Source organism: Arachis hypogaea, chromosome 20 (assembly GCF_003086295.3).
Source record: "Arachis hypogaea cultivar Tifrunner chromosome 20, arahy.Tifrunner.gnm2.J5K5, whole genome shotgun sequence".
NCBI classification, from domain to species: Eukaryota; Viridiplantae; Streptophyta; class Magnoliopsida; order Fabales; family Fabaceae; genus Arachis; species Arachis hypogaea.
This window is the reverse complement of record NC_092055.1, coordinates 2,875,311-2,934,457: the sequence shown is the minus strand read 5'-3', so window position 1 is coordinate 2,934,457 and position 59,147 is coordinate 2,875,311. Positions and strand designations below refer to the sequence as shown.

General features: G+C 32.5%; 8 protein-coding genes across 9 annotated transcripts; 7 read left to right on the top strand and 1 right to left on the bottom strand.

Moving 5' to 3' along the window:
• Positions 1-402: 402 nt before the first annotated feature.
• Positions 403-2,000, top strand: LOC112785067 (uncharacterized). Its single transcript, XM_072230128.1, has 3 exons — positions 403-476; positions 545-1,049; positions 1,143-2,000. Exons 1-3 carry the CDS (start codon positions 403-405, stop codon positions 1,275-1,277), a joined length of 714 nt encoding a protein of 237 aa, XP_072086229.1. The 3' UTR covers positions 1,278-2,000.
• Positions 2,001-7,686: 5,686 nt separating this feature from the next.
• LOC112783549 (uncharacterized) lies at positions 7,687-8,073 on the top strand. The gene has a single exon (XM_025826538.1). The coding sequence runs from the start codon at positions 7,687-7,689 to the stop codon at positions 8,071-8,073; it is 387 nt and encodes a 128-aa protein (XP_025682323.1).
• An 8,038-nt stretch (positions 8,074-16,111) lies between these two features.
• Positions 16,112-16,582, bottom strand: LOC112783547 (mitochondrial import inner membrane translocase subunit TIM17-3-like). Its single transcript, XM_025826536.1, has one exon. It carries the CDS (start codon positions 16,580-16,582, stop codon positions 16,112-16,114), a length of 471 nt encoding a protein of 156 aa, XP_025682321.1.
• An 8,402-nt stretch (positions 16,583-24,984) lies between these two features.
• On the top strand, positions 24,985-29,298 carry LOC112783032 (MACPF domain-containing protein CAD1). The gene is made up of 6 exons (XM_025825767.3): positions 24,985-25,530; positions 26,676-26,914; positions 27,223-27,418; positions 27,613-27,796; positions 27,943-28,097; positions 28,402-29,298. The coding sequence occupies exons 1-6, from the start codon at positions 25,240-25,242 to the stop codon at positions 29,041-29,043; spliced, it is 1,707 nt and encodes a 568-aa protein (XP_025681552.1). The 5' UTR covers positions 24,985-25,239; the 3' UTR covers positions 29,044-29,298.
• A 1,064-nt stretch (positions 29,299-30,362) lies between these two features.
• LOC112783829 (protein NRT1/ PTR FAMILY 4.5) lies at positions 30,363-35,079 on the top strand. 2 transcript variants are annotated; one of them, XM_072230108.1, is made up of 7 exons: positions 30,363-30,487; positions 30,600-30,747; positions 31,139-31,356; positions 32,636-33,079; positions 33,227-33,354; positions 33,657-34,434; positions 34,953-35,079. In XM_072230108.1, exons 1-7 carry the CDS (start codon positions 30,485-30,487, stop codon positions 35,019-35,021), a joined length of 1,788 nt encoding a protein of 595 aa, XP_072086209.1. In that variant the 5' UTR covers positions 30,363-30,484; the 3' UTR covers positions 35,022-35,079. The 2 variants fall into 2 exon arrangements, with proteins under 2 accessions (XP_072086209.1, XP_025682686.1); XM_025826901.3 differs by lacking the exon at positions 34,953-35,079 and having other exon boundaries at positions 33,657-34,721.
• Positions 35,080-35,098: 19 nt separating this feature from the next.
• LOC140172828 (oil body-associated protein 2A-like) lies at positions 35,099-36,306 on the top strand. The gene is made up of 4 exons (XM_025826902.2): positions 35,099-35,384; positions 35,478-35,560; positions 35,631-35,745; positions 35,829-36,306. The coding sequence occupies exons 1-4, from the start codon at positions 35,123-35,125 to the stop codon at positions 36,083-36,085; spliced, it is 717 nt and encodes a 238-aa protein (XP_025682687.1). The 5' UTR covers positions 35,099-35,122; the 3' UTR covers positions 36,086-36,306.
• Positions 36,307-38,606: 2,300 nt separating this feature from the next.
• LOC112786849 (receptor-like protein EIX1) lies at positions 38,607-41,579 on the top strand. The gene has a single exon (XM_025830221.2). It carries the CDS (start codon positions 38,607-38,609, stop codon positions 41,577-41,579), a length of 2,973 nt encoding a protein of 990 aa, XP_025686006.2.
• A 2,975-nt stretch (positions 41,580-44,554) lies between these two features.
• LOC112783213 (serine/threonine-protein kinase 12) lies at positions 44,555-49,359 on the top strand. Its single transcript, XM_025826031.3, has 12 exons — positions 44,555-45,208; positions 45,844-45,918; positions 46,015-46,110; positions 46,531-46,616; positions 46,698-46,818; positions 46,947-47,026; positions 47,392-47,454; positions 47,580-47,686; positions 47,866-47,951; positions 48,218-48,339; positions 48,581-48,692; positions 48,897-49,359. Exons 1-12 carry the CDS (start codon positions 44,882-44,884, stop codon positions 49,002-49,004), a joined length of 1,383 nt encoding a protein of 460 aa, XP_025681816.1. The 5' UTR covers positions 44,555-44,881; the 3' UTR covers positions 49,005-49,359.
• Positions 49,360-59,147: the final 9,788 nt, after the last annotated feature.

Here is a 59,147-nt window from a genome sequence, read left to right as displayed (position 1 = left end):
TCGTTTCGTAAAAACTAAACCTTTTACAATTATATTAAATTGAGAATCTATATTAAATATAAATTGCAAGAGATGAAGAATTAATTTTTTCCTATCTCTTAATTTTTTATTTGAACATTAAAAATATTTAATTATACTTTACTAATCATGCCTTTAAAATTCACCAGTCACCAAATCACTGCCAAATACAGTCCACAGAGTGAACCTAACTCAAACCCTAATCCTAAATTCACATTTTCCCTCCTGAATCTCCGAGTTTTTATGGCGAAGCAGAAGCATGTGGCTCCTCTTGAAGAAGAAGAAGAGGATGAAGTTGCTTCATCCAACGAAGACGAAGACACAGATGAAGGCGAAGATGAACGTGACAAGCACGTGCTGCTTCCCAGGAAGCCTCAACCGATAATGTTTTCCAAACCCTCGTCTTCTTCATCTGAAGTCGAATCGGATTCGGAGCCCGAGCCCGAGCCTGAGCCTGAGTCTCTATTGGAAAATGCTAAAGCCTCTTCAAAGTTGAAGTCTCAACCTTCGTCTGCTGTCAGTGAAGCCAAATCCGGGTCAAAGGCGCAGCCAAGAACAGTATCGACCACTCGAACCAACCAAAGCGTGGGAAGAAGGCACAGGACGATCACGCCGCCGGCTCCGATGAAGAGGATCCGAATAAATCACGTGACGAGTCCAAATCCATCTTTCAGAAGGCTTTCAGTGAGAAAGATGAGATTGGTATCGAGAAGGCTGGGAAGAGTACTCCAAAGAAGGCACTAGTGCCTCGTTCAAATGGGAAAGGTGAAGCAAAGTCTTTGGATTCAAATGAAGGTAAAAGGATGAGTGAATTGTGTGGGACTGGTTTAGCTTTGACTTCAATGTTAAGGTTCGATGGGATTTTTGGTGAGCCTTACGGTGAAGGTTATATTAGAAAGGGAATAGAGTTGCTTGGAGTCTCAAAGAGAGAAGAGATCGAGGCTAGGTGGAGGAAGTTCGAAGATGCTGAAAAAAAATTGTATGCGGAGATAGCTGAATTCTATGCAGAACAAGCTAAGTTAATATATCAAGTAAATAGCTCGTTGTCCTCCTAGGTATAAATCTTGGTTGTTTTTTTGTTTTTTTTGGATTCTGGCATTTTGATTTTATTTTGGTACGTTTAGGTTCGGAAATTTAATTTGAATATGGAAGCAAAGGAAGTGTTGGACTCGCTTATGGGGAGGAGAGGTGCTCCACCTCGTTGTGAGATCAGAGGAAGCAGAACTCGGACCCTGCGAGTTGTGTCCCTCAAAATGTAAAAAAAAAATTACCCCGAATTTCACGTTTTAGATTTCAAATTCCATCAGATGCAAATCGGACCATGCGATTTGTGAAGCAAAATTTCATGACCAAAGAATTCGCATGGTCCGAGTTGTGTACTCTGAATTTTTTCAATTTTTAATACAAATTGGACCCTCCGATTTGTGTATTCTGAATTTTTTCCACTTTTTAAACACAAATAGGACCTTTCTATTTGTGTATTCCCACAATTTTAAAAAACACCAAAAATTACCATGTTAAAGTATATCACTCGTTTTACTTTCATATCAAAATTTTTTAACCTTTTAAGTTCATGGCATTTTAGTATTTTATGATATATATTTATCTCTATTCATTCAAAAATTGGGCGTTTGGGAGTTGGAGGAAAAGGAAGCAAAATGGAGGGCTTTTAGTAAATATTTAGGCTGCAAACCTTTCTTCCACACTTTTCACCAAAACCCAACTCACAAAAAAAAAACAATTTGACAATCTTTCAATTTTGATTTCCCTGTAGCTTAGTTTCAGTTGGTCTAAGTTTTAATGTTAATTGTTAGTTTGGCTTGTTCAATGTTAAGATTACAAGCAAATTTAACAAAAATTACATATATAGCTGTAGCTTTTAAGTTTCAAGTATTTGGCCTACTTCTATGGCAGAATCATTAACTTCAAGAAGAAATATAACTAATAGTGAAAGAGAATACTATGCTAATTGCTAAGTCAAACAATTGTCTGTTAATTATGTTTCTCGAGGTTAAAAACGAATAATTTTTAGTAATCCTATTATGGCTGAAAATAATTAAATGAATGGAAAATTATCAAATTTTAGATAACTCTACAAATTACTCAACACTAGCATGGGGTAGAATGTATAGAACAATGGAAGTGAAGTAACAAACTAGTTGTCATGCTACTCTATATGAATAATATTGTTGGGAGCTTACATAACAAGTATTTTGTATCATAGATGGCTAAAGTTGTGTTAACTTAGGCTGCGATTGGTGAAATAGACACAATGAAACATAACTTGTTTGGTAGTTAAATATATGTCATAATATACAAATAACAATACTATGAAAATGATAATCTTACCCTTATACAAACCACCACTACTACCAACACCATCTCATGTCTTCGTGTGATGGTTGGGGGTTCTATATGTTAAGCACATTGTTAATTTCCAATTTTTCAAATTGTGATTTTTGTTTTTGGTGATACGTACTATTTGAATATTTTTTTAGTAGGCTATTCGAATATTGTCAATGATGACAATTAAGGTGTTGGGCTTTCCTGTCGGTGGACATTTTGCCGCTTTGACATCCCAATTTTTTACTTGGGCCCTTTTTTATGGATGGTAGTACTAGTTGTATATATTACTCTCATTCTTCATTTAATAAAAAAATAAAACTCTCGTTCTTCATTACTAGAAAGAAAAAATACTTAACCAAATTGGGTTGGTCTAGTGATTAATTCACTAATCCGCTTAAATAAGTTTTGGGAGTTCGAATCTCGTCTTGTGTATATAGTAATCTATTGGCCAGCGATAAACCTTTAAATGGAGCTCAGTATTGCAACGGATTAGTTCTTGTCCTACCGAACTGGATGATATAGTGGGAAACGAAATAAAAATTAATTGATATTTTATAGAGTTTTGATATGACGAAGCCCTATTTATTAAGGAGGTTTTAATTCTAAATTTAATTACTGAAGATGTTAAAAAAAATATAATAGTATTAAAACCCTCTAATTTTGTTATGTTTAAATAATACAATTGATTATAAATATAATAATGGTTTAATTAGGCTATTGATGTTATAATTTTATTAAATTTTTAATTAAGATTTTATATTTTTTAATTAAATTTTTATACTACTTTTAGTTTTGTAAGTCCATCCTAGTGTAAATTTAATTAGATTCAAAAATACATTGTTTTTAATTTTGTAATTAGGTCTTTTCATATAAAAAATGTTAAAATTAACAGAATAATTTTTCCAAAATACATGCGGCGAAAATCTAATTAGATTTTTAATTATGAATATCTTTAATTTGTAAATATCTTTAATTTGTGAATAAATATTCAATTAACTCTAACATTTTTTATACTAGGAAGGACTTAGTTATAAAATTAAAAATAATATAAGAATCCAATTAAAAGGAAAAAAAAAGTATATAGATCTAATTACAAATTTGGTAAAATTATAAAAATCAATAGAATAATTAAACCTATAATAATATTAATAATTTAACGTATGATTAAATCTTAGGTTGATTTAGACGTGATTTGATAAAATTTTTATTTTTTCAACAGTAACTTATAAAAGTTAGTTTTTATAAGATATCTTTTTAAAATTGTAGTCTCCATGAAAATAAAAATGGATTTCAATAAGTATAAACAATAACAATTGTATTTGATAAAATAATTTTTAAAATTTAAAAATACTCATAATAAACATAAATGTTAGCGATAAATTCATAAATTAATTAGAGTTTTAATTAAATTAATTAAATTTTTTAATTAAATTAATTAGATAATTTTGATAAGCACAAACAAACTTACACTATTTTCAATTGGGTGTGAATTTATCTTCTCTTGGAATAGGGGGCCGATGTCGTACGTTGCGCCGTGAGACTAGATCTTTTTTCCGGAAGTCTCGTTCTACTATGCCCCTGATTGTACTTTAGGATCACCTTCTGTTTGAAGGCTAGTTTCCGCAGGTGGACTATGCTTCTGACCTCGTCCGCAAGGTCTTGTTCTGCGTTTTCATTGTGTCCCCCAACGATTCTTCAGGAGTTTGATTCTCCAATTTCTATGGAATAATGGCTTCCAAGTCGCATGTTAACCGGAAGGGGTCTCGATTGAAGTTTGGGGTGATGTTCGGTATGATCAGAGTTCGTTGGCTTATAGGCCTTTGGATTCATCTAGCTGTTTCTTGAACCCTTTTACGATAATTTTATTGACCACTTCTACTTAACCGTTAGTTTATGAATATTTCATCAAGTTGAACTTTTAAAAGATACCGAGTCCCTCTAAAAATTTTTGGAAGCGCTTATCTATAAATTGAGTTCTATTATCGGATATTATGATATTGAATATTTTGAATCGGGTTATAATTTGCCTCCAAAAGAATTTTTGGGAAAATTTAATTTGAATATGGAAGCAAAGGAATTGTAGATTTGCGTATGGGGAGGAAGGGTGCTTCACCTCGTTGTGGGATCAGAGGAAGCAGAACTCGGATCCTGCGAGTTGTATCCCTCAAAATGTAAAAAAAATTACTTAGAAGAAGAAAAACGGAGGGTCCGAATTACACACTTCAGATTTCAAATTCCATCAGCTGCAAATCCGACCATGCGATTTGTGAAGCAAAATTTCATAACCAAAGAACTCGCATGATCCGAGTTGTGTACTCTGAATTTTTTTTAATTTTTTAAACATAAATCGGAGGGTCCGATTTATGTTCCGATTTGTGTACTCCCACAATTTTAAAAAGTACAACAAATTACCATGTTAAAGTATATCATTCATTTTGCTTCCATATCAAAAATTTTTAGCCAATTTTTTAGCATCGAATTATAATATCAGGTATTTTAAATCGAGTTATAATTTATTTGATTAAATTGTTTAACGTAACATTTTCGATATAAATTATTCGGTTACAAATTTTCATTATTTGTATATGTGCGAAATTGAGGTGGTGTTATTTTTCTCAACGATAATCTTGTCAATATTATTACAAGATACTTTTTCACAACTCAACAAATTTACCGTTCTTTTAAGTTGCTTGCAATTTTTCAACAAACTTATGTGTTCCAATATAAGTTCTTTTAAGTTGTAACAACTCTTTGAAATTAGAGGGAATTATTCATTATTAATACTCAATACAATCAATGTAGGAACTTCCAAATTAATCCAAAACTGAAATTGAAGCAGCTCATATTTTAATCCAGCTAAGTTCATATGCTAAATGTTTATTTGAACGTCATTATTTTAATAAAAGAGAATTTTTTAATAAAAAATATTTTTTTTATTATTTAGCATATTTAGTAAATTTTTAGTAGTAAAGTAAAAACACTAAAAAAATAAAAAAAAATTTTTTTTGAGAAGCTGTAATTTACATATTTTTTAAAAGATTTTTTCTTCTTAAAAAAATATATTTTTTATGTAATAAATAAATAAATAAGTACTTTTATATCATTATACTCGAACATAATTGATAAATAAAAAGATCCTTTTATACAAGATATCCAAACATAAAATTATTTTTATGAAAATCTTTTAAAAAAATAATTCAAAAAAATATCTTTTCTTCAAAATTTATCAAAATTTTACAACATTCGAGGCAAAATTTCAATAGCACCCTTTAAAATTCTCGTAATTGCTCAAGTCTATCCTCTCCAAGTTAGGGCAAAACTAGTGACAACCAAATGAGAATTTATAACCAAATAATGTAATATCTAATTAAAATAAAAAATATAAAAATTTAATTATAAATTTAATAAAATTATAAAATTAATAAAATAATTAAATTATATATATATATATATTTATATATAAATATAATATAAATATATAATAATTAATTTAATGATTGATTTTTTATTCTAATTATTATCGTATTTAATTATATATGTAGGGTAATTATATTCCAGTGGACCATAAAACTTGCCAATTTGGTAATAATCCTTTTTTGTCTTTTTCTTAATATCATATTTCTTTCTATTCCTATAACTTCTTTGTTTGAGAATTTATTCTATACAAATAAAAAAAAAAGAGTATAGATAAAGAATTCTTAATAAGAAAATTTTAAATAATTATAATTAATAATAATTAATTTTATATTTATTAAAAAATAAAATTTAAATAATTATTGCTAATTAATGATAATTAATTAATAAAAAATTTAATTTAAAAATATTTTATTAATTTTAAAACAAAATTTTTTTTCCAACGCATTGTTGCTGTCTCGAAATTTATTAAAATCTAGATTGAGACTTGTGCAACACACAGAATTTAAATGCATGTTTAAATTAAAAAAATAATAATGCCAGTTTTATTTTTAATAATGTCATTTTTTTAAAGATATATTTTTTATTGCATAAAAGAACTTTATATCTGGAGTACATTATGTTTTCCTGGAGTACATTATGTTAAGACAAAGAATTTTTCAATCGAGATGTTAAATAAAAATTAGGAAAAATTATTCTAAAAGACTGTTAGGAAAATTTAATTATTAAAAATGATCTTTAATACCAAAATTGCATCATCATTCGGTGCAGTTCATCCAAGAGAATATCTAGGAGTTTGAAATAGCCCAGAGTATAAATTATTTTTAATAATGTCATTTTTTACATAATTTTTTTATATTATATTTTATATGAATTTGTAGGAAAAAATGATAACATCATCTCTCTATAAATTAATATAAAATTTAATACCACCATAGAAAATAAAAAACCAAATAATTTCAGCAATCACCTTTAATTGTTATTTTTTGTCTTTTATTAAAGCTTTGTTATTTTTAAGCAGTCACTTTCATTTAGTATTTTTTATTTTTTTAGGTTACATTTAAATGCTGTAAAGCAAAAATAATACTATTAGATGCAATGTAGATATGTATATAATATTTTAATAACTGAAAATAACATATAATTTTTTAATTTTATTTTTTATGAATCATGATACTATGTATTTTTAATATTATTATAATTAAATAATATTAAAAAATATAAAATGGTAAAATGGTAAAAATGTAATATATAGGTGAAAAAGATAATATATAATTAATGAATGAATACATTTAGATACAAGCAAAAAAAATTTTGCAACAACATACGTTTTAGTGTTTTTAAAATATTCATCTTTTAATATATAATGAGTCAATTTTTTAGCAAAATAAGAAAAAGAACTTTGATTAATCTTTTAATACATAATGAGTCGATTGTTTAGCAAAATAAGAAAAAGAACTTTGATTATAAAAATAATGGTACAAAATATTAGCAAGAATGGATAGGAGAAAGAAAGAGCAAGGCATGTGATTATATGGAAAAAGACTAAAAAAAAAAGTGTGAATTTATATAATAAATATGAGTAGAAGTGAGTATAAAAGTATCTTTCCATATTTTGTAGCGGGAGTACGTACTCCTCATCCAGCGCCCCATGAGTTTGTTCACGCTGTGCTAGGGTTTCACTGCGCCGCCTCTATGGTTACACCTTTCTTTGTCTTTTCTCCATCAAAATCTTTTCTATCTTCTTCTACTTTCTTCTCTTAATTTCTTTTCCACTTAGTTCCCTAATTTTCGTTTTCTTTTCCAATTCATTCCTCTTTTAATTTATTTCGTTTTCTAATTCACCCATTCCATATATCTTATTTCTCTCTGAAATCATTAAATACCAATTCTGTTTTTCTCTACACCATGAGCAACAAATCAGAGACACAAAACCCTCATATAATTGATAGTGATCAGGAGGATGACTTGATCGTTTTAGCTTATGAAGATGTTTCTGAAGGAATTCAAGCTTGTACACGGAGCCTGTCTGGAAGAATGTTCTCAGATCGGATCTTTTCCGTAGGTACCATGGAAGGAGCTCTCTATGCAACATGGAATAAACCAGAAGGATTCAGAGTAGTCGAAAAATCCAGGAACCAGTTTCAATTTTTCTTTGAGAATGACTCTGATGTGACTCGAATTGAGAGAGGTTCACCTTGGTTATTCAAGAATTTTGTCATTCATGTTCGCAAATGGAAGCAGTCAATAAACATGGAGGATAATCACATCTCTTCTTTTCCTGTATGGGCATAATTTTGGGGATTGCCTGAACAATACAAAACACTTGAGGTTGGACGAAAATTGGGTGGGAGACTTGGTCAAATTGAAGATGTTGCTCTATTTGAAGTCAGAGGCAAAGATACACGCATAGTGAAGGCTTAAGTGGAACTGAACGGTGATAAAAGAGTGAGGGATACACTGAAACTGCTTGATCCTAATCAGAAAATGCTGGAAATTGGAGTACGCTATGAACGTGTAGGTGTGTTTTGTACTTATTGTGCAAAATTGGGGCATGAATCTAAGAACTGCCAATGTTTTATTGATGATTCTGCCCAAAACAATATCAAGGAAGATAAAGTTGGTGAATGGCTTAAGGCAGATCAAGTCGGTAGGCTTTTAACTGAAAAGAGAGCTTCCTTCAATCCTAACCAACCTCGGGATGGTTCTATTCCAGCTCAACCGAAGAAAAAATCTCCACCTGCTTGGCTTTTTGATAGTTTCTCAAAAATGAGTGTGCAAGATGATCAGAAAAAACAGAATAATGAAAAAATTGTTGCCAATTCGGGTTCTAGAGAAGAAAATGAGGGTGAATCAGAAAACACAGGTACAACTACTGATACTAATTCTTCTTCTAATACTTTATTGGAGATATCCTATCCCATGAATAATGTCCAACACAATAACAACGTCATATCCAAGCTTAAAAAGGAGAAGAAAAAGCCAAACCTGAAACAACTTGCCAGAAAGTCTGTGATAGGTTTCAAACGGAGGAGTGGAGGTAATGGTACTGAAGAAATTTCAAAGAAAATTTGTCTCAATAATATTACCTCTGATGCTATGACGGTGGAGGGTGCCAGCCTTCAAGTGGCACCCAAAGAAATATGAAATTGCTCTCGTGGAATTGTCGGGGTTTGGGGAGACCTCTGACAATCCACAATCTTAAAGGGATTTGCAAATCCTACTCCCCCGAGGTTGGTTTTATCTGTGAAACAAAAAATCAATATCGACAAGTTGAAGGAAAATTAAGATCTTGTGGTTTCAAGGAATGGTTTATTGTGGATCCGGATGGATTATCAGGGGGTTTGGCAATGGCATGGAGGGATGGTTGCACTGTTCAGATTTTGCAGCATGGTAGATTCTTCATTGCAGTATCAGTTCTGACAGCTGGTTCTAATGATCCCTATGGTGTTCTAGGTGTCTATCTCAGTTCAAATGATCAACATAGAATGGCTCAGTTTGCTGAATTAACTTCAGTCACGCAACAGTTTGATGGTAAGGTTGTGTTAATGGGTGATTTTAATGCCATTTCTAGTCAATTGGAGAAAGCAGGTGGGGGTGCTAAATCTCCTTCTTCTATCGAAACTTTTAACAGTTTTATTGATGATAATTCTCTGATTGATATTGGTATGGTCGGAAGACCATTCACTTGGTCGAATAGACAGAGGGGTGATGAGTTGATACAGGAAAGACTGGACCGATTTCTGGTAGGAGTTGATTGGCAGCAACTCTATCCCAATGCAACGGTTCTTAGACTGTCAGAATTAGGCTCGAATCACTCCCCTCTTCTCTTAGACTCTAATCCAAGAACTGAGAGATCTAAACGCCGATTCAAATTCCAAGAAAGATGGTGTTTCAATGATGAAATAAGGCAGATTGTTAGAGAGGTTTGGCACGAACAGATTGATGGTTCAGCCATGTATATCCTAGCTCAAAAACTAAAGCGTTGTCGACATAAGATTGTCAGATGGCAGCAAGAATACAGATCTAATTCGAAGGTGGAGATTGATTTACTACAGTCTGAATTAGAGGAACTTCGTTTAGCAGGAATTCATGGAGGCGACATCATTTCAGAAATAGAGGACAAACTTGAAAAAGCATTGCAAAATGAGGAATCTTATTAGAAAGATAAGTCTAGAGTCAAATGGCTCAAATCTGGCGATCAGAATACAGCTTTCTTCCATCAGAAATTTAGAAATCGAACCCGAAGGAATAGAATTTGGCAACTAACTGGCAGTGACGGTGAAGTGGCTACTTCAAATGCTGGTATTGCTTCTGTGGCTGAATCTTATTTCAAGGACATCTTTTCCTCCACTTGTCATGAGAACCCTGAACCTCTGTTTACTGATTTTGAACCTAAGGTTACAGCTCACATGAACCGTAGGCTTCAAAGACCAGTGACTATGGAGGAAGTGAAACGTGCAACATTTAGCATTCATCCCCAAAGTGCTCTAGGAGATGATGGTATGACAGCAAAATTTTTTCAAAGCTTCTGGAACATACTTAGTGGTGATGTGTTTCGAGCAGTTAAGAGCATCTTTTCAGGGGCAGAATTTTGAAGGGTTTTAATCACACTCAGATCTGTCTTATTCCCAAGATTTCTGATGCTAAAGATATGACTCAGGTAAGACCAATAAGCCTATCTTCAGTCTTTTACAAGATTATCTCCAAAGTATTTGTACATAGACTTCAGGGTATGATGAATAGACTAATTAGCCCTACGCAGAGTGCTTTTATTAAAGGCAGATTAATCTCTGATAATATCCTAATTGCTCACGAGTGTATGCATTACTTGAAGAACAAAAAAAGGGGACTCGAAAATGAAATGGCGCTAAAACTAGATATGAGTAAGGCATATGATAGGGTGGAATGGCACTTTCTTTGGTTTATATTGGAGAAGTTTGGTTTTGACTCCCGGTGGATCATGTGGATTCGAGAATTAGTGACAACTGTTTCTTATTCTGTTATTGTGGAAGGACAACCTTATGGTTTCTTCAAACCAAATAGAGGTATTCGACAAGGAGATCCTCTATCTCCCTATCTTTTTCTTTTCTGTGCAGAAGGTCTCTCCTTCTTACTACACAAGGCAGAACAAAACAGACTAATTCAGGGTCTTCAGATACATAGGCGATGTCCCAAGGTCAACCACCTCCTCTTTGCTGATGATTCCATCTTATTCTGTAAGGCTAATCCTGAAGCATGTTCAAATATCCTGCATTTATTGAATTCTTATGAAAGCATCAGTGGCCAGGGGGTAAATCTTAATAAATCTGCTGTATTCTTTAGCCACAACACTCCCTCCACTACTCGTACACTACTGGCTAACTCTATGAATATTAATCATATTGGGGCTCAGGATAAATACCTTGGTTTGCCTTCTACAGTCTCTAAATCGAAAAAGGCTTCTTTTAGTATGATCAAAGAAAAGGTTCGGAAAAGAATCCAAGGGTGGAAGCGCAACCTTCTATCGTCAGGTGGTAGACACGTATTGCTTAAGACAGTGGGAGAAGTTATTCCTATTTATACATTGTCTTGCTTCAAGTTGCCTGATGGTTTAATCTCGGAAATTCACTCTCTACTTTCTCAGTTCTGGTGGGGACAAAAAGGTTCTGAAAGGCGGATGGCTTGGATTAGCTGGGACACTATGACTCGCCCACGAAAAGAAGGAGGCCTTGGATTTAAAGATCTCAGAATCCAAAATCTGGCACTTTTAGGCAAACAGTTTTGGCGACTTGTAACACAGCCTACTTTCTTATTATCCAAAATCCTAAGAGGTAAATACTTTAGCAATGGTAATGCTATAACGACAGAAATTGGAGTCTTACCTTCTTGGGGATGGAGGAGCATACTGGAAGGCCAAAAGATTGTTGAAAAAGGTCTTAATTGGGCTGTGGGTACTGGAGAGAATATCCGAACCTTTGAGGATCCTTGGCTGCCTCCTCCGTATCCTTTAAAGATTTCTGACATGCCAAATAGACAAGCTATCTCTGAGTTGGTTCCAAGAGTTAAAGATCTAATTACTGAAGATAGGAATTGGAATCAGAATCTTATTCAAGAATTATTTCCCCAAGGCGTTGCAAACAGGATTTTGTCAGTTAAAATTCAGCAGAGTAGGGACAAATTGCAATGGGATTTGAACAAATCCAAACAATATGATACAGCTTCAGGTTACAAAATTGGCTATTTATTTTACCATCCGCCTCTGGAGCTTTGCCCTAATTATATGCAACAGAAAAAGCCGTGGATTGATCTATGGAAGTTGAACTTGCCTCACAAAATTAAGCTATTTATCTGGAAAGCTCTCCATGGCCGGCTCCCGGTGCTTGCTCAGATTCATCACCGCATCCCATTTATATCACCAATATGCCCCTGCTGTCATGAAGCAACCGAAACAGTCACTCATTGTTTGATCGATTGCTCTAGAATTAAAGATGTATGGTCTCATAGTTATCTTCGTGACTGTCTTCCCCCTCAGAGTCCTAGCGACTTTTGGACATGGTGGATTGCATCAACAGAGATGCTTAACCCGTTGAAGAATGCTGACCGTAATCCCAATTACTTGCCATCATTTGCTGGAACTGCTGGAAAGCTCGCAACCAGTTGATTTTTGAAGGTTCTACTTCAATGTCGTCTGCCATTCTAGCAAGCTCTGTCAAGTTGCTCCATGAAATCCAAAGAACTCCCAGTTTAGGTCGTCATCTCCATGAGGCAAGCTCTTAGTTGCATTCAATTTGATTTATCATTCTTTCTTCTTTAAGATTTTTTTCGTTTTTCGACCACGCACCGTTGGATGAATACCTTCAGTGTAGTGCTTTTAGGAAATCCCCACTTTTCATTATGCTGTCCTGCTTTTGGACATCTTTGTATTTCATTTTTCAATAATTAATGAAATATAACCTACTATCTTTGGAAAAAAAAAGAAGTGAGTATAAAAGTAAGTAAGGTTGCACACAGATCGGATCGGATCAGATATAGCCTATAATTTTATTCGATTCGCACTGCACTCATCGGATTGGATTGGATACGATATCCACAATTTTTTTTAAGTTGGATTAGATCCAATGGATCGAATATCGGGTATATCCGCATAATTCAAAAAAATTGTTTTAAGTCTCTTTTTTACTCTAGAAAATTTATTTTTTTTACCTATTTAAGCCTATTTACTCCTAAAATATTATCAATAAAATTCTATTGAATAACAAAAGAAAAATAATAACACAAGATCTAAGTTTAATTATTCTAAATTAAAGTACAACATAAAAAATTAAAAACAAGATATCATAAAATTTATAAAACAACACACTAAAATTTATATCACATTAGGGTTTACTTTCTTAAACTATGTTATTTATATGAGACCGTGGATATGCGGATCTGCAGATCAAATCTGCAGATATCACTGCCAAATCTGCAATCTGATTCTACCATAGTGCGGATAGGATCGAATCTGATCCGATTGCTCTGCGAATCGGATAATATCCATAAAATTCAGATCAGATGCGGATAATTACCACAGATATGAGAATATTATCCGATTTACGTGCAGTACTAAAAATAAGAGAATGAATTTCGGAGAAATGATTTGAGAATGGTAAATAAGAGAGAATATATTGTGTGGAGTTAACGATAATAGTTAGTAAAAATTAATGATTGTAATTAGTGAGAAAAATAAATGCAATTGGAACGATTGTTCTGTAAAAATAAACAGTTTTACAATACTGCTTATGTGGCAAACTATAGAATGATAAATGTCAAATTGTCAACATTTTATTATGAGACAATATTGGTATCAGGTTTTATATAATATAAATAAATGAAGAGATTTAATCAAAGAAGAAATTGAAAAAACAAGCTAAAGCAAAAGGGTCATTTCTTTTACCATCACACTATTATTTATTTTAAATTGGAGTCTTGGATATGCTTATAAAACGACTCTGCATCAGTGCATCTGATTAGAAATTTAAAAGAAATTTTTCGCTGCTACTACTACGCTACTACCCCCTAAAACTTCTCTAAACTCAGATAGTGCGTAACTGCATATCACAACCACCGAAAATAGCTTATATTTAACTTCTATCAAAGGAATAGTGAGACATCGAGAATTGAGAAACTAATTACAACATTAAGCTTTTAAAGAGATTATTTTTAGGTTCTTCTAACAACAAATTCACAAAAATCAAATTAATTTTATGAAAAACCAAATTAACTAAATAGTAAATACAAACATATTCAATTTTTAGATGTGAAATTCGGTTTCAGTCTGAGTATGAAACTTTGAATGATTTAAGATTATAGTCCTCCATCTTCATGAGCCATCTCATAAATTTTTCTATCAGAATAGTCTTCACTGTAAATATAGGAGGGTTTATCAAGTTTAATGTCTCCCAAAGTTGATGAGTTGTTGTCACATTTTAGAAATTAGAAACCAAGAGCTCCATGTTTAACATCAATTTGTCAAACTATCGCAAAGCCAATACATATTGTCATTGCAGCTTCCTCTGACAAACTGCTAGGCTTTGGAATATGTCAAGTGAGTGAAGATATTAGGGTTTACCAAGGGCATCATAAGGCTATTTGTTGTGCCTACATGATGGCGCGGAAGTCACACCTTCATGAAATGTTACTTGTCCTTTAAATTTTTAGTCTTTTGATTTAAATGTTACTTGTTTTTTTATGGGAAATTACTTATATTTTAGTTTCTCTTTTCTAAAGGTTGAATGATAGACAATTTTTAAAGGATATCTAGTTGTATAGACATAGAAAAATTGGTAAATTCTCAACCAGAATAGTCTTCACAAACTGGAATGAAAACATTAGCTTTAAATGATAAAAGGTGGTTTTATAACAAAAGATTAGATGGTCCAAATAACATTTAAATTATTCAATGATTTTAGTAACAAAATTTATTTTGGAAAAATTATTACAAAGGACCATTAAAAAAATTTAATTATTAAAAAGGACCTTTAATATTAAAATTATTTAGAATGACTAATTTTATAATATTTAAAAAAAAGATCAAATCTTTTTTTGTCAAGAGATAAATATATCCTTAGATTATTTATTTATTTTAAACATATTATTTTTTAATTATCTATCATATTCAAATCTTTATTCTTCATCTATAACTCATAGAGAATAAGGATTTGAGTATGATAGATAATTAGAGAAAAAATATGTTTACAAAATAAATAAATAAATAAATAATCTAAGGATATATTTGTCTCTTCACAAAAAAAAATTAGTCCTTTTTTTAAATATTATAAAATTAGTCCTTCTAAATAATTTTAATATTAAAGATTCTTTTTAATAATTAAATTTTTTAACAGTCTTTTATAATAAATTTTCTATTTATTTTTTAAATTTTTAATAATTATCAAATAATCATTTTTTAAATTTTATTTATTAATTAGCTCTTCATATATTATTCTATTTTAAAATTTAATCTCTATTTTATAAGTTATTTTATTATTTTCACAACTATATCATTAACAATTGGAAATTATATAGAAATAGAATCTCCACTAATGGTGACCTTAATTCTAGTCTATAAACAGGATCATGAGGTCAATGTAAAAACATCTTCAACTAATTTGATTTCTAAAATTCAAATTTTATATTGTTAGATTAAAATTCAACATTTATTGTTCTTTTGAATTGAAGAATAAAGAAAACAATGTGAATCAATGAATTTTTATATTTGATCTGTTTGTTGTTTTAATCTGTTTGATGGTGTAAACGATTGAAAAATTGTGTTTGTTGTTAATCTAATTAATTTAATTCAACAACAATCAAAAAGTATATAACTATTTTGGGTCAAATAATTCTAATTGAAAACTCGTAACAATCGATTGTATAGATAAATAAATCGATTCTTTTATGCACAAACATATTTAAGATTATAGTCCTTCATCTTCATAACTCATCTCATAAATTATTTCTCCAACTATTCCTTTCGTCGTCCAACTCCAGACTTTATTATTTTATTAATAACAACCATCCACTAATCACACACCAAAAGACTAATAAAAAAGAAAAAAAAATAGAACATACCCCCTTTATATAAAAAAAAAACTGGCCAATAGGCGCAGCAAGAGTATAAGTGTATAACTATATATAGAATTAGATATACATTGAGACTATGGTACCTATCTAAGAACAATCAATGTGCATGCTAAATTTATTAAGATAAGAGTGAAATTTATACCTAATAAAAGAAATAAATTATTAGCCTTACTTTCTCTTGTGAAAACTAAAATTCATGCTGAATCAGTCAAAGCGTCAATTTCGACCGGTTTCATTGCATCTTTGGGTACTGCCTTTCTCCATTTGCCTTCCTCAATTTCTTAAGCGCGCGATCGGCCGAAAACTTTCGCTCCATGATTGAGCCGACCTCTGATACTGTGCCCATGAGAGCACCAAACATGGTGAAGCATGCGGAGGCTTTGAGATTGCGGTGGCACAAGGAGAGCAGCCCGCTGCTGATGGCCGGGGCAAATATGCCATTCCAGGAGTCGTTCTTCTGACGAACAGAACACAAGGCGTCGTAGGAGACACTGCAGAGGGCAGACCAGGCGGCAACCTTGCCCCCCACACGGGGTGCATTGAGGCGAACGGCGTGACAAGCAGTAGTGATATGGGTTGGAGAGATACAAAGGGACTTAAAGAAGTGGAAGGGAGATCCGGCGATTGCGCCCATCACGAACCCAATGCCGGCTGAATTGAGGGCATCATCAAGGCTTTCTTTCATTGTTAGGCATTCTTCCATTGTTCGCGGATTTCTTATTAACAAGTTACCGGTATCCATTGCAAATAGGATTCCCAAAGGTGTAACTGTGTTTCTCCACCACAAGGGTTCTTAAAGGAAAATTATTCTAGGCAGTAGGGCGGTTTAAAACTTCAAATCAAAATAGATCTAAATTAAATCCCTAATCTAATTTAATTTAAATTAAAAATCAATTATAATAGTATTAATTTGAATTTTAATTTCAAATTTTATTCTCAAGATCGAATTCAATTTAAATTGCACAGTTGGACATAATATTATTTTTATTATTATATTTAAAATTTTATTTACAATATGTTGATTTTATTATATATTTTATTTTATTCATATATTATCATCGTCATCATTATTACTATCTATTCATATTCTGACCAATAAATAAAAATCAGGATCAAGAAGATCAAAAAAACCCACCAATAAAAATGGACTTCACAATAAATCCAACTTCTTCAATGACATAGATGCAATGTAAATGTGTATATAATATTTTAATAATTAAAAATAACATTTAATTTTTTTATTTTATTTTTTATGAATTATGACACATGTATTTTTAACATTATTATTATAATTAAATAATATTAAAAAATATAAAATGTTAAAAAGTAATTCTCCACGTACAAGTGATTTTCAATACAAGTCATTTATATTCACGCCGTTTTACGTTTTTTTTTGTGTGCCTCTTTTTCTTCTTCTTCTTTCTCCGTGCTTCATCTTCCTCTTCTTCTTCTTTTTTCTCCGTGTCTCTTTTTCTTCGTTTTTGTAATTTTTTTCTCTCGTTGTCATCGTCATCAACACCACCTCTTCCTCCATCTTTTTTTTATTGAAATTTCTTCTCTTCTTTTCGTTTTCTCTTTCTCCTTCATCAAAATCACCAGAAAAAACGAAGAAACATTATTCAAGGTACTGTTTTACTGTTCTTCTAGATTTTTTTTCTAAATTGTCTCTGTCATGTACCTAATCCTTAACCAGCAAAACATTAAAAGATTTCAAGAAGAAATATACTGTATCCCCCTATATTGGGTGTATTTCTTAAATCCTTTGGGTGTATTTCTGTAATCGTTTGGTTTATTTCTGTAACTGTTTGGGTGTATTTCTGTAATCCTTTGGATGTATTTCTGTAATCGTTTGGGTGTATTTTTGTAATCGTTCGAGTGTATTTCTGAAATTCCATCATCTTCAAAACAATTTCAAAGCTTGATTTCAGAAACCATAAAAAAAAAACAGAAGGAGATCGAAGGCAAAGAGAGAACGCTTTTCCATACAAATCATACAAGTCATTTATATTCAGGTCGTTTTCAAGTTTTTTTTGTGCCTCTCTTCTTCTTTCTCTGTGTCTCTTCTTCTTCTTTTTCGTAAAAAAAGAAACGAAGATGAAACACGCGAAGATAGTTCAGTAACGCGCGTGTTAGCCCAATTTGTAAGACTTATAAACAAAAATAACTTGTATGTGTAGCACTCCTCAACGTTAAAATGGTAAAAATGTAATATATAGGCGTGAAAGATAATATATAATCAATAAATACATCTAGATAAAAGCAATAAAAATTGCAACAACATACGTTTTAGTGTTTTTAAAATTGGCTTCGCTAGGTAGAATCTGAACAAAGTGAATAATAAATTAGAAACTTAGCCCAATAAAATAAAAAAAAAAAAACACTCCATCCAAATTATCCAATCAAAAAATCTCATTCAATAATTCAAATATTTTAATTTTCATTATACTCTAATTTACCAAAGCACCAATTTTTTCTCCAAATTTTCTGTCGTCGCTGTCGCTGCTTGGCTTGCCACATACTGTTACTGGCGTCACTCACTCCTAGTGAAAATAACCATCCACTTAAAGATAAAAATAATCATTCGCATACCTAGTTAATTGAACATCTACCATATTTTAATTATATATAACTAAACCTAACCCGATCAAATAACCATCCACATAAGAATTAAAATAATCATCTGCATACCTACTAAAATGATCATCTCATAAATATTTATAATAAAATATAATAAATTTAAAATATTTTATAATTTTATTAATAAATAAAAATTTATTTATATATTTAATTATATTTTAATAGATCCAGACAAATTTAACAAACTAATAAAACTAATTAATAAATTTAAATCTGACTTATTAATATATTAAAATTTTTATAAAAATCTGAATTGTATCTATTTTATAACAAACTAAAAGTTAACCCAAACATAGATCAAACTACAAACTCCTGACCGCCTCACTCTTTTTCACCTCTAATCATAAGGCTACTATTATTGTGTCTAGGGGTGTCAAAAATTTCCAGGAGGCAGGGATCCCCGCGGGGACCGCCCCGAATGGGGTCCCGTTGGTGGGAAATTTTCTCCGTGGGGATGAGGATGGGAGAAAAATTCTCCTGAGACAGGCGCGGGAACCCGAGCGGGGATTCCCGTCCCATCCCCGATAATTCTTCAAATGTTTGAAATTTCTTAAATAACCTTATTTTATTTCTAACATAGGTGGGTTTTTTAGTAATTTTACCAATTAAAAAAATCCTAACCCTATTATTCAGTCTTCCCTACTCACTGTGTTGTATAATTTTAATTTTCTCTCCTTTTATGTATCTAAAGCAATTAGACATATAGGGTTTATAATTTTGAAATAGTTAGGGTTTGATTTTGAAATAGTTGCTTGATTTTCTCTCCTTCTATGTATCTAAAGCAATTATGATTTCTCTTGCTGAGTATGCTGACCATCAAAGAATACTTGATGTTAAAGACTATATCTTATTGCTTTTTTTTAGAATGGAAGTTGTATTTTAAGATTTTATTTTGTGGATTATAATTTGCTATGTTGTATTTCTGGACTTATAATGTTGGATAAGATATGTTTGTGTGTTTGTAATAGTATTTTGTAGTTTGTTTTTTATTTTTTTGATATTTTTTACTATAATTTTCATATAAATGTTAAATATAAGAGGATGAAGAATGGAGCCCGCGGGAAACATGAGGAATGCAGGAAATGTGGATGGGGACAATTATCCTCCCATGGTGGAGATCGGAACAGAGATGGAATTAATTCTAGAGGCAGGAACGGAAAGCAGGGAGGCATCCCCCACCCCATTGACATCCCTAATTGTGCCCTACATAAATCATGTTGTACCCAAACAAACTCTAAATTGCAATTTAAGAATATGTAGTGTCTACGGAAAAATTCTCAACCAGACCATAGTAGTCTTCACAAACTGAATTGAAAACATTAGCTTTTAAGTGATAAGAGGTGGTTTCATAACAAAGGATTAGATGATCCAAATAACATTTAAATTATTAAATAATTTTAATAACAAATTTATTTTTTAAATTTTTAATAATTACCAAATAGTATTTTTTAAATTTTATTTATTAATAAACTCTTTATATATTATTTTATTATTTATTATCTATTTTATTTTTACAACTATATCATTAACAATTAGAAATTGTAAAGAAATAGAATCTCCACTAATGGTGACCTTAATTCTAATCTATGAATATGATTATATGAGGTCGATGTAAGAACAATTCCAACTAATTTGATTTCTAAAATTCAAATTTTGTTAAATTAAAATTCAACATTTATTGTTCTTTTGAATTGAAGAATAAGGAAAGACAATGTGAATCAATGAAATTTCATGTTTGATCTGTTTGTTATTTTAATCTGGTGTAAACCATTGAAAAATTGTGTTTGTTGTTAATCTAATTAATTTAATTTAACAACAATCAAATAGTATATAACTATTTTGGGTCAAATAATTCTAATAAAAAACTCGTACAATCAATTGTATAGATAAATAAATATCAATGAGTTATAATTTAAATGGCATAGTCTTCTCATACTTATCTAAGAGGTTGCAGGTTCGAATCTCCCTATGGTCTGGAACAGTTGCCCCCTAGAGCGAGAGAGGGTTCTTGCTCAATCTCATTGCTCGGAAGGATTCGTCTTGTCGTGAGTCTGCCATGGAGCGCTGTTCGAGTTATCTGGCCGAGATCGGGGAACCGGGCCGAGTTTTTGGCCGTTTTGGGGGCCGCTCTTTTAGGTTTGGATGTTTCTCGTGTCTATCGGAAATGGGATGATGAAGTCTCATGTTTTGCAGCCAAGATCGGGGGTTTGCACATGTCTAGGTCGCTTGGTAGTCGCGTTTCTTCTAAGAGATTTTTGTTCGTTGCGGTTCCCAAGGCGTCATAACGAGGCTTAGTAAGAAGATAGAAATTTTCTTGTTTTTGCCTTTTTTACCCTCCACCCTTTCGTATTTTTTTCTTTGAAACGTTGGGGGTTTTATTTTTCATTTGCAACTGTTTTTTCTCCTTTTTCTTCTTTCACTTTCTTAAAAACGGTATTTGCGAATTTCTTTGGTATTGTGCTCTGCTTGAACGTTCGGTGGGCTTTTGGTGTTGTACCTCTTTGCTCATTGTTGTTTCATTTCTTTCATTCGCTTTTTGAGAACCAGGTTGGTGTGTTCTGTCACTCTGATCGCTTTATTTTTCTTCTGCATTTTTGTTTTATTTACTGTTTCTATGTTTTTGCATGCTTCTGTGTTTATCAATGGAGAAATGTTGATTGGTGGTATTGTGTTTGGTGTAGTTTTAAGGATTTTGGTAAGATGCTTCAATTGTGGTTTTAGTATGGTTTAGGAATTTTCTGTATGTTTGTGTTTCTGGGTAGTGGGCTGACAGTGAAAAATCCTATTTGGATATAGGTATGGTGCAATGGAGGGGAGTTTAGGGGAACATGGGTCCTATCTTCGCAATGGGAGGTGTGTCAAATCATTACCATTGGGTAACGTCCAACGTTTCGGGCACGCCTTCTCAATTACACGAGGGGGATCTTCAGAGTTCAGAGGCTCCATGATGAAGGGGCCATGTTAGGTAGTGAGGCGGGGGGTAGTACGGGTTGGTGCTTGCCGACGAAAATAAGAGAGTTTGTTATCTCAACTTACATTTTTCTCATGTCCCGGACTGGATTTGGGTGCACGAATCTCTGTTTACTAAGTTAGGAGTTCGGCTACCTTTTTTCTGAATTCCAGATGGTTCTTTTGAACCGGATTTCGGCAGTGCCGTTTCAACTGCATCTGAACAGATGGGCAGCTATTCGGACCTTTGAGCTGGTTTGTGACATTTTGGAGTTGCCGGCTCAGGTCGAACTCTTCTTGTTTCCGCATAAGGAAGGAAAACATCAGAAAATGATACATTTCTTTCCGAGCCCAGGCGAATCATCGACTCTTCGACTTGTTCGAAGATTCATTTCATGGTTTCAAGGAGGAGTATTTCAAAGTTCGTTCTGTCAAGGGTTGTCATCCCTTTTGGCTTTCGCCTGAGGGGGAGCACCGGATTTTCCTGCATTAGAACTTTGGGGCCATGGATTCTTATATGACGAGAGTGACCTATAAGGGGATCTCTTCCGAGAATAGGAAAATTGCTGACGTCTTGTTGGCACTTTTCGGAGACCGACCTTTGAATCATCGCGACATGATGGGGGATCCCAAGGCAGGCAGGTCTTCTGTTGGTAGATCTTATAACTTGTTATTTCTCTCGTCTTCTTCGCTTTTATAGTTGGCATAGCTGATGGATTGATGACTCTGTAGCATTTGAAGGCTACTTTTGTTGACACTCCAGAAGTTGGTGGTCTCAGTCAACTCCTCTGGCGACTTCTTTCCCTAGTTCGCAAATGGTCTCACAGGAGATCATCCAACAAGGGGGGTCGCCAAGGATGATGACCTCCGGGAGATCCCAATTTCCGAGACTGATAAGAAGCGCAAGCGAGTTGAAGGCACTGGTCAGGGGGGAGTTAGCACAGGGGTGGTCACTCCCTGTGTGATGGACCGCTCTTTTGATGCTCCCGGCTTTATTGACCGGCACCTGCTGCCTGAGACTAATGAGTTTTTCAAGGACTGTGGTTTTTCTGGCCAAACTAAGTCGGTGTACGGTGCCCTCCTTCGCTCTGCTGCCATCATCTGAAAAGGCTAGCCTGCGCTTTCGCAAACTTTCCGTTTGGAAGGGAAGCTGAAGTAGGCTCAGGCAGATTTGGGCATTTTGAAGGGACAGTTGGAGGTGGCTGAGGTTGCTAGGGTAAAGGCGGCCAAGGATGCCAAGATGTTGGTGTCGAGATCCTGAGATTGTCAGAGCTAGAGATTGAGCTGTCAATCCAGGAGGCTAAGGCCCAAAAACTTGCTGCTGATGCTAAGAATGCTGCTACCGCTGCCCGTGCTGAGGCGAAGGATGCAAAGGCTGAGGTGGAGAATTTAAAAAAGCAAAATGCCGTCCTTCTGGCTGATGCTTGGGAAGCCGTTGCAGCTACTGAGGAGGCTTTGAAGGCCCAAGTCTAGGATCTGTCCCCGGATGTGGATGTGTTTGTAATGGGAGCATTCCAGACGTCAAATCGTAGATTTGGAGTAGTTTGTTTCTAGTTCTTATTTCATTTTATAAGTTTGTAAGCCGTCTGTTAATCATTTCATACTGTTACTTTTATGGAACAATTTATCTTATGAAGTTTGTAAGCCGTTCTTTCGGCTCGTTGAACTACTTTTTGGTGATCTGATTTAGTGTGCCGTTTTGTATGAATAGCGGTCCCCTTGGTGGGCCGTTTTAAGTACTGTTTATTTGTGGATATCTGTTTGTTGGCTTTGGGGGTGATCGGGCCTTGGGTTAGTCGTCTAGTTTATTTTGTTCGTACCGTTTGCTTGGTTAGAATGCGAATGAAATATTTTTTTGTTCGTACTGTTTTGTTTGGGTAGAAATTATTTACAATAAAAAAATGACTTTTATTGAAGGGTAAACTTAGTTAAAATCTTCCATTGTTATCCGGATAGAAAAGAGTGCTCGAAAAAATAGAAATATTTACAAAAATAAAAGAAAAAGGAACATTAAAGAGCTAAGAGAGACTTTGCAAAACAACTAAACAAAAACTTTTGACAAAATTACCAAATCAATAGGACTTTTTTATGGGTAGAAACGCCGTATAAGTCGTGCTTGTTAAGTCGTTCCAGTTTGTAGGTTCTTTTTTTCGATTAACAACTTAAAAAAAGTCTAATATAATTTTATATACTAATTAATTGTTAGATTTAATTCTTATATTTATGTCTATTATAATATTTTTAAATTTTAAAAATTATTTTATTAAATATAATTATTGTTACTTATAATTATTGAAATTATTTTTAATTTAATTTATTAAATATAGATGGTATAATTTTTAGAAACCTATCTCTTAATTATTTATTGATCTGCACTCAACTCTTTGCTTGTGTAAGTCAATACTCGTTATTAAACACATGGAAATATTTTTGGTTACTATAAGATAAAAATATAACCCCTTGTTACTTCTGTTTTGTTGATTAAATGAGATTAGTATGACTAGTCAAATTCATTTTTCTTTTATTGCGTGTAGTACATCCCAACTTCATGTATAAGATATAAAGAGATAAGAGAAGGGATTAAAATCAACAAGGAATATTAAAATCATACTCGAATGGTCAGCTACATTCTCCATTTTTATGTACGAGTTGGAAACTTGGAATCAATCATTTTTCTAATGCTTTATTTCATTTTTATTGTTGAAAAATCAAGCGGTCAAATAATAAGGGTGAGCACGGGGTACCGAGTATCCGATTACTCGTTCGAATTCGAATCGAACTAATTAAATTGGTTCTTGAATCAACGGGTAATTGGGTCTAATCTGAACTAAATCGATGATCTTTGTTAGTGATTGGTTCAGGTATCAATTTTGATGGTGCGGAACCCCAACCAACTCGCGAATCCGATCATATATTAATTAAATAAAAAAATAAAAAAATATATATGACTTTTTTTATCAGACAAAAATTATCACTATTAATATGTTTGGATTTTAATGAGTTTACTTTTTAATGTATTTGGTATTTAACATGTTTAAATTATTTTTATTGATGTTACATATTTATTATACTTATTGAATTTAATTTGTTTTTTTTATGAATTTTAAAGTTATCGGGTATCCAATTACCCGAACCGAACTAATCCATTCTTAATCGGTTTGATTTAGTTCAGATACATGTGCAAAAAAACATAAATTTAAACCAAACTAAACTAATTACATTTTGATGGATTCGATTCTAATTTTACTATAAATCCAAACCAAACCAACCCAACTTGTGTTCGCCCTATCAAATAATGCTACTTCCTATGAAAACATAATCGCATCCAAAGATGTTTCCAAATTTTAGAAAGTGATGTTATCGCCTTATTCTAAGCCTAGTAATAAAAAAAAATTCACCATTTTAAGAGTGAAAATATCTAATAACATAAAGTCATAAACCAAAAAAATAGTCAACTCAGAATCTAAAAGTGAAAAAAAAAATGCAAAGGGAAAGGATGGAAAAAAAAAACGCGTTTTCAGACAGTAGATGATTAACAGTCAAACTCAAACAGTTGCCTTTTAGAAGAAAGAACAACCTTCGAAGCTCACCAACAACAACTACAAGGTCCAACCTTCAAAGAAAAAAACAAAGCCATGTTGTTCTTCTTCTTCTTCTTGTGAGGACATAACATCAAATGCTGTTGTTATTGCTCATATTCTTCTACTACTTCATCATCATCACCGCTTCACCAATTCCAACACCTCCTTCTTGCTCTTCTTATGTTCTTTGACCATGATGATGGAACACCCATCGGTTTCAATGAGGAGCTCTGATTCACTAGCAGCCACACTTGCAAATTCAATCCAAGCTTTGGGTCGTGGCTTTGATGTAACATCTGATATTAGGCTTCTATACTGCAAAGGGGCACCAGGGTCGAGGCTTGTTCATCTTGATGAGGGGAATACAAGGGATCTTGCTGTTTCCCATGGTGTTCTTGTTCCCAATGTTTCTCTGGACATTGATTGCTCCTATGGGAATGGCAAGGGTGATATAAACAAGACCCCTGTGTGTAGCTTCCATGAGGTGAATTATTTTTATATGGTTTCTAGATTTTGATTTTGATTTGTTTTGCTTCTGGGGAATTTCTTCTTAGAAATGAAGAAAAAGGGCAACCTGGGCATATAAGAATTTCCCCTTTTTTGGCTCATTTTTTCCTGTTCTCTATTGTTACTGTTTTTTTGTTGGTTGGTGGGTTGGTCAATGTGTTGGACTGTGTTTTCTTGATTCGTTACCCAACTCAATCTAATATGGAGGCTTCTGTTCCTTGCTGCATTTGCTGGATATATCACTTGGAATAGGGTGGGGGTTATGACATATGAAGATGTGGTTTGTAGCAATTAAAGTGGCTCTATGTCATTGATTTCCTGAAATAAGAATCGGATAGTTAAATTGAAATCTTTATGTGGCCTCCCAAGTTGCATTTTTATTCTTGCCAAATGATGGACCTGAAGCAATACACTTATTTGAATTAGACCCTATCATCTTAAGTTGGTTGGCACTTGACAACTGTAAATTGTTTTTCTCAAGCTCTGACAAAACTTCATTTTGTCTTACAAGCATTGCAAATTTATAGCAAAATTTATACCAAATATGGTTCTGTTGTTTGTACTAATCTCGAACCAGTATATCGGCCTGAGAGGATGTAGAAATTTGTTTGGATATTATTCTGGGAGTAGAATGTTGAATTCTTTTAAGGATTGAAAAATTGGATTTATTTATAAGTATCCATGAATCTGGCAAATGGAGCAGCAAGTTCCCAAGTTCTTTAAAAGTATTGAAGTGTAGTAGTTCATAATATGTAACAGGCATTTGCAGGCCCTGGTAAGATGTGGAATCCAAGTGTAATGCCATGCCAAACAAAAAGGGGAAGAGGGACCTGAAAAAGACATGGCATGAGACTATGATACATTAATGTGCACGAGTGATGATAATAATGAGGAACTTTGTTTTGACAAGTGATGGTTGAGCCTGTTCTGTTACATTGTCCTGATAATATAATCTTTCCATATAAATAGAAAATAATTGAAAGGAAAAGAATGCCTAGTAATCGTAATGTATTATTTTTCTTATAACAATTGTTCTTGTTTTCTTAGAAATGAAAGATGCAGGCTTGTTGTATAACCAATTTAGAAGTTGTGGTGGCCTTATTTGATGACTGAATTTTTCAGATGGCGAAATATTTCAATGAGAAAGCAGGCGTTAAAGGACAAATTCCACTTGGAAGTTTTAATTCCATGTTCAATTTTACTGGCTCCTGGACGGTTGATGCTGCAGCCACCAAATCCCTTGCTATGATTGGATATTTCATTCCACTGGTTGAAGTTAAATTAACCAAACTAAGTTTGGATTTGAATGATCAAGTCAAACGCGCTGTTCCTTACTCTTGGGATCCAGCTTCCTTGGCAAGGTAAACCAAACTCTTATCTTTTCCTGTAGATAAAATCTAGTTACTTTTGCTCTAGGCAATGGTTTTGGCTTGTTAGGTCTGACAATGACAAAATGTTGCATGCCGCTGATGCCGTCCCATTATATTGTACAAAAGGCAGTGGAATTTTTCTTGGTTGCAGTATTATGACAGTAGATATTACAAGGCATTTTTGTCATGACTTAAATTTATTGTCCAAAATACTTGGTTCCTTTTCCCTCAAAAATCCAAAAAGGAAGAGTTATATATTCAAGTTCTAATCAGAAACCTCTGCCCTTTATTCTTCTCAGTTTTATTGAGAATTATGGTACCCACATTGTTACATCTGCAACAGTTGGCGGAAGAGACGTAGTGTATATCAGGCAGCACCATTCATCTAGTTTGTCTGCCTCAGACATTGAGAACTACTTAAATGACATTGGAAATGATAGGTTTCTTGATGTCAAAAACACATCTGGTTCTGGTCCTTTAAAGTACAAGGAGAAGGTTAGTTTTAAGAAATGCCATGTTCCCATTATTACTCACATCTTTCTTATGCAAATACATTCCTGCCTAGCTTTGTTGCACTAATTTTGTTATTTCTTCCTATTTCATTCTCCCTTTGAAAATCATTGAGTCACTGATGTAATGTAGAAAATATAGGAATCTGAGTGAAGTGATCTTTCATTTTGTTGCTACAGGATGTTACTGTGATTTTTAGGAGGAGAGGAGGTGATGATCTTGAGCAAAGTCACACTAAATGGGTGGAGACTGTTAAATTGGCACCCGATATCATTAACATGACATTTACTCCAATTGTTTCCCTTCTTGAAGGAGTGCCCGGTGTAAAGCATTTGAGCCGTGCTATTGATCTATATCTTGAGTGTAAGTCTTAATCAAATTTTTTGATACAATGATACTCTGTTGTTAAATGCATTGGTTATGGACAGTTTGCTGGACAAGTGTGATTAGCAGTACTTAGAAGTAGAACCATATGTTATTGTAATTCACCACTCTTCTATATCCACCAGACAAACCACCCATTGAAGATCTACAGTATTTCTTGGATTTCCAAATTACTCGCGCTTGGGCACCGGAACAGAACAATCTACAAAGAAAGGAGCCCGTCTGTCCGACCCTCCATTTCAGCTTGATGGGACCGAAGCTTTATGTCAGTCCAGATCAGGTATTGTTTACTAAATCCTACTTGATTGAACATCGCAATCAAATTATGACGAAAAGGATCATGCACATTTTAAGAACATAGGATAGGTGCTAAAACTATCATTTTATTCTGTATTGCTAACTACCTTATTCATGTTCTTTTGGATAGATGTATCAGCATTAATCTTTAATATGTTGCAACCAAGTTATAAAACTGTTGAACTAAGCTTATGATTCCACAATCACATGGTTGGTGGCATTGTAAATTATACATCACAAACCTTTGGTATATTTCTTCCTAGCCAATAACAAGATTTGATGTGCAGGTAACTGTTGGACGAAAACCTGTCACTGGGCTAAGACTTAGCTTAGAAGGCACCAAACTGAATCGTCTCGCGATTCATTTGCAGCATTTAGTCTCACTCCCGAAAAACCTTCAACCTCACTGGGACACACACATGGCCATAGGTGCTCCCAAGTGGCATGGTCCCGAGGAGCAGGACAGCCGGTGGTTTGAGCCAATTAAATGGAAGAACTTCTCCCACGTAAGCACCGCTCCAATCGAGTACACTGAGACTAGCATTGGCGACCTCTCTGGTGTCCACATTGTCACAGGAGCACAGCTTGGTGTTTGGGACTTTGGTGCCAAAAATGTTTTGCACCTCAAGCTCCTCTTCTCCAAGGTTCCAGGATGCACGATACGGCGATCTGTATGGGATCATAACCCCTCTACTCCTGCAGCACAAAGATCCGATGGCGCATCATCATCAGTAACAAAGAAAGCCTCTGAAGATAAGAAGGAAGATAGTTCAATTCACATTGGAAAATTAGCCAAAATTGTGGACATGACAGAAATGTCAAAAGGTCCCCAAGATATTCCTGGTCATTGGTTAGTTACTGGTGCTAAGCTTGGAGTTGACAAAGGAAAAATTGTACTGAGGATAAAGTACTCTTTGCTAAACTACTGATTCATATTCCCCACCCCCTCTTCTCCCCAAAAATGTGTTATTTTTTATTTTATTTTTTTCCCCTTCACACTAGAAACAATAGTCAAGGTCAAGCATTCTTTGCACAGGAAACCGGTTGAGATATTTTTTTGGTGTACTTTTGCCTTATTAGTTTAGATGATGATGGTCATGCAAATCATTGATTATGCTAATGATTTTGAATTCAATTTTGTTTACAGTGACATCATTACATAAAGACAATTACCATTTGTTTTATATTCAATATTTGCAGCTAAAGATAAACTCAAGATTATTTTAGTTAACTAACAGTGACAGGATTCAACAATCAAGCTATATTTACACACCAATATACTTATGTTGAGGAATTCGCATTTCACAATTCACATGGAACCATAAAAGGTGAAGGAGAGTAAATTGAATAAAAATGAACTCAACAACTCAACTCAGCCCCAACAAAAATGATTATACAGTTGTTACTTGAAATTTTCTATCAGATAATTTGATACATTTGCTGAGTCAAGTTGATGAGAGACAGAAGTAGAAGCAACCAGGAGGGCTCTGGTCCCCTACTCAAAACATATCAATAATACATCATATCATATCATATATAGTACAATTTTCTCCATCATCTTAACTTATATGTGTATATTATGGTGTGAACCGTTGACATAATTAATATAGAAAGGAAAACATAACAACAAAATGCTCTTTTCAGTGACATTTTTTTAGTACTTCATTGACTGTATTATTCAGTTTATTTAATTCTTACCACTAAAAGATATAATTTCTCAAGATTTCTAAAGAGATGCTTTGGATACATATTGCACCCATAGTGTGACAACAATAATAGCTAATCTTAAGCTAATTGATTATACTTCTCTTTTAACATTTTCGAACAAACACTGCGATAATTATTAATAAACCTCGTAAAATCAAACAATAAAAAACAAAAAGAACGTAACTTGGTATATCCCAAACAGGCTGGTTTTGTTGTTGTTACAATTCCACGAGAATTTTTCTAGAGAATAACTAAGCGAGATTGTGATCATATCTTAAATTAAAAATATATGAAAGAAGAGGAAACTAAACTAAGGATATTGTGACGGATGTAACCATGTAGAACCGCCACTAAATATATAGCTATTATATTGTAAAGTCGGCTTTTTCAATGTGATGCAATTTGCTACCAACCAAGAAGAGTGTATATTCTGACTAGGAAGAATCAGCTACAACCATGTCCATCTTTGTCGAGTGAGGCACTTGATGTGCTCGTTATTATTGTCTATTAAAGGGAATCATTATATTATCTTTATGATTAAGAAATATACTTTTTGATAAGCATTTTTCACATTATATAAGGAGAGGGAGTTGGTCTTGCTTGCTGCGTTTCTAAATTTGTATCTTCTGCACAAGTTCAGCATATTCATTATTTGTATTGGAAATGGTATCTTTTATATTGGCTAGAAAGAACTCATCAGTTAATAAGTTTTCTAGTTTTGACTTTCTTCTTGTTACTTGTTATATACACATTCATTCGTTACCATATATACATGCAGGAAACTTCTGAAGTGGTTGATGGGAATTCGAAGGTGGAGGCAGTGGAGCTGGAGCAGCTGATGGCGGTAGATGGAAAGGTTGATTGGAAAGGAAGAAGAGCTCTCAAAAATAAGCATGGTGGAATGATAGCTGCAATCCCCATGCTAGGTACATCCTAAGATTTTAGGGTTATCTGTATGTCATCTAATTATTGTAAGAGGAGTGTTAGGGCAGTAATTTTTGTGTTTTGTAATTATCAATTGGCCATCAATAATCTTTTTAATGATGTGAAATTACAGGCAATGGTGAGAGCCATAAAATACAAAAGTTGTTGACCCTAAAGTTTTTCTTATTTTAATTTATATACAATTATTTTTATATAAAATTAATAATTAAAATTTATTAGATAATAATTTAATAAATATATCAAATTATTTAATAATTTTTAATAAATAATTGTACATAAAAATAATTATACAATTTCACCTACTATTATTGCTTAATAGTAAAATGAATTTGATATGGTTACGTGCGTTATGCATGGAATGGATGGATGCAGTGACGCTTGGTTTCGAGAACTTGGCGACATTCTCGCTGGCGGTGAACGGGGTGCCATACTTCAACGGAGAAATGCACTATGATCTGGCAGATGCGGCTAACATGCTCACCACCTATCTGGGTGTAAGCTACATCCTCGCCCTTTTGGTCGCCGTCGTTGCTGACACCTGGCTTGGCAGATACAAATCCGTTCTTATTTCTGGCTCCCTCGACTTTCTGGTACAGTGAGTTAAATTAGCACCTGTAGATTATGTTTATATACGTATTTATGTCTAAAAATACAGTAATGGAATAATAGTATGGGTGGCAATATGTACCCTACTCGCGGCTATCCAATCCGACCCCATCCAATTCGCAACGGATAGGATAAGGTACGGATAGGGTTTTCGTGCGGGTCGGATAGGGTGCGGATTGAGCCTCAACTCTACCCGACCAACTCGCACCCTATATATGTATATGTTATATATTCATATAAAAATATATTTTAAGTAGATGTTAAACTAAAGACTTCTCACTAAATACAAAAGATCCTTAGTCATTAAAAGAAGATCATTAATTGATAATTTAATAAATTTTTTTTACATAAAAGTCAATTCTATTTTAAATTATCATCAAGTTATATAATAACGTTGCATTTTTTTGTAACCCGTGGGTAGGGTCGGGTACCCGCAGATTAAGAACGGGTAGGTTAGGGTTGAGATATTCTCAACTCGCAGATAGGGTTAGGATTGACTCCAAACCTTACCCTACCCTACCCTACCCATTGCCACCCCTAAATAATAGTTTAAAAAGAATATTTCATTATTATGATATTTAAATTTAACCCTAAATACTAATAACTACACTCAAATTAGCCACAAATTATAGAGTTCGTATATAGACTCAAGTTAGCTTAATTAAACTTCCTCACGCCTTTAATTATATATATATATATATATATATATATATATATATATATATATATATATATATATATATATATATATATATATATATATATATATATCACTTGATTATCAATTTATCATTGTGGTCAAACATAGTTATGAATATATAGTTATTAGTATTTTTTAAAATTAACATAGTTTTATGTGTAGATGTCATGGGCAAAATTGGGTGTTCTCATTGTCTGTACTCTCTATGTAGTTTTTTTATCCTCAGATAAAGACGCGCAAAATCATATTAAAATTTAAAACAAGTTGACCAAATTGTACATTTGGATTGTAGACAACAAATTTATTGTCATATACTGTATTTTATAGCATCACATAATTAAATCTTTATCCTCGTGGTTATATATTTTAATTTTTTTTATAACGAATAGAATTTTATCTTTAATTCACTTTTTCAAAAAAAAAAAAAAAACAATTAGGCATACATTTTCTAGTTTATGATAACATGTACCGTAGTAAGTAGTAACTATGACTATCAACTGCTTGTAATAATGTCTGAATGAAAATTTGAGGTGATATTGTGAAATGTGAACTATGTTATGCAGGGACTTGTATTGATCACGGCACAAGCGCACTATTCTAGCCTTAAGCCACCCCCTTGCAATATGTTTGATCCAAGATTTCACTGTGAGAAACTCAGAAGAGGCCAAGAAGCATTTCTCTACATTGGCTTGTACTTGTTGGCATTTGGAAGTGCAGGGGTCAAAGCTTCTTTGCCATCACATGGTGCTGACCAGTTTGATGAAACAGACCCAAAAGAATCAAGGCTGATGTCAACATTCTTCAACACACTCTTGCTTGCAGTGTGCCTTGGTGGTGCTGTCAGCTTAACCTTCATTGTGTGGATACAAATCCATAAAGGATGGGATTGGGGATTTGGGATTGGCACCATTGCTATGTTACTTGGCATCATTATCTTTGCTGCTGCATTGCCACTATACAGAATTCATCCTGCTAAAGGAACAAGTGCTTTACTTGAGATCGTGCAGGTATCTGTTGTATACATGCTTCAGTGGTGTTGGTTTTAACTTAATCAGCATTACTCTCGAATTTCGATAAGCTTAATACCCCAGACGATGATGTCTATAATGGTTGCAAACTCCTTATTGCACTTATTCATGTGTTTTAATTTCCAGGTCTATGTTGCTGCAATCCGGAATAGAAGACTTACCCTTCCTGAAGATCCTGCAGAACTATATGAGATTGAGTCTGACAAGGAAGCTGCTTTGGAAACAGAGTTTCTACCTCATAGAGATATTTACAGGTTCAATTTTCCTTCCTGTAACTGTTAAAGCACAGATATAGTTCTATTGCATCCTCTTTGCCATAATTAAGAAGTAAAATTAATACAAGGCTAAAGTAAAAGGTCTTATAATATCTATATTTTGTAAATTAATTAAAACATGTGGATTTGGGTAGTCTACACTTTGATGAACCCTAAAAGATCTTGGCTATGAAAAATGTGCCATAGTGGTCAAAGATCTCAGCATTTGCAATTAGTATATATCATTCCAATTCCAATGTCTTTGGTTTTGTAGTTCTGAACAGAAGCTTCTTTTTTCACAGGTTTTTGGACAAAGCAGCCATCCAAACAAAACCTAATGATCAATCTGAGAAACCAGAGGCTCAAAGCCCATGGAAGCTTTGCAGAGTTACACAAGTAGAAAATGCAAAAATCCTTCTTAGCATGGTCCCAATTTTCTGCTGCACAATCATAATGACCCTTTGCCTGGCTCAACTCCAAACATTTTCTATCCAACAAGGCTATACAATGGACACCAGATTCATCAATAATTTCCACATCCCACCAGCATCCCTCCCAATCATCCCAGTCACGTTCTTAATCATAATTGTTCCAATCTACGACCGCATCTTTGTGCCTCTTTTGCGCAGATTCACCGGTATTCCCACTGGAGTCACGCACTTGCAGCGCATAGGAGTAGGTCTAGTACTCTCTTGCATATCAATGGCAGCGGCTTCAATAATGGAAGTGAAGAGAAAACAAGTCGCAAGAGACCATAACATGCTTGATGCTATACCAGTACTTCAGCCATTGCCAATAAGCACATTCTGGCTTTCTTTTCAATACTTCATATTTGGCATAGCTGACATGTTTACCTATGTGGGGTTGCTTCAGTTTTTCTATTCAGAAGCACCAAAAGGGCTTAAATCTACATCAACATGCTTCCTTTGGACTTCAATGGCACTCGGGTATTTTCTAAGTACTATTATGGTGAAATGTGTGAATGGTGCAACCAAGCATCACACTAATAGTAGGGGATGGTTAGCAGGGAACAACATTAACAGAAACCATCTAAACCTTTTCTACTTGTTCCTATCTGTGGTGAGCTTCATCAACTTCATAATCTATTTGTTTGTTTCAAAGATGTATAAGTACCGGCCTCAACAACCTATAGTGCCAGATGACAATTCAAAATCAAAGGAATGATTATTGTTTACAAGGAAGAAGAAAAAAAATAAGTAATAAAGATGGGTTATCATAAGGAGTAAATAATTGTTGGTTGTTTTGTGAGCCTCTTTTTCTATTCCTCACAATTTGGAGGCTTTTTTGTCTCAAGATTTTCACAATCCACATATAGATCTTACTATCCACTCCATACCTTTTGAGAGGAATTAATCTCCATTTTAATCTTTTTTCTATATTCAGTGTTTTTTTTATTATGATTTTGTCTTCATATTATGTATATATTATTCATTTTAAGATTTGTGAAAGTTAATTTTTTTTATAAATCACATACTACTTAAACCTGCTGGTAAGAAAAAAAAGAAAAACTCTTGATATGGTTATTCAAGACTCATTATTACGTCACTACTAGTTGAAGTTGATAAAGTTGTTTGTAGTTATGTAAAGGTCCCCACTCCAAGTTCCCAAAGCTTCACAAATGGCAACATAACCTGACAAGTAATTAACAAGTCTAAGCCACGTAATGCACCTTGCATGCCTACCACGTCCCCTTTTCCTTCCTCTATATCACTTCCAATACACTCTCATCTCTTCCAACACAACAATAATGGCTTCGGCGGACAAGTCAGCGGGCCCCACACCACCGGGGCAATCCATGAGCGTGGGGCAGCACATGCTAGACAAGGGCGCCATGATGCTTCAGTCCCTCAAACCCGTGAAACAGTTCAGCCAGCATGTCTGCTCCTTCGCCATCTACAGCCACGACATGTCTCGCCAGATCGAGACTCACCACTACTGCTCCCGCCTCAACCAGGACTTCCTCCAGTGCGCCGTCTACGACTCGGACGACGCCAACGCCCGCCTCCTTGGTCTAATTACTCCCTCACTTTCCATGCATCATGCAAGCATGTTTCTTCTTGTTATTTAAACTGACTCGCTCACTCCATATGAATGTGTGCCAGGTGTGGAGTATATTATTTCTGATAGAATCTTTGAAGATCTGCCTAACGAGGAGAAGAAGCTTTGGCACTCTCATGCTTACGAGGTTTTTCACTTTTATTCTCTTTTTTGTTTTTTTGCTGTGTCATAGAGGCTGATTTGATTGGATGGTGCAGGTCAAGTTGGGTCTATTGATAAGCCCAAGAGTTCCAGAAACGATTGCCATGCCTGAGCTTGAGAACCTTGCTAAATCCTATGGAAAATTCTGGTGTACTTGGCAGGCCGACAGAGGTGTATATGCATAATGGATAATAAAATTAACAATCTTTGTCTTATTATATTTTTGGAGTTTAATCAAGCTATTATTGGTGCAGGAGATAAGCTTCCAATGGGTGCACCAGCACTAATGATGTCACCACAAGGGGTGAAGCCTGGGCTGGTGAGGCCGGATCTGGTGCATCAGAGGGATGCAAAGTATCATGTTTCCTCAGACAGCTATAAGACCTCAAGGCTTGAGATTCCTGAGCCTGAGATGATTAGCCCTTTCGCTGATTATTGGAAGCAGCATGGTAAAGGGTTTGCCATTGACATTGTGGATAGTGAGATGATACTCAGGGCACCTTTTCCTTGAACAATGTTTCTATATATGTATGAGATCTTGATGAGGGAACAAATCTAAAGTGATGAAATGTAATAGTGGATTGTCTCAAGTGTTTAGCTATTATCTAAGTGCTTGTCATAATAATTACGTGAGTGAGTGAGTTGGGTTCTGTTCACGTAAAATGAATTTGTTGTATTGATTCCTCATGACAACTGAATCCTCATAGTAAATAAAGTCGTTAATTTAATCTATCCGTCAATCAACATTATATACAAAATATATATATGAATGATTTTAATTCTAGTATAATTTGTGGACTATTTAATATGAGCAACTCAGAGAAGTTAGGAAGTGGTTAGAGTGAAGAGAGAAATGATCCAAACAGAGAACTTGCTATTGCTTATTCAGTATAACGAGAAAATACTCAATTTGGTCCTTAAAATTATACTCGAATTTTAATTTAGTCCTTGAAGTTGTCTCAATTTAGTTTCTAAACTTTTCAATCGACTTTGTGACGGAAATCACCGGACTAACATGATTAAAATTTGAAAAATTTAGGGACTAAATTGAGACAATTGAAACTCAAAAGACTAAATTGAGGTTGGAGTGTAATTTTAAGGACCAAATTGAGTATTTTTTCCTTATATAACACAAGGATAATTTCTTGGCAATGAGTTATAGCTTAAATGGTATATGATACCATATATATATATATATATATATACATATTAGTTTAAAAAAATCATATTTTTACAATGAAGTAATGTCATTTTTATTTATTATTTCAACAACCATGTCATACAAATACTATGTCTTATCATCAATTATATTTTATTTTATATAATCAATTTGTTTATAAAAAAATATTTTTTTATTTGTTTGCATTCTATTTATATGTTTGCATATATTAATGTTATTTTCATTCTTTAGATGTTTGGGACATAAATTGATATTTTTTAATCTTTACTTAAAATATTTTTTTAATTTTCTACCATTCTTTACGCAATGTGTTTTGTATTCATTAACCCTTGGAATTCTAATTTTCCACCTCTTGCATTTTTTTTGGTAAATAATTAAAAAAAATGAATGAATGAGAATGAAAAATATATAAAAATGTTATATTAAATTTAAGAAATTTTTGATAATTAATATAAGAAATTAAGAAATAAAGAGCAGGAAGAATCTTAATATGTATAAGTTGTAGAATTTGAATATTTGTAACTGAAATTTTTTATAATTATCATTATTATGACACTTTTAATGTATATTTATTGCATTTAATTAGTACTTGATTTTTAATTGAATAATAATAGATAAAAATTTTTTGTTTTAATTTTTTAAAAATATTTTACTAAATAGTGATTAGTTGATTTCAATCTTTTGCCAAATCATTAGAATTGCTGATGTGGCATCGTTAACAAAGAAAAGATAGCTTAAATTTATTATAAAAAAAAGTTGGTATCAGCTTTTATATATTATAAATAGATAGATAGAATGAGAGATCACATATTGCTTTAGTTACAATTAATAGTATAAATAGCTAGCTTCAACTAAGAATGCCAACTTGCTATAAACATCTAGTAGCCACCAACTATCACTAACTGCTATAACTGAATCCGATTTATTACAATAATACCCTCCAATAGTCATTGTTGAGCTTATTGTATATTTTTACACACAATATTCAAAAATGTTTGGGAGTCAAAGATAGTCATAATTTATCTTTTTTGGCTTTTGTTTGTATTTATTAATTATTGCTAGAATAAATACATAGGATTAGATGTAATAAGATTTTAATTATAGATGTTAGTAATTTTGAATTAGGAAATTGTGCTTTATAATTTACAAGTAAGTCTTTGGTTCTTTCCCTGTATTTACACTTCAAGTCGGACACAATTTATTTGAAGCTGCTGCTTTAATTAATTGCAGAGAAGGAACCATGAAGATGAGCTTGAAAGAGACGCGAAGGAAGGTAATGGATAATTTTGTGACAATATGATTATGATCAATTTTATACTAATATGTCATATTCAGAGATCAATTTATAATGGATTCACTGCATTACCGTGAAGGCCACCCTCAAATTCTTGCTCCTAGAATCCAAATTCAACAAGCTTACTCAGTCAAGGACTCGCATTGTCAATAACAGGTATGCACCATTGTCACACTCACATTACTAATCAAGTGCTTATAATATATTTGTTTACAAATTAATTAGGACATAAATATTTTAAAAAGAGCAAGTAGTCCAACGCAAATCCATGCAGTGTAGCTTTTAGAAAATTGCATGGACATAGACTTTTAGCAATAGCAGCTGACATCTTCAAACTTGTTAATACCTTATATAATAATTGTTTCTATTTCAATTTTCAAGTGTTATCATAAGCATTATCCAGATTTTGACTTGGTGAACTTCCCAGAAGATGGTGCATATCAATTTTTAAAATATATTTAATCTGACTATGTTATCAAGGTACATATTCTGTTCTATATAGCTCTAGTTCATCAAACGGAGCTCACAGCCTCACACAGTTTAATTTGGAAACGTATGATGTCCGGTTTTTGGAGGATGGCAAGCACAAAAATCATCTTTGAATATGCTACCTTTTCTATTCTCCTGCTTATATCATTATCCTATGTAGCTACAAGCCTTAATGTTAGCACTCTTTGCATCAAGGAAGAGAGAATTGCCCTCCTCAAAATCAGGAAAGATCTTAAAGATCCTGGCAATTGCCTTTCTTCATGGATTGGGAAAGACTGTTGTAATTGGATGGGTATAGAATGTGACAATCAAACTGGTCACATCCTAAAGCTTAACCTTCAGAACTCACGTATCTGCACCTTCACCAGTATAATGGAAGGGTCTTCCTTAAGTGGTCAGTTAAATCCTTCATTGACATACTTAAAATATCTGACTTACTTGGACCTTAGTTATAATGATTTCCAAGGAATCCCTATTCCAAAATTTATAGGATCTCTTGGTATGTTGAGTTACCTTGACCTATCTCAGGCAAATTTTTCTGGAATGGTCCCTTCTCATGTTGGAAATTTGTCAAATTTGCATTATTTAGATATCTCAAGTCTATTTCCATCATCACTATGGGTTAGAGATATAAGCTGGCTCTCTCTTTTGTCTAACCTTCAATATCTCAACATGAATTCTGTTAATATTCGCTGCTCATCAACTGAGTTGTTTCAAGCTATAAATATGATTCCTTCTCTGCTGGAATTACATTTGTCCTTTTGCAATCTTCATACTCTCCCTCCATCACTTCCATTTCAAAACCTTACATTACTTTCCATTCTTGATCTCTCTTTCAATGATCTCAATTCCACAGTAATACCTTCTTGGCCTTTTAATATTAGCACACTCACAGAAATAGATCTTTCTTCCTTATCTCTCAGTGGCCCCCTTAGCAGTAAGTTTGGGAGAGGGAATCTCTGCAAACTTCAGACGCTAGACCTATCAGAGAATTACCAGCTTACTGGGGATATATCTGAATTGTTGGAGGCCTTGTCTTGTAGCAACCAAACTCTAGAGTGGCTCTTACTGAGTTCAAATCAACTAACTGGAAAATTGCCTAATTCTTTATGGCAGTTTAACTCTCTGTTGGAACTTGATCTGTCAAACAACTCACTCTCAGGTCCAATACCAGCATCTGTAGGCAATTTATCCAGTCTAGGTTCACTGAACCTGCAAGGCAACATGATGAATGGTGAAATTCCAGAAAGTATTGGTCAACTAACCAAGTTGTCAACTCTAAATCTGCTCCAAAACTTTTGGGAAGGTACAATGACCAATATTCATTTCCATAATCTGACAAATCTCATGTCGTTCTCTGTATCATCCAAAAATAAGTCACTGGCTTTGAAAGTGACACATGACTGGGTTCCCCGTTTTCACTACTTATATAATGTGGAAATTCGTGACTGTCAAGTTGGCCCAGCATTTCCTAACTGGCTCAGAAACCTGAAGTCCCTGCTTAATGATATAGTTTTAGTCCTAGAAAATGTTGGAATATCGGAGGAGATACCCCTTTGGCTTTTCAACATATCCTCCCAAATCTGGCAGCTTGATCTTTCTCACAATGAAATATTTGGTTACCTTCCCAAAGCATTGAACTTTTCTTCCTCATATTCGCCCACTGTTAACTTAGCTTTCAACCAGTTGAAGGGTTCTATCCCACTTTGGTCTGGTGTGTCTGCACTCTACCTAAGGAACAATTTGCTTTCCGGAGAAATACCAGTTGATATTGGCAAAGAGATGTCACAATTGACAGAGTTGGACCTCTCAAATAACTACTTGAGTGGGAGCATTCCTCTATCTATTAATAAGATGCAAAGTCTTAGTTATCTTGATCTGTCCAACAACCATTTGGTGGGAGAAATACCCATATTTTGGATGGGTTTGCAGAGGCTGGGAATTATTGATCTATCCAATAACAGTTTCTCAGGTGGAATTCCAACCTCAATATGCTCACTGCCTTCACTTTTTATCTTAGACTTGAGCAACAATAACCTCTCCGCAGATTTGTCTTCAGCTTTTCAAAATTGTAGTAACCTGAAAACTCTTGTGCTAAAATACAATAGGTTTTTTGGGTCCATCCCGAAAGATGTCACCAAAAATCTTCCTTTACTTGCGGAGTTACTATTACGAGGTAACACACTAACTGGAAGCATCCCTGAAGACCTATGTCATCTACCTTTTCTTCATTTGTTAGATCTTTCAGAAAACAGAATATCAGGTTCTATTCCTGCATGTTTAGGAGATGTGCACGGTTACAAACTGCCTCAAACATATTTTATATATCTGATGTATTCATTTGTTTCTGAAGACCATGTACCATACACGAGGCATATAGAATTGGTCTTCGGTGGCAGAATAATGGACTATATCAACCAGATGGCAGTGCATTCGACCATTGATCTTTCTAAAAATGATCTTACTGGAGAGATACCAGAAAAGTTGAGTGAGCTAGTTCACTTGGGTGCCTTGAATTTGTCATGGAATCATCTCACTGGTAACATACCAAGCAACATTGGATCATTGACTGACTTGGAAAGCCTTGATCTTTCCCACAACCATCTTTCGGGTTCAATCCCACCAAGCATGACTTCAATGACTTTCTTGAGTAATTTGAGCTTGTCATACAACAACTTCTCAGGACAGATTCCAGTAGCTAATCAATTTGGGACATTCAGCGATCCATCGATTTATGCGGGCAACCCACATCTTTGTGGAACACCACTGCCAACTCACTGCTCCTCATTAATGTTGCCACCAAGAGATGAAGAAGAAGATGCAAATGAAGATGACGACAAGAGTGAAAGGTTCTGGTTATATGGAAGCATTGCTTTTGGGTACATCACGGGCTTCTGGGTGGTATGTGGCAGTTTGGTATTGAAGAGGTCTTGGAGACACGCCTATTTTAATTTTGTCTATGACATGAGAGATAAGTTACTGGTCTTTATTGCTGTTAATATGGTTCGTGCGAAACGCAGGTTTGGATTGGAAACAAACTGAGACGACACCCATAAAGTGTGTACCATAGTAATTAGTTTTCCCTTTTTTTTCTTCTTCTTGTGGATGTTGTTTTAAGTTGTGTGTTTGTATGCGTTGTTCACGATGGCAACACTACCCAAATCTGCGGGTACTCATCCCATCCCTATCTATTCAGGCGTTCCGCACGTGACGAATTTTTAGCGGGGCGGGGTGAGGTCGGGTTTTGGTACTATCCGCTCCGATATATATATAATATATCATTCTAATATATAATATGTGTAATATATGTAAAATAATTGATAATATTGTATTATATTTAAAATTTTACTTTAATTTATATTATGTATATGATGATAGTTATATAAATTTTGAAATTTAATTTTATTTATTAGATTTTATTAATTATATATAAGCGCGGGTAAGAAAAGATGGATACCTGCGAGGACGGGTTATGATTTAACTTTTTACAGTGGCGAATTTTATGCAGATTATTGTAGAGTGAGACGAGTCGGATATAGCAAAAAATCCGTCTCTACCCGTCCCGTTACCACCCTTAGCGTTGTTGAAACAGCAATACGCTTAAAATATGTAATGTTATCTAGTGTTCATAACGGAGAAATGGTGATTAGGTGTGTTTGCATCTCTAGAATAAAATGATAAAGAGCCATAGATAACTAGATATAGTCATTATTATTATTATTATTATTATTATTATTATTACAAAGTACTGGAGCTGTATTAATTAACGATGAGAGCCGGGAGGGATGCGGCGCGGTGGAGGAGGAGAATGCAAATAAAGAGGAGGACCACGATAGGGTCCTGACCGGAATGTCCTAAAATGTGAAGATGGTGGGTGTGGCTGTGAAGGGTCATCATGAAAAGGATAACGAATAGAGAGAGAAGGAGGGAGTGAGCTTAAGACAAGAAGAACGCATAAGAGTAGTAGTGTTGTCACTTTCGACCTTGTTTCACACATTTTTGCCATCTCTCTACTCTCTTCTCTCATTCTGCCTCTTCCCAAGCTCTGCCCTTTATAATTGAGTCCTCAATACTCAATAGCCAATACCAATTATATTAAAATTATTTATTAAATTTAATAATTAATGTATAATATATATTAAAATTAATCATATTAAATATAAAATATATATATTAAAATATAAAACATACATTAAAAATAAATTAAATAACACATATTTATACATAAATATATAATAATTAATTTTAATATATAAATAATAATTTTGTATTAAAATATAAAATACATAACTATAAATATATTTATACAAATATATAGTGATTGACATTAATATTTTTATTTAAAAAATACATTAAATGTAAAATTAACACTAATTATTAATGCCTTGTTTTTGGGAAATTTAACACAAAAGAATTTATTAAGGAGAGAGATTAAATAAAAGTATTTGAGAGATAAAAATTAATTTGAAAAAGGGATAAGTATGGTTTTGGTCCCAAAGATTTTTAGAATCGAAATCGTCCATCGTCTAATTTTCGATTTAGAATCATCCTTAACGTTTTTTTTCGTATTAAAATCGTCCTTTTAAATAAAATTTTTAATTTAATTCCTAAACTACCCCTATTTTAATAAAAAAATAAAATTTTAAAATAAAATAAATATAAAAAAAAAGAAAGGAGGATATATAGAAGCGGGGTGAGTGGGGAGAGAAAGAAAGAAGGGGGGCGAGAGGGGGGGAGGAGGTGGAGGGAGGAAGAAAGGGGGACGCCATGCCGCCGCACCACCGCCCTCCGCTTCTTCTTCTGTGAATTCTGTGAATTAGATTTTTTGTGAAATTTGTTGTGGAATTTATTGATTTTTTTTGTGAATTTGTTGATTTTCTGTTTCTGCTTCTCTGTGTGGAGGTGGGGGGTGGGCGAAAGGGAAGACGGGGAGGGGGAGGGGACATGGGGGTGGGGGAAGGGGGAGACGGGGAGGGGGAGGGGACGCGGGGTGGGGGTGGGGGGAAGGGGGAGACGGGAGGGGGACGGCGGCGGCGTTGGTGGTGGTGTTGGTGGTGGAGGAGGATGTAATTGTGTTGGTAGTGATGAGGGTATTTTTGTCCAAAAAAAAATAAAAAAAACGATTTTAATACGGAAAAAAACGTTAAGGATGATTCTAAATCGAAAATTAGATGAATGACGATTTTGATTCTAGTTAAAAACCTTTGGGACCAAAACCATACTTATCTCTTTGAAATAAGTAAAAAAAATTATATTAATTAAATAAACTAATTTTATATTATTATTATTATTATTATCTTTTTAACATTACTCAATTAAAATAGTATTATAAATAAGTCACACTCCATATTAAAAAAAAGAAGTTAGTGACACTTAAATAGTTCAATTTTTAAACTTCTTTAATAAATTTGTCGTGTTAATATTAAGTTTAACTCAGCAATATAAAGAATAATATTTATTTATATAATTATTTTTATAATAATATAATATTATAGAGAATAATATATATAACCAACATAAGATTAATTTTATTATTTTTTACGTCAAATTTTTTAATTATATAAAAATAATTATACGATAAAAAACATTAATTCATACAAAATGTTTAATTTTAATATTATATGTCCTATTTAATGAATAAATTTTACTTTATGAAAATATAAAAATTACATAAAAAAAAAGACAAAAAAGTAATGGCACTTAAATTCTTAAAATTTTGAGTCATTGATCCCGAAGATTTTTGGACATGTAGAAACAATGTTCACACGGTGACATGGACACGGTACGATGTCGGCGCGGCAAGCAATATCCATTTGTATAGTAAGAAATTTAGATGCAGTTGATTTCGCATGAAATTGATAATTAAGAGTATATGAAATTGATAATTGAGAGTCGCCATATGATTTGATTAATTTAACTAATTTTTTATTTAACGGCTTTCAACTATCAACTTCACGGAAAATCGACTGTACCTGAATTCTCACCATTTGCATTTGGCATCCACTAGGGCGCACGCTAGTGAACTGTATGTTATCGTGCGCCACCTTCATTCCACTGGCTCAAGTTGCGCTGGCGTCTCAGGAGACGCGTCACGCGCTTAGCTCAACGCGTAGATCCACCCTCTTCTTCCTCCTTCTCCGAACATCATAGACATGTCAACGGTGGACTCCGCTTAAACTTCAACCACCTCATCACAAACTCCCAACAAAAAAAAAAAATTGCCAAACTTTAGTCCTCCAGGGTTCTCAATTCTCCACTACCCATTAAACAAACTCGCATCTTTTTCAGCTCATTGATCTTCACTTTCAGCATTTCAAGCTTGGGCCTTTCTCTTCTTTTTGACTATGGAGACGAAAAACACTTCGAGGTTTACGCTGATAAAGCAGTCATCAATGGCACCAGAACACCGCAGAGAAGAAGGATCAGAGCTCCACAACGATGGTAGTGGCGAGGAAGGTATCCATCCGGGTGTGAGGTTGATGTATTCGGCGAACGAGAACGATCTTGAGGGTATTCGTGAAGTTTTGGATTCAGGTGTGAGCGTCAATTTCAGAGACATTGATGACCGCACTGCACTTCACGTTGCTGCGTGTCAGGGATTAACCGATGTGGTTTCTTTGTTGCTCGAGAAAGGAGCTGAAGTCGACGCCAAAGATCGCTGGGGGAGCACGGTAACTAACTATAACTAACTAACTAACTAACTAACTAACTAAAATGACTCTGGTTTCCATCATTGATCTGGGTGTTTATGCATGATGCAACTTAGTTTTGTAGTTGTTAAGTGTGAACTATCTTTTGGCCTGAAACTGAATATAGCATCAACTGAAGCTGCGCATTTTCATAACGAAATTATTGTGTATTAGAAAATGGCAATGACAATAGTATTATAAGTTTTAGTTAGCTTCAAAAGACCAAAATTCAGATTTAGGGTATTTTTTAGCTAGACTGGTTTTGGATTGCTTGACTAATCAAATAAAAAATGCTTTACTTTGTAGCATATATCCATTCTGTTTGGCACTCATGCTGGAAGCCCGGATACATGATTGATATGTAGTGTCATTCAAGGCCTGAGTTTGTTGGATCAAGTTCTTGTTAAGATTCTTTGCTTTTTTCCACTGCTTTTGTTAGGCATTAGCTAAGTATTGGCCTGCTTTTACAATGGGAGGAAACATAAGAGGGTATAAGTAATGTGAAACAGTGGAAATATAATTAGATCTCTGGGTCTTCTATATGGATTGCATCTTAGAATTAAGTTTCTCGTCTTAGTATAATTGCTGGACTAATTAACCTCATATCTTCCAAACAGCCACTTGCAGATGCTATATTTTATAAAAACAATGATGTGATCAAACTATTGGAGCAGAATGGAGCAAAGCCTTTGGTATGTGTTAATTGAGGATTGTATTTGTCCTGGTCTTTAATGTATATTTGGTATTCCTACTCACCGTTGCTTATACATATAATTATACTGTCTCAGATGGCCCCTATGCATGTTCATCATGCACGTGAAGTACCAGAATATGAAATCAATCCTAAAGAACTTGATTTTACCAATAGTGTGGAGATAACAAAGGTAAAGTCATTATGATTTACTTCTTTCTGATCAACAGTCAATTTGTTTCATCATCCCCCCCCCCCCCCCCCTTTTTCCGGCGTCCCCGCCCTGCCAAACAAAAAACCCCTTCCCCCAAGTGACCAAAACTGGTACTAAATAATAATATTTTGTTACATCTCTTTTATTAAGATTTAGCTAATGTTTTTCTTCAGTATTCAAATAGCTGTAAGCTGCAATTAGCAGTATTGAACTTTTATGATAATTTTGTTTATCTGTAGCCATGTTCTTGGAACAGAACTTTTAGGAAACTAGTTAGTCTATGTTTCTTAAGAAATGCTGTTTTCTTAAGAAATTCTGGGTATGCACTATCTAAGAGCACAAGGCTTCAATTAACATGTAAATAATTATTGCATCTCACAATCTAGTCTTAAATGGCAGGGCACTTTCTGTAGTGCATTCTGGCGTGGGACAGAGGTTGCAGTAAAAAAACTTGGGGAGGACGTAATTACTGATGAGGAGAAAGTGTGAGTTGCTCAAAAACCTTGAATCTTTTTTTCCCCTTCTTTCTTACTTTCACTGTAGCTAATATGCTTGGATTTTTACAGGAAGGCCTTTAGAGATGAGCTTGCACTATTCCTGAAGATCCGGCATCCAAATGTAGTTCAGTTTCTGGGTGCTGTGACACAGAGTAGCCCGATGATGATCGTGACAGAATATCTTCCCAAGGTCTTTTATCCTTCAATTGTTTGAAAAATGATTTCTTGAGCGGTTTTTGGTGTTGTTTGATGAAGGCTAAAACTTAGGTGGAATTAAATATACATTTAGTGATCTTACGTTCTGTATGTATTGGTCAGGGAGATCTCCGTGCATTCTTGGGAAGAAAAGGAGCTTTGAAACCTTCAACAGCTGTGAAATTTGCACTTGATATTGCCAGGTATTTGACACTCATGTGGCTTGATATTGGTTCTAGAGAGGGGGCTGGTACTCTGTGGTTTGATCTTGGATGGTGCTTATATGTTATTATTTCTAGTTATATGGACAAAGCATTCATAAACCTTAGGACATTTTCAAATTATGAGTTTTCTCAATATTTTGTCCTAATTTTCTTCTCTTATATATTTGCGTGAGCACTGAAAAGTTGTATACTTGTAAGGCTTTAACATTATCGTTGTCCAATACTTGCCATAGAAAAGTTAAGTTACCTGTTAAATGAATAATGATATCTCCATTCACTGTATTTGCCCTTTGGCCTGTTAAAAGTGTTACTTGTTACATTTTTATTTTTCCTTGAATATGCAGGGGAGTGGGTTATTTACATGAGAATAAGCCGTCACCAATCATTCACCGTGATCTAGAGCCTTCGTGAGTTTCTTTTTTCAATTATTTTCATCTTAACCTCTGTTCTTTTATGTGATGTCCATGTGTCTGGTTTAATAGTCTGATATAGTCTACACTTTTTATAATGTTGTTTATGAGTAAGCTAACAGTAACATATTGCGGGATGATTCGGGACACCTAAAAGTTGCAGACTTTGGGGTTAGCAAGTTGCTGGCAGTTAAAGAAGACAGACCTCTAACTTGCCAAGATACATCTTGTGGGTGCTGCTTTTCTTCAGAATTGATATTAGTGCACACTTGAACTATCTATATATGAAAAATGCTATATTTCTTATTCTTAGGACATAAGAAAATAATGCCATGCTTTATATTTTTTTGGTAAACATAGACATTCCCTTTCATGGACTCATTAGGAATTTGTTGATTTTGTTGGTAGGCCGCTACGTTGCTCCTGAAGTTTTCAAACAAGAAGAATATGACACCAAAGTAGATGTATTCTCATTTGCGTTAATCCTGCAAGAGGTATGTATTTTTAAATACTTTGTACTCAAACAAAAACTGTTCCTTGTGAAAGTTGAAAGTGTTGAATTGACCTCAAGTAATCATCTGCCTAAGTATCATTTTAAACTACATTGTTCTTCTCATAAATCAGCTTTGAAATCTTTCAAAATCATTTAGTTGGATAATTTCACTTCCTTCTAGTCAAATTCCTACAATTTCAACGAGTAATGTGGTAACTTGCAAGAAGTATTCTACTGTCGTGATATTTCTTATTTGTTATGCATTAGATGATTGAAGGTTGTCCACCATTTTCTGCAAAGAAAGAAGATGAAGTTCCTAAGGTGTATGCTGCCAAAGAGCGTCCACCTTTTCGAGCTCCAGCCAAGCGTTATGCCCATGGGATTAGAGAGTAAGTCTTCAATGTGTATTGATGATATTCTTTTCTGTTGCTAATAAATTAGTTTTTAAATCAGGTTCAAGAAATTTTTCCCAGACAAATTTGAAAATTGTTAAATATGTTGATGTATGTAACTTAATCTAACTATTGTTCACAGCCTATAATATGCTTTGTATATTACTAATCTTCAAAGTTTGCATGTTTCATGGTGTTATTTATATTTGCTGAAGTTTACAATGGAATTTGTTTATAGATTGATTGAAGATTGCTGGAATGAAAATCCAGCAAAGAGACCAACATTTAGACAAATAATACCAAGGCTGGAATCCATCTACAACACTATTGGTCAAAAAGGACGTTGGAAGGTATTTGTCACCTCGCGTTTCCTGTTTATCTACTAGTTTCTAGAAGTAAAAAAGATACCAAAAGAAACTAGTTTTTATTATTGGATTTTTTGACATCGTCTAATCCATGTAACCGAACAGACTGTAATTGGTAAAAATATAAGGCTCTAGTTCACCAATCGACTACATTGATATTGTCATTTGTAATGGTGACACTATTTCCAGGTTAAACCATTGAAATGCTTCCAGAATCTGGAGGCCTTGTTGAAGAGGGATCGTTCGAATTTTAGCAGTCGAGGCAGTTCATCGCGTTCAAGGTCCAGCCGGATATGAACAACACAGGTGCTGTGATGCAAATTACATTAGCTTAAAGATTAAGATAGCAAGCAGATTCATTTGGCTACTTCTTCTTATGTGTTCATTCCCAATTTGGCTATTATGTTTTCAGATTTTCCAAGATTCTTGATTAGTTCTTAAAGATTTATTTATTTCCAACTGCATTATTTGCGGCAATAGAATTGCATCTAAGATGTAACATAAGATTAGATGTGCTCCTTTGTAATGTACATTATGTATGTAATTTGTACCAAAACGGTTTTTTTTCTTTTAAATTTAGATTAAGAACTTTAACGAATTAAATTTGAAAAGTCTACTATTTTATAAAATTCAGCATCTATTCTTTTGTGTCTTTCCGGGTCAGATTTTATTTTTTTGAGTTATGATTATTTTTATTTTATTTGGGGTCGGATATAAGAGAATTTCAATAGGAATAACACTGAAGCCTGTTACGCATAAATGGGCTAAGGCCCGATGTAAAGTTTATATTTTGCAAAAATACTAGATGTCCAAATTTTGTATTCTGGAAAAAAAATCGTGCAAGATCTTCCCAATCCCAGGTGATGTGAATCTTTCATAACTGACTCTCCTAAATGATTTGCCTAGTTTGGGTTTTGTTATAAGATTAATATTTTTCTAAAAAGGTAATAATCAACCAAAAAAGTAGTGAAGTGAACGCGGATAGGATGGAATATGACTAAAATTTTTATTCGATGGAATATGACTAAAATTTTTATTCGATTCGCACTAAAATCATTGGATCGGATTGGATCTAATATCCACATTTTGTAAGTTTTGATCCTATCCGATCTTTGCAGATCGGATATTGGATATCGGATATATCCGCAAAATACAAAAAATATTTTTAAAAATTTATTTTTATTAAAAAATATCAATAAAATTCATTTTTTCAATTTTTTTAAATAGTTTACTCTTAAAATAATATTAAACTAACTTTTCTTAAATAATAAATTAAAATAATACAACATATATGATAATTATTGGTTGAAATAAAATATAAAAAGAATATTTACTTATTTATTTCTTTATTTTTGTGAATACACAGATATGCGGATACATATACAAAATTCGCAATCTGATATTATTAGTGTGCAGATCCGATCCAATCCGATCCAATGCGAATCAGATCTATATCCACAATTTTCGGATCGGATTCGGATGCACACCGTGAATATGTGATCAGATCTGATCTATGAATATCCCTAAATACAAGTTAAGGAATAAAAAAAGAGAATTTCTTTAAGAAAAAAAAGTTTAACCATTCAGACAGGAAACACGAGTGGATTATCTTTACATAACGTAACGTAACGATCTGACAAGTTCAAAGTAGAGGTATATAGGTAAATTTGATGCCTATATATTGAGTGATTTCATAGTAGCTGAATTATCTTTACATAATTTCAGTTTAAGTATCTTTGTGGTCCTTATGAATATTGCTAACTTTATTTTGGTGCCTACAAAATAGATAAAGGTCAAATCCATATTTCTAGTTAGTCTTATGGTCAAGAGAAGACCCTTTAATATTCTAAGCTCAAGATGGTTAAGCAAATGTTTAATATTTATTTGAAGAGATAACAGAATGTGTGTGTGTGTAGAGGCAACGTTTCCCTTATTGGAGAGTTTGGAATGCGGCAACAAATTATGGCGGTTCTACCTTTTTTCTTGTTTTAGAACACACCGTGTGCCATAAGGCATTGGGCACAGAACACAAAAATTTCATACATATAGAGAACCTTTTAATAATTCTAAACTAGTATATAGCTTAAACAGCACACAAAATTTGGGTGTTGTTAACATGAATTTGCCAATTAGTGTTGAACCATATCAACCTTAGACTACAATTCTACCATGTTATTTTGAGAAAGATTTACATAAAATAATAATGGATGTGAGAAAAGCTTTCACTTCCATCTTATTAGTGTTTTTTTCAGCTTCCAATTTTTTACTCTTGGAATTGGTATATACTATATAGGTAGCTTTCTAGTATTCGTACGGAAACATTATTATTATTTGACAGCCTGCTATGTTGAAATTGAAGAACATGGGAGCATGTTGAATTTGTTTATTTAATTAGTGTCGAATAACTCTTAATAATTCACCTGCTTTTCATGATTATACATCGTACTTACACCTGCAAATTGTGACCGGGAATTACACTATTCCTATTTCTTTTCTTTTTTTCTTTTTTTGCTTTTCATTTTATTGTATTTTAATCTTCTAACAAATAATTGTCTTCAGGCTAATAATGATGACTATAAATTGTTGATGTTGAAATTTGACCTTGCAAATTCAAGATAAGTTTCTTTTTATTTGTTTATTTTGGTTACATCACATCACTTGCTTCCTTGTTTGTTGTCACATATCTCTCGTTTTGGAGTTTACAATTTAATGAGTTGAATTACATACTCCTATGGCCTAACTCCTATGGCCTAATCTCACATAAATATTTCTTGAGTTATCATATTTATATTAAGAATTTTATTATAGGGTAAAGTACTAACTTGGTCATTTATGTTTGGGTGTAATACTGTTTTAGTCCTTAAGAAATAATTAACGAAAAGTCCTATATCAAAGCAGAACAAGAACAAAGTTGATAATTTAGAGAACAAGTACAAGCTCCAAAAGCACAAAATCAACCGTGGATGCATCAATACATTTATTTAATATTCTCCTTAGTTTTATAGAAAATATTTCATTTAAATTGTAAGAAGAATGATAAATAAATGTATTGATGCATCCATGGTTGATTTTGTGCTTGTTCTCCCGATTATCAATCTTGTTCTTGTACTGTTGTGATATATGACATTTTGTTAATTATTTAACTTTGACCTCACGGTGGGACTAAATTGAAGCTAAATGGAACTTTTTTAGATTCAAATAAAACATCTTAAATCTTAAAGATCAAAACAGGATTATGCCTAAATGTAGAGGACCAATCTAATACTTTACTTTTTATTATAATTTTTTTATCATATAAGATTTTTTATTAGATTAGTATCATATTTTGTAAAATATAAACATGAAGCATAATATTATTATTTTTTAAAATAAATAGTATTTTTATAAATAAAAAAGCACATATTGAAAATTCAAGTACTACATATTTGAAATTTATATTAACTTATAATTATTCCTTTTATTGTTTTGCTAATTTATCTGCTTTTTGTTATATCATTTGCATAATCTATATATAAAAAAAAATAGGTACATATTAAAAATCAGTCCATTTTTTAAATTGGACAAATTTTATGCGTATGTTATATCCTTTGTATTTCAAAGTTAGTCAAACTTCACCTATTTGATACGCATAAAAATTTAGTCAATATTATAATTAGGTAGAAAAATATAGCTAATAATGATTTTAAAATGAATTAAATCATGTTTTTTAAAATATGATCGACTGGATTATTATAAGTCATTTACTAACAAAATATAGTATTTGGTGCGAAAAGATATCATTTCTATCCATATGGCCGCAAATTATTTTGTAGAGTAAAGTATTATTTTTGTTTTTAATATTTGGAATAAGTTTTATTTGAATTTTTAATGTTGAAATCGTTTTATTTGTATCTTTAACGTTTATAAAAATAATTTAATATTATCTTGTCGTTAATTAGACATTATGAATTTTAGTTGGACTTTTAAAAATCTCTTTTTGAAGTTAAAATACAAATGTCCGGGTCAGAATGGATGATCCATTCCGATTAATATTGAAACTAATCATTGCAACATTTACATAATTCACTTTTTTAGTGACATAATTGAACATGAATACAAATTTTGAGTACAATATTAAAATCGAACACATCCAAATGAAATGTAATTGAGAATAAATACATTTAAGTGAGAATAATTAAAAAAATACAATCTGATCTATTAATATAATTAATGGTAGGATAACATTGAATCACTTTTATAAACATTAGGGATACAAATATGACAATTTAAACGTTAGGGATACAAATAGAATTTACCCCAAACGTTGAGACAAAAATGATATTTTACTCTATTTTTTTAAATTGGGGTGAAAATGGTATTTTTTAGGATCATAGATTATAAGGGGTTATATGTAGAACTTTTTTATTTAAAATGTAGAAATCGGACCCTCCGATTTTTTGGAACAAAAATCGAACCATCCGATTTATTAGAAACAAAAATTGGATCGTCCGGTTCATGAAATTTTTTTTAAAAAAAATCACAACAAATAAATCGGACCTTCCGAATTGATATTAAATAAATTTTAAAAATTAACTTGCAAAGTAATTGATAGATTCAATTTCTAATTCTCATACTAAAATAAAAACACATGCATAACTAATAGAATTGAATTACACACATTTCTCTTCTATAATAAAAGGAGAAAATTTCACTCTTCTCTCATGAGAAATGCTAAAATGACAATTTTTTTGTAAAATATACATTTTCCTCCTTTATAATTTTTTAAAAACTTCTTCTTTAATTTATTTTAAATTTTTTGTGTTAACTAATGTTAACTTTATCAATTTTTCAAGAAAAACTAAATTAAATTTTACAAAAGTACCCTCTAGCAAAAATTTTATTTTTTGTCATTAAATTTTACTTATCAAAATATCTTTTAATAAATTATTTTTTATTGATTAAATTGTATTTTTACCAAAATATTTTAAAGAATTAATAATTAAATTATTTTTTCTAAGATACCCATCAATAATTTTTTAATTATTAAGTTATGATTATACCAAAATTTTTGTTAATAATTATAGTTATATTTTACTATTAATTTTTTTATATCAATATATATTATTTTAATATTAAATAAAAAATTTTAGTAAGATTAATTTTCAATATCAATATATATTAATTTTTATACATATTAACAGTGGTAAGATTTTTTTATTTAATGTTAAAATAATATATATTAATATAAAAAAATTAATAATAAAATATAAAAATAATTGTTAATAAAAAATTTGGTAAAATTACAATTTAATAATTAAAAAATTATTGAAAAATATTTTAAAAAATAGTTTAATTATTAATTAAAAAAATATTTTAGTAAAAATACAATTTAATCAATAAAAAATAATTTATTAAAGTATATTTTGGTAAGTAAAATTTAATAACAAAAAAATAAAAATTTTGTTATAACGTTTTTTTGTAAAAAATAATTTATTTATTTTTAAAAAATGGATAAAGTTAACATTAGTTAACACAAAAAATTTAAAATAAATTTAAAAATATTAGTTATCACAAAAAATTTAAAAAATTATAAAAAAATAATATATATTTTATAAAAAAAAAATCATTTTAGCATCTTTTAAAAAAGAAAGTAAAATTTTCTCCAATAAAAAATTTTAGCCCCATATGGCTGTTCTTAATAACTCCATGAGACACTTATTTTAAAACAAAAAGAGTATATATCAAAGCCAAATTTAATTTAAGTGCCAAGAGTAATATACTTAGAAATAGTTTCTGTTATTATTTTGATGGAAACTACCCGTTTCTCTCTCTCTCTCTGTTCGACTTAATCCAAAAGTCCCATCAAACTTTTGGGGTAGGCATTAATTTCATTAATCAATAAAAAATTATTGTTTACAAAATCTAATAGCATAAGGTTTGTAAAATAAAAGTATATTTAATGCTTAGAATCCCATCAAGGGAATGGTGCATACACACATCAGCACTCATATTTGACTGATTTGATTATATATTTTGCTTCAAACATCGTTCCTTAGTTTCCTCCGATCACTAAATTTCTGTCACTTCACACGTACGTACCTTTATTTCTGTCAATCAATCCAAATTCCAAGTCAAAAGCTGTTTGTTGGTGATGACACAATACTTCATTCGATCAAACTCCAGTACTTAAAATGTTCACTTAATTAATTACCTGACATTTCTAAGCACTTTTATTGTGTCACTCCTTATTTTCAATTTTATCCTTTGCCTTATAAGTAATAATTTCTCTTCTCTAATATAATTCATTCTAAGTGACATTTTTTTTCTTCAACCTTTCATGTTATCTAGGTTAGAGGAAACTACAAATTTATCTTCTAAGAAACGAGCCTAGTTTTGTTATGAAAATATCTTAAGAATTTTTTATAATATGATAGAAAAATTTTTAAGTGTATCGAAAACACCTGTGTTTCAGTTATTTTAACCGTTGATTTTAATTAATATATATTATATATATTTTTTATAACTCAAATCAACGGTTAAAACAACTGGAACACCAGTATTTTCGATATACTTAAAACTCTTCCAATATGATATGATGCAATATATAATAATCTAGACAAAATTTTATATATTTTGAATTCATCTGTTGACTTTAAATATTATATACGTTAATAAAAATTTAAAATGTATCTTAAGAATATATTATTTTATTAGATTGTTGTGATGGTTTTTTTTAATAAATATTTAAAGTAGATTATCAATAATGTAACATTTAAGCACAAACAATTCTAAATATAAAAGATTTAAATTATTGAGTTGTTTTATTAAATATTTTACATAATTTTGTCACACTAACTAAATTAATTTATGTTATTTCATGACTAAAATTATGAATGCTTTAACCTTTTTAGTTAAAAATAGAAATTTATTCAAATACCTTTCGTAAATATTGACATAGAAACATGCTTTATTTTTATAGATCGATTGATGTTGAAAGTTGAAACTAATTAAAATTTAAATAAAAAAAATTATAAAAGTCCTAGGGGTGCAGGCCTGCAGGCACATGGCGAAGTTACTGCTACGATTTCCTGTGATTATTGAAGAATGGGGATGTGATGGGGAAGTCTAGGTCTAATCCTAAATAAGAGGGTCTTATGTTAGAGAATCAATGCACATTTTGTAACCACATTTAGTCTTTGAGTTGTATTCAAATGTTGTTGATAAGATTGCCCTACTCACTGAATTTATTTTGTAAAGATCAAAATGGCAATGTTAATAGTTTCACATTTGTTTGGGCCCCCCAAATGGTTGTTGTTGTTGAGGGCATTCTTGGAATACTACTATGCCTATAACATGAACCATTATCTTGTAGTAGGAAAAAAGAAAAAAAAATGTTATCCGTGCACTAAAATTAGGGTAATTTATTTAAATAAATAAAGTGGAGAAAGAATTTATTCAATTACACATTTTTGAATATCAAGATGTAAATATATTTTTTTATAATTTTATAGAATCGCTACTGGTAGTAACAGATTAGGAGAGAACGTAAACTACTGATACACATAGTGGCTGTTAGGAGTGATTTACGTTCTCACTTAATCCGTTACTACGTAGCGATTTCTATAGAATTATGAAAAAATACATTTACGTTTTGGTATTCAGAAATGTATAATTGGGTAAATTTTTCTTCTATTTTATTTATTTAAGTAAATTGTCTCCGAAATTAGTCACTATAATATAGTTTAATTTATTTTTAATGTATATTAATATTTTAACATATATTTTATATCGGTAACTGATTTTGATAGCTGATTTTGAGAAAAGAGAGGAAAAATATTATTCATTATGTACATTCTTTAGGTTTATATATATATACAAATGTGCCAGCATAATATAAACATAATGATTTTATGTCAGCAAGAAAAGGGATCTAGCAATTTATTTTCCAATTTGATTTCATTCCCATGTTGAAGTTTCAACACCACTTAGGGTTTATTTGAGGGTGGGATTGGGTGTTCCTTCAGATGGTAATTGTATATGGAAAAAATGGTTATAACAGGTACCAACTTCCAACTGCCTTGTGCTTTTTATTCCCAGGACATCACTACTCCACTGTAGATAGATTATTAATCAATGTGAAAATAAATATGTCATATATAAATAACAAAAATTATATTCAGCTCCATGTGACTACAAAGACAAAAGTTTGTTTGGCATCATCAATCCAATGGGAGAGAAAAAAAGAGAAAGGAGGCTCAACCATCAGAGTGGTTTTGTGAGAATGAGTGGAACCTTTAACAAAAAGGTACACTTTATACACCCCATATCAAAAGGAGTTATCAATACTATTCATATGTATCACTAGTTTTTGTCCATCAAAATTCACAAATTTTAATTTTATAACAAATTATTTTGTATTATTGTAATAATTTTCTTACTATTTTATACTAGAGATATAATTATTTATGTTGTCTTCTCTTATCAGATTAATTTTTTTAGATAAGTAATTTCATGACATAATATTAAAACTCTATATCCAACCCTTTTTCTACCGGTTTAAAATTTTAGCACGAGTGATAATTTTATGAAACTTTATACATAGATAATCTTATAAGTTTAAATATGTTATCAAGTACTTATACTAATTATTTTTGGACATATTATAATAATATTATTTAGTAATTACTTATATATATTTTTTAGATATTAAAATAATAAATTTTTATTAGTAGATATAAATATATTTCACCTAATTAAATGTTTCATAAAAACTGTGCTTTGTAATGAGTCTCCGGACACAAGAAAAGCATCACTAGAAAAAAAAAATATTTTCATCAAGGTAATTAAATTGATGAATACTTATGTATGTTGTTGTATATTTATTAAAAAAACAAAACTTGAAGTAAATTAGTTTTGTTAAAGGTTAGAAGCACTTTGGAAACTTTACAGAAAAGCATAATAGCATAGGTAAGTATCAGATTGTAAATACTAGTATAAACTTTTCATTCATAGGAGAAAGAAGTACTAAATTTTTTCTTATTCTGTTGATCTAACCGGACATTGGTGGCAGAGGACCCTCAATTTATATCTTGTACATATTTTGGGGGAGTGAATTTGGACCCATCAAACTCAATTTTATAAGCTCATGGAAAAAAAAAAAGGGAGCAAAGGTAACAAAGAAACAAGGGGTGGGAAAATTGACTACAGATTTATACTTTAATTGGGAATTACAAGCATCAAAGAAATTACCATTGTGGGTTCTCTTTAGCAAAAGGAAGGGTTGGGACCAAACATCAGTCACCCTTAAAGATATTACCTAATATGGCTTTGAGTATTTTTTGTTGGTTGATCTTCAATGTTCTCAAAGCATTAGTGGAAAGTAAGGCCTATTTGACTTTTTATTATAAGAGTGCCAAAGACACTAATATGTAATAATGCTTACTTTTGTTATACAAGTGGTATGGTCTTTCATGACATTTTCATAAGTTGGTTTTGCACAAACTAATTATCATCACTCTAGGAATCGGATACAAACAACATACACTTCAATTTCACTTTAACTCAAATTAAAGGATGATGACTATATATTCCACCGCTATTCATTACTCCCATTACACTCATTCTCATACAATATAATAATATTAAGAGTTCTTATTACACTTAACTTAACATTCTTAATGGAGTATGAATTCTTATTCATTGGTTGTTTTTGTTTTTTCCAAAACAGGTTTTGATATTTTTATAAGTCTATAAAATAATTAAGTGATTTACTTTAAATTTTGGACCTTACTATATATTATTAGGATCAAAACATTATTTTTAAATTTATGTCTCATTTGATATACCCACTTTAATTTGTGGAGAATTTATATTGATTTCATCCGTTTTGATGATATATTTTGTTAATTGTTGAGATGTCTTAGTGTCACTAGGAAGACTGACTATGTACCCATTATTTTGATAGTAGAAGATTTTACTGAATTAGGTCTCATGGATTTTCTACATTAAAATTCTGATGTCTGATTATTTAATATCTGTCATTATATTTATTATTTGGAATATTTTTAATATTGTCTATTTAATCGCACAAATTGTGAAAAAATTATTTTTAGTGATTTCGCTGTTAGACAGATTCTTATGAATCGAAACCTCAATTTTTTCAATAGGGTAAGATAAAATAAAATAATAATAATGTAAGAATTTTGTGTGACATGATAAATACATGTTATAAAAAATATCAATATTCTTTACATGACATGGCCACCTCTAATGCTCTAAAAGAGAAGACAGATCGTATATTCTCAATGCAAATACCAAACTCGTATAGATATGTATGTACGCTACCCCAATACTGAGATTATCCGATCCATTAATTCTAAACATTAGTTCCAACAAGTATGCATTATTCTTAATTTATTATTAATATGCATTCTTATTCCTGGTATGAAATCTTAGCATTTG

Excerpts from the sequence above, each read along its gene's own strand:
- LOC112785067 (XM_072230128.1), top strand. The coding sequence starts at position 403 with ATGTTTTCCAAACCCTCGTCTTCTTCATCTGAAGTCGAATCGGATTCG. Across the intron at positions 477-544 it reads GAGCCCGAGCCTGAGCCTGA|CCAAATCCGGGTCAAAGGCG; the intron begins GTCTCTATTGGA and ends CTGTCAGTGAAG. Across the intron at positions 1,050-1,142 it reads AAGCTAAGTTAATATATCAA|GTTCGGAAATTTAATTTGAA; the intron begins GTAAATAGCTCG and ends TGGTACGTTTAG.
- LOC112783549 (XM_025826538.1), top strand. The coding sequence starts at position 7,687 with ATGAGCAACAAATCAGAGACACAAAACCCTCATATAATTGATAGTGAT.
- LOC112783547 (XM_025826536.1), bottom strand. The coding sequence starts at position 16,582 with ATGGAAGAATGCCTAACAATGAAAGAAAGCCTTGATGATGCCCTCAAT.
- LOC112783032 (XM_025825767.3), top strand. The coding sequence starts at position 25,240 with ATGATGATGGAACACCCATCGGTTTCAATGAGGAGCTCTGATTCACTA. Across the intron at positions 27,419-27,612 it reads CTTTAAAGTACAAGGAGAAG|GATGTTACTGTGATTTTTAG; the intron begins GTTAGTTTTAAG and ends TTGTTGCTACAG. Across the intron at positions 28,098-28,401 it reads TTTATGTCAGTCCAGATCAG|GTAACTGTTGGACGAAAACC; the intron begins GTATTGTTTACT and ends TTTGATGTGCAG.
- LOC112783829 (XM_025826901.3), top strand. Across the intron at positions 33,080-33,226 it reads CTTTACTTGAGATCGTGCAG|GTCTATGTTGCTGCAATCCG; the intron begins GTATCTGTTGTA and ends TTTAATTTCCAG. Across the intron at positions 33,355-33,656 it reads CCTCATAGAGATATTTACAG|GTTTTTGGACAAAGCAGCCA; the intron begins GTTCAATTTTCC and ends CTTTTTTCACAG.
- LOC140172828 (XM_025826902.2), top strand. The coding sequence starts at position 35,123 with ATGGCTTCGGCGGACAAGTCAGCGGGCCCCACACCACCGGGGCAATCC. Across the intron at positions 35,561-35,630 it reads GGCACTCTCATGCTTACGAG|GTCAAGTTGGGTCTATTGAT; the intron begins GTTTTTCACTTT and ends TGGATGGTGCAG. Across the intron at positions 35,746-35,828 it reads TACTTGGCAGGCCGACAGAG|GAGATAAGCTTCCAATGGGT; the intron begins GTGTATATGCAT and ends TTATTGGTGCAG.
- LOC112786849 (XM_025830221.2), top strand. The coding sequence starts at position 38,607 with ATGTCCGGTTTTTGGAGGATGGCAAGCACAAAAATCATCTTTGAATAT.
- LOC112783213 (XM_025826031.3), top strand. The coding sequence starts at position 44,882 with ATGGAGACGAAAAACACTTCGAGGTTTACGCTGATAAAGCAGTCATCA. Across the intron at positions 45,209-45,843 it reads AAGATCGCTGGGGGAGCACG|CCACTTGCAGATGCTATATT; the intron begins GTAACTAACTAT and ends TCTTCCAAACAG. Across the intron at positions 47,455-47,579 it reads CACCGTGATCTAGAGCCTTC|TAACATATTGCGGGATGATT; the intron begins GTGAGTTTCTTT and ends GTAAGCTAACAG.